We start from the raw sequence: 72,089 nt of genomic DNA on the forward strand, positions 1-72,089 counted from the left end.
ATGCTTTATGAGCACAACTAGTCATGACTAAGATTTGTAGTTTGTTCTTTCTTTTTCTTACTAAAATGTATTATTCTAAAGCCTTAATTGATTAAAGCCAGGACAAGTGACACAGGCCGTTATCACTGGGATTTGGGGGAATCACCATGGGATATGAAAAATTGCCATTTCAAGAGTAAGAGGAATAAATGATAAAAGCTATAAGTTAACTCCCCAAAAAATATGGTTTGTGTTTTTGAAACTAAGAGAGAAGTGAAGGATGTAATAGATCTGAATGAAAGTGATCTGATCTTGTGGATATGATGAATATATGTATGGAGGTGAAGATGAAAGTTTAATTATGAATGAAAGGGCTAAAATGTATGTCAGAAAGCATGAATTGGTGCCACCTAGAGTGTTGTGAATGTGTATTAAAATAGAAAATCATAGGTTAGTTGCATATTATATCCAGTGAATAATGATAATGAAAGAACTGGAGAAGTGTCAGGGGAGAAATCATGCACTTCTCTGAATAAATTTGCTCCAACAAAAATAAGAATCTGCTTGGTGACAGGATATAGAATAAAGAAGAGAGGGTACAAAAAAATGATTGGCCCATCTGGAGATCCAAGAATGAATGAGAATTGTGACCAGATATTATTGTGGTCTTGGGGTACAAAACCACATGAGAGCCAGGTTCTCATCAACCAAGTTCCAACTGTTTCTTACATCCAAAATACTCAACACGTACAGAGTTTTGTTTTGATGGAATGCATAACACTCAAGCTGTTTCCCTAGACTCAACATGGTCTGATGGAATATTCCAGGTGGTGTGCTTTATTCTGAGCTGGAAACAAAATGTATTTCCCATTCTGTGCATATTTCTGCAACAAACCAATTTGTACAGCACTAGAATGAAGCAATAACAGGACAGATAGTCTTGCTTAAAAATCCTCACCTTTCAAGCTTTGCCACTGTCTGTAAAGGACCATCCTCTTTTTATAAATCATGTAGGTTTCTTTGGGACTGTGAAAGTTGGAGAACACGTTAGCATCAGAACCAACAGATTCTATTCCTTTTTTTTAAACATATAAAAATGAACTGAAAGTAAAACAGTGGAATATCAGAGAATTTTACATTTCAAAGAATGAAATTAGGGTAATTTGCTTTTTTTAAAGGTTTTTAGGCAATTTACATTAATAGCTTATAAATTACGGGAAGAAGCATGCAAAAACTATGCTAGGAGATGCTGTGAACATAAATGGTTATGATTTTTAATAGATTCTTTTAATGAAAATCAATTTAAAAACCTTGCTGTAGTGCAATACTCTCCTATTGATGCAGACTGTAAAATGAACAGATTTGTATTGACCTTCATGTCCTTACTGTGGGCTACTATAATAAACTCAGGTCATTTGAGAATAACTGCTTTCAGAATTATGTAACTATAATTAATTAAGTCTTTTTGGAATATGAATTTAAAACGCTCTTAGAATGTACCTGGATGTCTTTTAGATAGCTTTTTTGCCAGGTGGATAACCCTGGTTTTGGTGCCAAGATGGCAAACGGGCAAAGAAATTACTCCTGGACATATGCAATTTCTTTCCCTTTGCTACAAATTAGCTTTATAAATAGATTACCTAAATAAGTGGCATTAGGGGATGAATTACGGTGTTAGAGGATGTGACATGCATGAAGATTGAATTCAGGAATCTCTCACTTTGGTAATTAATGACATGTCTCTTCCTCTTTGGAAGAACAAAAGTATGCAAATTGAATTGACAAAAAATCACATAATATATTCAGAACATTAACATTTCTTAATTTTAAAATATAGCCTCGCCGTTGTCCAAAAAGACAGACAATATTTTGTAGGCTGAAGAAAATATTGCTAAGATAGGGAACTTTTACCTTCCACTATGGGATGGAATTCAGTTTTTAGCTTCAATAGCTCCAGCTTATTGGCTTTGCTTGTCGGAAGCTTGTTGGAAGCTGTCGGAAGTAGCAATTATCTGACCCAATTATTGTAATAATGTTTACCAAGCGCCCAAATAGTGACCTGCGACATGGGGATGTTGCAATGGTCATAAGTGCAAGGACCAGTTGTAAGTCACTTTTTGCAATGCCAATCAAACAATAGCCATAAGTTGAGGACTACCTGTACTTGCAGGCTTAATTTTTAAATATGTGTTAACATGTTTAAATTGAGTTATTCTGCTTTTGATGGCTAATATCTCTTAACCAATTCCTTTAGTATCTCCTTTTTTCCTAGCTATCAGGATTTGTCCTACAGGAAATTCTACTTGCCTTATTTATGTTTATTAAAATTTACTTTCTTAACGACAACAGTATACATTCATCTGCACTCAGTTTTAGTTTTCCTTACTCCTTATTATCAAGCATTATGTCTACGTTTTTCTCCAGTATTCCTTTTACTACCATTGACAAAGTCTTCCCTATTAATTAGGGTAACTGAAAATAAGATAACTGATCCTCTAACCTGTGAACGACAATCAACTATCCTGTCTCCATCCTGCAAAGACAAACACTGTCTGCAATATGAGCCAGGAATTTTCCTTAATGATCATGCTTGGGCTCATTTGTTTTTCAACAAAATGAGAAAATTAAAATTACCTATTGCTACTACATGTTTCTGAAAGATTTGCTGTTTGCTTCTGGAAAGGATCAACTACATTTTCTGCTTGGTTGGATCCGAAATGATAGACATCAATACCAGTGTTGTATCTATTTATTATACCCAAATGCACTATTCAGAATGACCAAGGCCATGCAACTGAATTTCTGAACAAGAACAGATACTTAAACATCTACTACAACTCTTCCTGATTCTGCCTTACTTCTGTCTTTTTTGTATTTTGGTTGCTGTATTCCAATCATAGAATTTCCCTATTAAATTATATATGCCTCCTAGGTTAAGAGTTTTAGCTCAGTTTATTTATTTCCTGTACCCTGAATATTAGGGTGTACACAACAAAGTCTATGAACTTTTTGAGCCTATGTTCTTTCTGATTTTTCAGTGAATGGTTTAATAGGCTACAGCAACACTCCTACTTCTTGTATAATGTCTAAATCTTTATCTGAAGTACCTACATTATCATTTTAATCTCCAAATGCCAATGAGTTCAATTTAAACCCCCTCCTAATGAAGTCTGGCATGTTTTAGTGAAATAAATTCTTACCAGTCCTTGTGAAATATAACTTGTCACATGCTAGGAGTTCAAATAATTCAAACAGTGTTACCAGATACCAAATCCTTCTATCAGCCTAATTTCTGAAGTCAGTTATTTAAGTATTCTCTAGTCCTATGCTCCTGGTATGAGTTGCGAGAATGCATAAAAAATATCCAAGCTCCCTGGTTCTTAAGCTTCCTTGCTGGATCTTCAGAACCCACAGTAATTTAATTTTATTTCTGACCTCCAACCAAAAGGATCAGAAAGAAGAAATAATTGTTAGGGAATTCTAAAACTTAGAAATGCCTAACTGTCCTTGCAGACAATTCATTTTGTAATCCATTGGATTTGATTGGTGTACATTAATTTTTGTCATCAATTGTTGTGACTCTTTTCTTTTCTTTTCTTTTTCTTGTTGCATTCCCTTGCACTTTCTCCTGACTTCTGTTTCCCCCCCTCCTTGGCCTCTGTTTTTTGAAGAACTAGTTTCTCCAAAAATGTCCTCAAAGCTGCTTATGAATGTACAGGACATCTCCCACATTTCTTCACAGTAGCATTGTCACTTATTGGATTTGCACTTGTACTTCTTTCCTTATACAGAATTGCTTCATCAGTTGATTCTTGTTGCAATAAGTTGACCTACTTTGTTTGATCTCTTATCACTTGAGGGGTGGCCATTCATTGTTCCAGCTCTTTCACTTTTTCTTCACTAAATGCTACAAGTTTGGACTCGTTAAAAAGATATGTCAGGTTGTTTTTCAGCAAGAATACAAACATGCCCAAATGAGTGCAGGCCATAACTCCCAAGTCATATCTCTTCATCCTCAGTTTTATTTCTTAAAGCATCACCACTATTTATTTTCACCTTCAGCTTCGAGGGAAAATATGGTAGGGACCTTCCCACTTGAACTCCCTTGTTGGAACGCTGCTGCCAAATTCCTGATAGTTCTTCCTTTTTGCTAACTCCCTGGGAAACAGCAATCTTATAGTCCTCCTGTAGTTTGTAGCAGCCTCTCCTTGATCAGCAAGAAAAAAAGTCATTTCATCATTTTGTATGTATGTATGTGTGCCTTTGAGACACTCTTGTCTCTGCACGGCTGCCTCTACTAGTCCCTGCAATTTTCTTTGCAAAGATTTTTTAAAGTAGTTTGTCACTGCCTTCTTCCCAGGGCTGAAAGAAAATAATAGGTCCAAGTCACCCAAATGACTTCATGCCTAAGGTGGAACTAAAATTCTTGGTCTCCTGGTTTGTAGCCTAGTATCTTAATTACTGCACCAAACTGGTTCTCTCATTTGATCATACACAACAGATAATCAGCCACTCTCAGAGCATGTTCCTTATAATCAGGAAATCATTTTCATCATTCTATATAAGTAAGCACATAGACCCTTAAAACACCCAAAATCAATGATTACCCTCTTCTTCCGAGAATGCCTCTACCTAAGTCAATTTAAATTTTCTGTTTTCTTTCTCAGACAATTTATTCGTAGAAACTGTCTTCCTAGAGCCTATGCAACTGTCTTTGTTTATCGAAGGGAAAGCATTTGCTCAATCACCCATAATGGATAATCAACAACTATTTGAATGATTTTTTTCAGCCTCCAGAACTAATCACATAGACTTTCAGAACACCTAGATGTATGCTCCCTTTCCTCTCTTTCTTGCCTCTTCCGCCTGATGGACTTTGTTGCCAAATGGTAAGTTTTCCCTATTTACTTGATCAGTGCAAAACTGCTTTTGACAATATTCAGCTTACTTTTTTGCATCATTTTTCTTCTGTTTAAAGAAGTACAGGAATTACTGGCCAGTTAAAATAATTGAAAAGTTAATGGCAAGTGACGCCACTTAATAGGAAGTGGTGGAAAAGCTAACAGGTAATTAAAATGAAATAAAGATGTGAAAGGAAAGTACAATGATATCATTTATCACATCACTGCATAGGAAGAGTTAGGACCATAGGAAGTGGCACAATAGTCCAGGCATAGCAAGAAATGACCGCTTGTATCTCTTACATAGTGTTGGAAAGAAAACCCCATGGATGTGTAAATTGTTGAACTTTTGCACAATTTCTCTTCTGTTTTTTTTCAAAAATATAGGAATTGTCAGTTTCCTGTTGCTGAAAGAAACCTTGCTTAACAATTAAAGAATCCGAAAACATCATTTATGTTTTCACGGGTGAAGTTCTTGCACTCATTTATTTATGAAATGGCCAAGCTTTGTGTGAGAAAGTCCTGTCTTGGTGCAATCATCACTTCAGCAGAGTGTGCAGCCTCACTGACTTTCTATGCATACTGTCAACTCTGCAATGAGCATGGCTGCAGCCATTTTTTCTTCTCATTCTAGGTTGCCACCTAGAAAGGAGGGAGGGGGGTTGCCCAGGTGCTTTGTTAGTCAAAATAATCTTTTGTCCCGTGCCAATATTTTGTAACTAATAGGCATGTTCTTTGAGGAATTTTCAAGCCTTGGAGTTCTGCTTTATTCGTCTCTGTCTGTCGGAGAGATGTTGTAAGAAGATCTCCCAGAAGACCTTCTCCCATTGGATTTGTGCACTAGTACTGCTATTGTCCCCATTTATGGAGGACTCCTATATGTGGGAAAAAAAAATTAGATGCTATAATTTCTCCTTTTTGCTAAATACATTCAGATAAATTGTTTTCTCCCAAATTTACTGCCAAAGAATGAGAAAGCAGTTTGTTCGTTCAAATATCATTATCTTCTTTAGTTTGGGTCACTCCATAGTCCAAACATGTCTTCTGTTTCCCACCAGTGTCCTAACTAAATTTCAGCTCTGGTTTGACCATTAAAGCTCTGACCATCAAAGATCTTATTTCTTTTTTAATCTTTCCTTATTCAATACCTTGATAAGTAACATTAGCAAACATAAGAAAAATAGTTTTATTTTATAGTGGGAAAAGACTAGAAAAATCAGCGCATAGTCACATATAATATTTTTAAGCTTTTCTCCTCTGGATATGATATTTAACAGATGCTTGTGGTGTAAGAAGTTTCTGTTGGTTTAAATGATACTCATCTCTCAGCTAGAAGGCAGAATGTTGATCTGGGCTTGAGAATAGACCATGGCGAGTCCCAGATTCCTAATTCCACCCCACCTGCTAAATCTAAGAGAGTCAAAGTGTCAATTGGAACATGTTAAAGACTCATGTCTGTCTTCATTATAGTCACAGCACTATACCTTGTCACCACTTGTGCAGTAATGTTGTGATATTTCACACACCATTTCACTAGCAGCAGCTCAAGGCAATTTAGATTCATTGCTTTTCAGCTATTCAAATCTTAGGGAGAGGTTATTTTTTTTGGGGGGGGAGCATGGTGAGGTTACTTTTACAAGCATTTTTTGTTTGAATTTCTCTTCCCTGGAGGAAGTCTTGCTGCTCCTGCCTAAACTATTTTCTTGCATCTGGATACTTTTTTTTCTGGAAACTATCAGCTGATAATGCACAATAATAGGAAATGCAAACAGTAAGAACCAGATGACAGTTGTGCATGCAACATCCATATCCATAATCCTGTAAGTTTAGGCATCTGGGAAACTAAATTCTTCAACTATAAATTGCAAGTATGAAAGGTAATTTTCATTCTGCATGGTGACTTTTGATTTCCATCTTAAAGTGGCCTATTGTATTTTGTATGAAAGAGAGAAATACTGACCTTTCATATTACCCTCCTCTCTCTAAAAATTCTGAAATTCAATTCTAGGCCTGCATTTTGAAGTACAAGTAGTCCACGATTTACAACAGTTCATTTAGTGACTGTTCAAAGTTATAAGAGCAATGAAAAAGGTGACTTATGACCATTTTTCACAATTATAACCGTTGTAACATCTTCATGGTCACATGATCAAAATTCAAACGCTTGGCAACTGACTCATATTGAGGACATTTGCAGTGTCCAGAACCATGTGATCCCCTTTTGCAACCTTCTGACAAGCACAGTCAATGGGGAAAGCCAGGTCCGCTTAACAAGTGAGTTACTAACTGAACAACTGCAGTGATTCACATAACAACTTTGATAAGAAAGATTGCAAAATGGGGCAAATGTCACTTAACAAATGTCTCACTTAGCAACAGAAATGTTGGGCTCAATTGTAGTTGAAACCAAGGATTAACTGTAGTATTACATCTGGGAACATAGATCTCAAACTATCGCACAAAAATGACATTTGAAAGAAAAACTGTTGATGGGCTAGGGAAGCTCAAGTACAGATTAGTCATGTTTGGCATACAAAAAGCCCCAAATTCAATCCTGAATATCTCTACATCAAAGTAATAAAATTCCTTGCCAGAATCCAGGGATTATTATAATAAGTGTAGACAATATTATGCTCAATGTGCCAGTTATCTGATTTAGTGCATTGCTTATAATTAGCAGTGAGTTACACTTAGCCAACTGTCCTTCATTTGAAACTTCTTCAGTCCTATGGGTTTACATTCACAGTTTGTTACTTTGAAATAGCCACCTAATCGGGTTTTTAAATCTCATATTATAAGAATCTCTTTACTTAGGGTTTGGAGAAAATATTATAAGAGTGACTTTAAAATACCATTATGGGCTATACCTTGGCATGCGATAGAGGGGATAAAAAGAGGTGTCAGAATGGATACGGTGTCTTATACACAGTTACTCAGATGGGATGGACAAAACTGGCAGTTAAAACTATTGGAAGAGTTAGTATATGAAAATATTACTTATTCTTGGTTTCAATATAGACAATTAGCAGATAGATGGAAGATGGATCGTAAGGTGGGTTTTCTCAGAGAAGATGAAAATCTTATTAAGCAAGTAAAGGACCAAAGACAAAGTCATATTAAGAGAATTTATGGGGTTCTAGTGGAATTGGATTCAGAAACAGAATTAATTAAAGATTGTATGATTAAATGGGCGCAGAATTTTGGTGAACCAGTTCTACTGGATACCTGGGAAATTATTTGGATGAGAAATGTTAAATTTACACAAGCACAGAATCTAAGGGAGAATTTTTATAAAATGTTTTATAGATGGCACCTTGATCCACAAAAAATGTCTCTTATGTACCCTGACCTACAGCCTAAATGTTGGAGATGTGGTTGTTTGAATGCCACCTACTATCATATTTGGTGGTCGTGCAGAAATATAAAAGCTTTTTGGATTAAGATATGGTGGAATATTCAGAGAATTTTCAGAAAGAGGGTAAAATTTACTCCACAATTATTTTTGTTAGGTATAGTTAGGACAATATTGGAAGAAGGAATCTTTGCCTACTTTGCAGGAATGGTTTCTTAAAGTATCTTATCTGGCGGAAATGGCAAAGATTTCGACTTTCCTAAAAGAACAATCGCAAGAGAAATTTCTGGCTGTTTGGGATAAATGGATAAAGTTTATACAATTTAAATTGGATATAAAAAAATATCATTTAGCCTTTTTATAACTCTTATTTATATATATATATATATATATATATATATATATTAGTGTTATATTCTTTTTTTTATATAATCTGTTTAACTTTTTTTAATTAAGCCTATATTCTGCTCTGGGAAGCTCCGGGGGGGGGGGAGGGAGTGGGTGTTTTGGGGAAGGGTTGTTTTGTTTTCTTTTCTTTTCTTTTCTTTTCTTTTATGCTGTTGTTGTATTGTCATTTTTTTTTGTTTTTCTGTAAAAATTTATAAAAATTTTCAATAATAAAAAAAAAAGAAATAGCCACCTTAAATAGCAGATTATCATCATTGTTTTACAGCCAGGTAGCAGACATGTTGGCACTTCTCTGTCTTGTGTGCCAGAATAACTTGGGTGGCTGTTGGCATGATGCATCCTAGCTTGGATACGTGATAAGTGGGATAGTGCCTGTTGTTCTACCTCGGGAGACAAAATACTTTCAGCCAGACCTATTTATAATACTATAGAGAAAAGCAGCTGGGAGAAAGCTGTGGCTGGGTGAAAAATGACATGGAGGGGAGGAATAAAGCACTAGCGTTCTGTCTCTACCTCCCACATTTTATGTCAGCAGCTTTATTAACAATTCAGTGGCTGCATGCTATGTGCCTCACAATAGCTCACCAGGTAGCATTTGAAGGGTGCAGGAAAAAAGTAACAACCTTAATTCTTTGGTTAATGCATAGTTCTACTGGGGGGGGATACAATGTTCTGCTTTAGTGATAGTCCTAGTTCAGCTACCCCCCAATCATTGAAAGCACTGTCGTGGTAAGTTGCCTTACCCCCCAGATCCCCCTACTATATTTGGGGAAAACTTGGTATTGCAGCAGATTAATGACCTTAGCAAAATGTAATTACACAACAGAGTTCTACTCTTAATAACCACGTATTTTACTTGTCAATGTGCCTTAATTGAAAATGAGTAGGCGATACAAGTTGCAGTAGAGTTGGCTGGCAAGCCTTTAACGCTATATTAATTGTAGTAATTAGCAGTCACTTTATGTTGGAGTCATCTATAAATAGGGGGTCCATTAGTTTAGCAGAAGAGTGTGATTTAAAATGCAAATAAAAACCCAATTAGACATATAAATCACTCGCCCTCCCAAAAGGACAGTATGTGTATATGTGTGCATGTGCACACACATGTGCGGGTCCCTCTCTCTCTCTCTGTCTCTGTCTCTGTCTCTCTCTCTCTCTCACACACACACACACGCAAACACGCACAATGTTTTCTGCAGGTCAAATTGTTTGAGACACCAAAGCCAAACTTTTTAAAAATGTCATTTGGAAATTCTAGAAGAGGATGAGAAAAGCAGAAAGATTTTGAGGAAATTAGTCCCCATATAGCGATTCTCATCTATCTAACCCCATAAGGCACTGCAGATAGTGATAGAATGTCAGCAGCCTACAGTTATAAATGAAGCTTTTGAGACATCCAGGATGGTTTCCTTTGTGAAATTGTCTGTAGCTTTGATGTGATGCTGCCCTAAGAGTGTCTCTCCAGTGTCAAAATTACAGCTTAATTTTCTGTATCCAGGAGGAAACCTGAAACCAAGGTGAAAATCTGTGCTAAAGGCTGGTGGCTTACTCTTTGGCTTGAGTCAGTGGTGGCGAACCTATGGCACGGGTGCCAGAGGCGACACTGAAAGCGCTCTCTGTGGGCATGCACACCGTCGCCCCAGTCCTAGATCTTGAGCAGGGTTTTATAAAACCTTTTCGCTTTAGGCCTCCACCACCATGTGCAAAAAAAAAAAAAAAAAAGGTTCAATCAGTCAATTTCAACTTCTCGCGGGGAAAAAAAAGTTCTTGCAAAGTTGGAATTCATTGATTGAACTTTTTAGTCCCACCCAGTCTGCCGTTACCACTGCAGCCATGCCCAGCCAATGGGCCACATCCAGCCAATGGGCCACACCCACCCAGCACTCGACGATGCATAAGTGGGTTTTGGGTTGCAGTTTGGGCACTCAGTCTCTAAAAGGTTCGCCATCGCTGGCCTGAGTCATCAAAACAGTTAAGGTCCTGCACTCATAAGATTTTCAACAGAAGACATCATGTACGATAAAATTCAGCATGACTTTAAAGACTGGAAGAATCCTAAATGTAGTAACATCACATTGATTGTTTCTAGACCAAAGAAAGGGAGAAGGAAAAGGGAACCGCTTTTACCCACCCACTGGCTTTTATTTATTTTCCGAGATGGCTTGTATAGCTCAGAGTGTGAAATTAAACTGCCATGCTTTTTCAAAGGCTTATGAATTTGACATAAGGTGACATCCGTGCACCTCCAAGACCCAGGGGAGAGCATATTTCTGATTGTGAAGAATGACTAATGCAATGATGTTCTTATCTTTTGGAAGTACACGTTCATCTATCTCTTTCCACTAAACACCTAAATGATTTCATTGTAAAGCATCTTCTCAATGAATGAAGATAAATGGCTTTATTTCTTCATTCATTCTTTTCTGATGAGCTTAGCTCTTAAACCAACTTGCAATCTAATAAACATCTTCCATGAAAAAAATAAAACAGCGAAAGCTTCCTCCTTTTAATATCGTACAAGAGCTGTTGCAGAGTTCAGTTGCTATCTTTGAACAAAGGAATTACAAAAACAGATTGCATTGTAAAATCGCTAAACTTGACTTCATTAGAAGATTTAACAGTATTCAACAGTATTTCTCAGTGATTCTTATCCATACTACATATGATAAGCAGCTTTTTAATGCAAGAATGTTTGTGCCACATTCAACAAGTCTTTTATGAATGACCAGTAACTAGCGATCTGATTTCCTATATTTCAATTCCCTTTGAAATTTCCTTTCAATATTCCTCTCTTAGTTATGAATGTAATCATACTCTTTTTGCTGAAGAATGCATCTCATCAAATGGACTATAGCTATAAAAATTAAGTTACAATACATTTATTAACCATAAAGTTGTCTCAAGACTCTTCATTCCCTGTATAATCTTCTTTGTATTTCTTATTTCCTCTTTTGTCACATCATTCATGCTTTTTGTGATGTTTTAGCTCCCATTGTTCTTTCTGGATATTTTTTCTGCTAAAAGATTTTATTTAGGGATGAGTCTACTCACAAAATGTATGTATTCAAAGGGCTGAAGCAGAATAGATCAGGTTAACTGAAGCAAAAGTAGATGCAGTACACATCTGACTGCAATGACACAGGACTTATTTCCATCCATCCGTGGCATTTAAGCTAAACACACTGTCATAGCAAATTCCTCCTTTCTCTTCCATTCTTGTATCTCATCTTATAAATCAGAAGGTTAAGAATAGAGACTGTCAACTTAATTTTTTAAAATCAGTTGCATTAGAATCCTACTTAAGTTGACATACAGTGTAAAAATACTTTCAACAAATACATTTGCAAATGCCAAATGCCATTACAGTTGGTTTGAAAAACATCTGTCTAAATGTGAAAATGAAAATAACATTGCTTAAAGGACCAAATAAATATTGAGATGTGCTGAATTTCATAAATATAAGTGAAATTAATAATCTTACACTGGTCATCTTTAGGCTCTTTCAGACTGAGATACAGGTTAAATAAGGGAACATATGGTACAGTGACTGGATGCTCACAATTATGATTATTTCTCCGTGTTTCCTGTAATGATCAGGATCTATTATTTCATGTTGAAATTCCATTTGGATGCAGATCTGATAGCATTGATTCCAGTGGATATACTATCGGTACTTCCCAACATTCAGATGTTTGGATGCTGATGTGGCTGAAACATACATGCTAGCAATCAACTGTTTTATTTTATTTCGTTATTAGGAATTATTAGGCGTGAAGCTGTTTAGACATTAAATTGAAGGAGGACAAAGAGGCATCAATTACTGGCCAGGAAGATTGAATGGCTGTGGTTCTCTATCAACAGACAGCAACTGGTGAAAAAGTTTCCTACAAATCTGGCTGTACTTTCAAGTTAAGGGACAGAAAGGAAAATGTCATTTGAGAATTATAGAAAGAGAGAGAGGGTAAAAGATAACGTACTTATAACCACTGATGTATTGATATAGGAACTTTGATTACAAGTATTCTTTGTTCATGAATAAGATAGTTGTCCTTATTATAATAAAGTCATTTTATCCAGATGGGCATCATTTTTTGCTGTATTTGCATAGTGTGTGTTGAAATCACTTTGTATATGCAGCTGCTGAGTTGAATGAATCTGAAGTTGCCTACCAGAAAACAGACAGTGCTGTCACTGGTTCCAAAGCAGACCATCTAAATCCTGATATCTGAAACTGGCTTCTCCATAATACGCAGGGATTTTTACTAACAGACCTTTAATAACACACTGTGCCCACTTGATTTTTAAAAAAGTACATTACGTTATTAGCACAGAACCACATTAAAGTACAAATTGTACTACCAGAAGCAAGAAGCTCCGACTGCTATAGACCATTGGTTTAACAATACACAATTTTTTCCCAGCTTGACAATCCCTGATATGATGAAGACAATTATTAAAAAACCCTCAGCATTGACCAGTTCTTGGTTTAAAGTAGGACTGTTCATCTCAGTCATTTCTGAGCTTATTGATGCAGATTGCGAAGGATTTGGTCTGCGCTGCCTTATCCCAGGGAGAATTGGCAGAAGACAAAGAATTATCATTAAGTGAGGAAAAACTTTGCACTTTCAGATCCATTTTTATGAATGTTTCTTGCTCTTTCTCTTTCCATTTTAATTAAAACTACTTTTCTTATGATGAGCTACAGGAATGTGGAATATTTCATCCATTCAATATTTTAATTTTAAGGTAATTATATGATAGAGATGAAGAAGATGGTGAATGTACACATCTATGTATCTGCTATTGGTCAATTAAGTTTCAACTTGGCAGATAAATTTTCTGTAGAAGAGAAACTGAACATAGAGAGTGGGGGTGAGGAGAAAAGTCACAATTCTGTAGATGGTCTGGACTATCATTCCCATTTTGAAAATAAATATTGTTTTCTATGAAATGTGTCTGACCACATCATACAGCTGTAGTTACCTAACTGCTGCACACTTTTCACTGAGTACAGACTTCTTTCAAGGTATATATTTAGTATATATACAAAATGGTTGTTTGAACCAGTCCACATGGTTTGTATGCCTAAAGCACAATTTACCAGCAAGCATGCATACTAAGAATGGGAGTGTTTGCTACTGCCCAGCTTATCACAGACATATCTGGGATTGTTCTCTGAGCAGCTGATTCACCCACTTACTTTATTGATCCACATTAAGAAAAACCTAGCCTATTCAAATTGAAATAAATTTGACCATCCTGTAAATTGGTATTTCTAATCAATTAACTTTTAGGAGTTGAATAGGTGCTTCAGCAACAAGAGTCTTTAAATACATGGTATTGTGGCTGAGTATTTGCTCTAGAGCTATTGTTCTAGAACAAAAGCATGGAACATACCAGTAATTAGTTGTGTAGTTCTGAGCTCCATTTAAGTTGCTCTCCCTCTGAACTTCTTTATAGGGGGTGAGGACTGACTTTCGGCAAGCTAAGCTCTGTTTGCCTCTCTTTATTATAAGCATGGTGCTTAGCTGCTCCTAGTTCTCATCCTTATAATACCTTCTGTTTGTTCGGCTTGCCCCTTAGTTTGGCTTAGTTCCCCTCCTCTAAAGATTTGCCTATATTACATTTGGGCAATAATGTGTATAGTCATTATTCTTATAATCACCCAATCCACAATATATCCCATATTCTTCTTTTCAAATCTGTTTGAAATCTATCCCATATTCTTTTTTTCAAATCTGGTTCTCAACCTGTGGTCCTAAACCCCTGGGGAGGGCATGATATCATCTCAATAAGGCTTGAAGAAATGTTATGATTTAAATCTTGAGTTAAATCTTGGGTTCCATGGGCATGGTCCATGGCCACAAAAGGTATTTAAAGGCAGTCTGTGGTGAAGAAAAGGTTGAGAACCACTGTTCTAACAGTCAAGAAGTGACAAAGAAAGGAAAGGAATTTTATTTAAAGGGAATTATCTTATAATCAAGTCAAAATCTCAGTGGGTTCTACAGGCTGAGCAATAGAAAGAGGACTTCTGGGTCATAACTAAAAGAAGCAACTGAGGGAAAAAATAGAATTTTTTTCAACAGTTATCATCTTTGTAGCTAATGGTTTTAGTCACAGATTTATTTCCTTGAGAAGAAACTTGAATTCAATTTTAGGAGCACTGATTATGTAGATGGGAAGCATACTGCATCTGTATATAGTGGGTACTCTATAGCTGGTTCATACCACATTACATCAGGATAAAATGGTTGCTTGTTTGTAGCTCAGCTTGTGGGAATATGGTCATTGCCCCTTACACTGAGCCATAATGTGTTTTATTTATTTATGCAGCATGAACCCTGCTTACATATGTGCCATTATGAAGGGCAGATCTACCCTTACTACACCTATTTTAGAAATTTTCATTCAAAACAAGGAAAATCCTTTTCCAAGGAGAACATGTGTTGTTTCCCTATTCTTTGCTAATATAAGTACAAGCTCTATTTCGGGGCAAAACAAGCTGTTTTGTAAGAGTTAAATTCCATTTCAAATCTGCTCTGAATCCCTTAATTATGAACCGCTCCAGTAGATATAAATTTCCTATTTAGGAGACCTCTGTATTAAATGGGTAGATGCATTTAACTATCATGTCTTGTTTACCTAGGTAGTTACTAAATCACAAACCCCCTCTGTGCTCCTTAGCTTTCCTGTCTGCATTTTCTCAGAAGACCAGCTTTTGCAGAAAAAGAAATCTCAATCCCGCAATGTGCTTCAAGTAAGAGAACAGGGATTAACTGGTTTAAAACGTGTATAATGAGAGCATTTGGAAACATAATACAACGGGAAAAACCTCTCGGTTGCCGTGCGTGTTTTCAATGATCCAACATTAATTACAGCTTCATCTTTAAAAACATGCCTCTACCCACATTTGGCTCAGAGAGGCCTTTGTGGTAGGAACACAAAAACCAGGGCAGTAAAGAACTAAAAGATCCATCTCCTGCCCTGATTCCGCTGTGGCATTGACTTGATTTCCTTGTTTTCCATGATTCCCAGCAGAAGTCTCTGTTTAAAGCTAATCTTCCTCACACCAAGGATGACTTTACCATAAATACATGGGTCAACTCTATAAGGTAATACTGTGAATTTCAGGAAAGAAAAGTCAGGGGAATGGGGAAAAGACAGACAGATAGAAAGACTGATTCAGAGACAAAATGAAAAAAAAAAAAAAACACCTCTGGTTGGGTGTGTGTGTGGAGGGGAGAAACAAAAAAAGCTAAGACAGTATATTGCATGATTTACATCCTATAGCTTTTTAAGTATGTTATGCATGTGACAAGGATAGCAAAAGGCTGAGGCTTCAATTATACAAAGGGCTGTGATCTTGGGTTTTTTTTTAACCCCCCCACCCCATCCTGTAGGTTGTGTTAATTAAATTTCTACAAACCTTTGGTTGGCTGTTATGGAAAATGACATTTATATATTATATATGATCCATGTAGTAAACAACATATGGAAGTTGATGTAATACATTTCAACAGCATATAGAAGCTGACACAGACTAGAAAACAGTCTTGCCCCATTCCAGTGTCTTCCTGAACTGCAGATAGATCCAGTGCAATATCACTATTCCAGTCCAGGCTTTTTCCCCCTGAAATTTGGGGAAAATCACTGTGACACCCAACAGAGATTATATGAAATTATTTGTAGTAATCCCTTATGGTGTCTCCTTAAAGACAAAACGAAGTGACATTGTGGGCAATCTTAAACACTATCTTGTCATTCAGGGGTGGGAAATTCCCAAAATGAGTTCATTTCATGTGATTACTGGCTTAATTTCAAAACTCTCATACAAGAAATCAGTGCTCAGAGTTATCTCTCCCTTGTTGCCTGCTGCAATTGTGGGAAGTTGGAAGAGAGTGCCAGAGAACAAAGCAGTATTGGAGTAGAATGGAGATCTGTGCCCCACACTTATTTTTACTGAATCTAACAACTACTTGTTTTTCAGACCAGTATGCAGTCTCCAACAGATTATCTTTGATTTCCCAGCAAGTAAGTAATTATATTCTATATAGGGCACTTGATGCCCTTCTAAATATTTACATCTCTTGTTCAATATTCCACAATATGTCTGGTAGATTACTACAGGGATTTCATTCCATCAACTTTAATTAAAAGATATATGATGAAAGCACACACATATATATTATAAATGCACCGGTTAAGAAGTTGGATTAGGACCAGCAAGACTGAGATGCCAAGTGTACTAGCAGCCAGGCTGATTTTGGGCCAGCCCTAGTCTTGCAGCCAAAATTATCCCACAGAGTTGTTATGAGTAGAAATTGGAGGACAGAATGTGTGCACTGTCTTTTGCTCTTGCCCCAAAGGTGGAATATAAATCTAGGCAAACAGTAGGATATACACCAAACCAGGCAGGTGGAAAAGAAAGAAACAAGAATGTAGACTGATTTTGTTCCAAAAACTACATTGCAACACATTTGGAGGGACACTCTTTTCTTTAGGGGACTGAAAATGATGTAATAACATCTTTACAGTATATCCATCAAAATTATGACTATGTATAAAAGATACACAAACAATGCATTATATAATAGGAAAAAATAAGGGCTATATATGAATTAACTGAATACCCAAGGACTAGAGTAGTGGAATAAATGGTGAAATTTTGGAAACAGATGGAAAATTAAGGAAGAGGGAAAAAAAAAAGAAACTTTAACAGGTTGAAACAAAAGTAAGATTGTAAAAAAAAAAATCAGTAGGCAAAGTCCAAGTAAATTAGTTTAACAAAATAAAAAGTGATAATGCATGATATTGTAAAAAATGCTTGAAATTACTTAAACACAGCATGTTATTTCTAACTTTAATAGTTTCTTGAAAAAAGATGTTTTCTTGAAATAGGTTGGGATCAATGGTGGGATTCAAATACCTGAACAACTGGTTCTCTTATTGGATGCAGGCCTGGGCCTCTGAGGCCTAGAACGGACTTTCAGAAGTGACATCCATGCACTTCCGGTGGGCCGTTCTAAGCCTGGGATGCCTCCTCCAGGCCTCCTACATCTAACAAATAAATTACTCCCATGCATTCTCCAAACTAGATATGCCATATCTGGGTTACAAAAATTCAGGCTCCCATTAGATAGCAGCAACCACAACCCCTTCCCTGCTCAGATATGGACTACTTACCAAAACCACAATTAATGATTTATATTTGGACTTATAGATCAAAGTGATAATGCTTACAAATCAACACAATCTTTAGTCATTAGTTTGAATCACAGTATGGAACTAGGAGAACATTAATTAATTAATGTTTATAGAACATTTCACCCAAGCTGCTGGTTGAATTCATGAGTTATATTGCTTTTTAATAAATATCTTTTGATAAGAAGTGCAATAAACAACAGCAATACTACAAAGATCAAAATTTGTGGTAGTTAATGCAGGGTCAGAGCCACCATGTTTACCAGCCCCCACCTCTTTTTCCTCCTCTATCATCTTTCCTTCCCAAGCAGCTTCAGAAGGGAAAAAAATAAATGGAATTCCTAGAACAAGCCCTGTTTTTAAGGAGGCATTTTTCTAGAGAAGAGGACGGTTAAATCCCCCATCTGGGATCAAATGTCACAGTTGTCTGAAGGTCAAGTTAGACCTGAACAACTTTTTTGGATTAAATCCAGTTCCAGTCCTGACATAGACTGTGTTATGATATTCGTACACTTTAATCCCCCTCATATTGAAGCTAAGCATATTGTGCAAACACATCTCTTGAACTGACATAAAGTAGAATAAGGTAGAATCTCCACCAATACCAATACTGAAATTCAGAAAACTCTGTCTGTTTAGCCAAGCTTCTATGCATTACTTGAGTTCAATGTAAATCAACAATAATCTTATTTAAACTTCTACAGCTATACTGAGCTTCATACCAAGATAAATAAAATCATAAGGCAATAGTTTGAGCCTGCAGAATTAAGTGGAAAGCCTTACGAAAATATTCTGAGACAACATCTTTTGTAAGTCCTTCAGTGAATTCTGATTTTTTTATACCTTTTCTAAAGGCTATAGATGGTATTAATAAGAATTTTTCATACCGTGACACTGGAATTTGGAAAAATTACATATGAGTGCTGTATATGTGATCTGGATTTCTATTCTGATTTCACACTGGGAATGAGAGTAACTAGATGGTCAACCATGAAATAGGCAATGTCTAAAAACTTCTGGTACTAACTTCAGTAAGAATTACAGCCCAAGATAAACAGAAGTGTGATATCAAATCCTACTAAAAAATGTCCTTGGCTGCTAGACAAGGGCTTTTTGTCCAGCCTCACTTCCATTCCCTAGTCCATTACAAAGCACTCTGCAATCATTCTGATTTCTATCAGCTTGGAAATATAGAGAGCAGGTGGACCAAACAGTGAACCAATCTGTGCCCCTTTCAGCTAACCTATGGAAGAGTGCAAAAAAATGTAATTTGTTCAGTGACCAGCTTGAGCTGTTACAATTCCTGGAACAACAAAAAAATATCTCTCTCCCACTCTATGCAAAAAAAATAAATTGCAAGACTCTTCACTACATGAATATTTCTAGAATATTTTGTGTGCATTTTTTTGTTTTCAGTAAAACCTAAGTCATTTACTATAAAAGAAAGCTGCGAATATAATATGTTGCTGCACTGGAAAGCCCTTTGCTACACATGGATAACATGCTAGCCAGTTTAAAATGAGACATGTGGACGCCATCAAAGCTGACACCAGCCAGAGCATAGAACAACTCAACTCAAAGAAGTAGTGCAGGATTGAAAGATGTGGAGAGACCTGGCCCATGGAATTGCCAAGAGTCAGACATGACTGAATGGATAACATCATCATCATGTGGAAATACCATCTTTCCCTGAAAATAAGACTGGGTTTTTTTTTCTCCAAAAGACACATTAGGGCATATTTTCCAGTTAGGTCTTATTTTTGAGGAAATACGGTACAAAATGCATCCGTCTGGCTGATGATCTTAACTGGGGCTTATTTTGAGGGTGGGATTTATATTATGAGCATCCTAAACAATCATGCTAGGGCTTTTTTTCTGGTTAGGCCTCATTTTTGGGGAAACACAGTAGTGGCTAGAGGGGAGGAGAGAAAGAAATATATTCTAAATAGTGCCTGAAGATAGGTATCAGGTATAGGATACAGTGGCTTGACTGGAACAAGAGAATAGATGGTGCTACAACAACAAAAATCCCCTTATCTATTGCTGCTCCATACTAATGTAAATTCTTCATCCTCACCCCACATTCACAAGGTAATTGCTGAAAAGAGTTCAAGTAGCTCAGTGCAGTTGTAAATGGTCTGGCCCTGAATAGAGAAACAGAGAAGTCTTCTCAGTGTCATACCTATTTTCTGCAGCTGAAGTTTGGATTATTATGCACATTGAAGCACATGAAAGAATCTGCAACAGTCCAAAGAACCTGGATCAATCCTGGTTGTATCTTGAAATGGATTCTTCTAGTGGCAGCTGTGAAATTGCAATTACAGTTAGTAATAGTAATAGTAATAAAGTTGGATAGTGAAGAATCCTTTGTAAGCTAAAGGATAGATAAAGATGGACAGTATGCTAGAGAAACAAAGAGGAGATTAATCCTAGGGGACAAAGGCAGTAGCAAATCTAGACAAGATCATGAAGACTAAGGACAGCAGAGATCAGAATAGTTATAACACTGGGTCTTCCCAATGGTAATGCATGGCTGTGAAACTGAGAAAGAGCAAGAGAAAGAAAATAGATGTTGTTCTGTGAGAAAGTGTTCTCTCCCTTTTGGAATTTTTGGATTTTTCCATGTCTTTGCACTGAATATTATCAGAGCTTTGTGTGGTTCCTACTGATAAATAAAAGGAATCTGGTGATTGTCAAAATTTGGTAATACTTTTATTTATTTCATAAGCAAAGTCATCCAACATGAGATATGCCAGTGTGAAAACCTATTTGCTCCTACAAGGTCAATCAATTCAACTAAGGACAATTGTGTTAGTACTTCATTAAAACAATCAGTACTGATCTCGCCCTGCCCTCCCCAATATAAGTCCTATGAGCTTTGATGCTAGAGGCATGTCATTCCCCACTCAACAGAAATTAGGAAAATTTCCATGAAAACAAAGCATTGAAGTGTATCAGGATGATACAAATTACAAAACTATATTCTAAAGTCAGTACTCATGACTCTATTATCAGAAAAGTACTGAATAAAAAATGGTATTCATAGCAGAACAGTAAGACAGAAATCAGACTCGCTGGTGCTCATTTCTGGTTGGAAATAAAAGCACCTGGGTGACCATCCAAGCTTCTGGAGGAATAGACAAATGAGTCAAAAATGGAACTTTTTTTATAGCATGGCTGCCACTGTGTGTAGTAGAAACCAAACAGTGTATATTGCAATTGGAATCTTGTGATGATGATGATATCCATTCAGTTGTGCCCAACTCTTGGCAATTCTATGGGCCAGGTCTCTCCACAACTTCTGATCTTGTACTGCTTCTTTGATTTTTTTTTTCTGTGCTCTGGTTGGTGTCAGCTGTGATGGTGTCCAGCCTGGTTTCCTTTTTTTTTTGCTAACTCTTTCCAACATAATTGCTTTCTCCAGTGAATCCCCCTGCATGATATGGCCAAAATAACTGAGGTGCAGATTTGTCATTTTTCTTTCCAGTGGTATGTCTAGTGTTATATGCTCCAGAACTTGCTTGTTGTTCACCTTTGCTGTCCAAGGAATACACAGTAGCCTTCTCCAGCACACTTCTATTGCAGATGGCACTAAATTGGCAGGAATAGCCAATACCCCAGAAGACAAGCTCAGGATCCTGACATTCTTGAACAATGGGCCCTATCTAACAAAATGAAACAATCTAGAGAAAAGCAAGGTTTTACACCTAGACAGGAAAAACCAAATGCACAAGATTAGGTGAAACCTGGCTCAAAAACAGTAACTGTAAAAGGGACCTTGAAGTCCTAGTGGATGATAGCTTAAACATGAGCCAGCAATGTGTGGCAGCAGCCAAAATAGCTAATACAATCTCTGGTTGTATAAACAGAGGTATAGAATCAAAACATGTGAAGTACTAGTAACATTTTATAAAATCTTAGTAAGACCACACATAGAATATTACATCTGGTTTTGGTTACCACATTACAAAAAAGATGTTGAGACTTTGCAAAAAGTGCAGAAAGAATAACTAAGATGATTAAAGGTCTGGAGACTAAAACCTGAAGAATGATTGCAGAATTTGGGTTTGGCTAGTCTAGAGAAAAGAAAGAGTAGGGGGGGGGGGTGACATGACAGCAGTATTCCAGTATTTGAGGCCTGCTACAAAGAAGAGGGGGTCAACTTATTTTCCAAATCAACAGACAGCAGGACACGAAACAATGGATGGAAACTAATCAAGATACAACATACAAGAGCCGAGGTGGCGCAGCAGTTAGAGTACAGTACTGCAGGCCACTTTAGCTGACTGTGTTCAGCAGGTCAGCGGTTCAAATCTCACCTGCTCAAGGTTGACTCAGCCTTCCATCCTTCCGGGGTAGGTAAAATGAGGACCCAGATTGTTGGGGGCAATGTAAATATATATATACATTGCTTACTAGTGTACACCGCTTAGAGAGTGCTTGCACTTAAAGCGGTATATAAGTCTCATAAATAAATAAATAAATAAATAAATCAAGGAGAGATGCAATCTGGAATTAAGGAAAAACTTCCTAACAGTGAGAACAGTTAACCAGTGGAATAGCATGCCTTCAGAAATTGTGGGTGCTTCATCACTGGAGGTTTTTTTTAAAAAAAGACTGGACAGCCATTTGTTTAAAATGGTGTAGATTTTCCTGCTTGAGCAGGGGGCTGGACTAGAAGAGCTCCAAGGTCCCTTCCAGCTTTATTCTATTCTAGAAAGTTGGTTGATTCACCAAGTGGTTTGTTCTTATCCTGCCAATCTCTTGTTAACATCTCTGGTGATTCTCAATCATTTGGGTCATGGTTGCCTAAAAATGCTTTTTCCAAAAGGCAACTGGACTTTCTTGGTTTTTTTCTTTGAAAACATTTACTTCTCATCCAATAAGCTTTTTCAGTTATAAGTTATAACTGAAGAAGCTTCTTGGATGAGAAGCAAAATGCTTTCAAAGAAAAAAAAACAAGAAAGTCCAATTGTCTTTTGGAAAAAGCACCTTTGGGACATCTCTCTTTAACTTTAAATTGATTTAATCTGACATGGTTAAGAAAGTGAGGTTTTTGTGATGTTCATTACAAGTTGCATTGTGGTTCTAAGCATGATTGAAATTCCTTGATTCCCAGCTGTTCAGCTCACAAGTTAACCACAAAACCCACAATTCCTACAGTCATCTCATGAGGAACAATTGTCTAGAGCACACGTGGGCAATTACATGGAGTCTCCTTGATTGGTGAAACGCTGCCAACCAAAATTTTATGCCTGAACAGCAATCCCCACCACAATTCGGTTCACATTCCTTCAGGAACATATAGTTCACCATTGAAAATCAGCTGGACACCATGCCTTTCAACATGAAAATTTTCATAAAAAGTGAGATTTTAGAACTGAACAGTGAATTGTTTTTGAAGGAAAAGGATTTTATATATATTCAGAAATACTGAAAATGGTTTTATTTTAGTTCAGTCCTCTTGTTCATTTACCTCCCATCTCTAGTTTAATGCATTCCAGGTACTTTCTGGAGATGTTACAAATTGAAACTAGGGTCTTTGCATGCAAAGAATGTCCTGGAGGAGCAAGTGGCACAAACCTGGCATGGAAAAGATGTTCTATGGTGTGTGGAGCAAAGTCCTGAGGCTGGATGTTTCTAAATGTTCACTGCTTACTACTTTTGAATAATGTTCCTTCAAAGATAGGGGAAAAAGCAACAAATCCTTTTCCAAGAATTTTGTTACGTGCAAAATGGAATTGATCTTGTGCTTGACTTGCTCTGAAAATTGCATTTCTGCTGTCCATTTATGTGTATTAATTGAACATCCTAGCCCAAGCAAAGATCTGTTTAAATTCTTGATCAATCCACCTTCAGAAGGCTGCCAAATCAATAGAATTCTAATTGAATAAGAGGTATTTGGGGGAGAGAATTCTTTCTTATCAAAAAAGTTATCTGCTGACTAAGATTATCTCTTTTGGTAGATGGAGGAACAGTATCAAAATGGTAAAACACTTTGCATACTAGTTTTCCATCATTTTTGGATTTTCTAGTCATACAATCTTATCTTCCACCTCCCAGCAAAGCAAGGACTGGACGCCAGCAGCCTCTATCTGCTTCCTATGTAATGTAGCTATAAAATTGCTCTGACTGAGATCTATATAATGCTTTAAAAAAAGCATCCTAAAGGGAGTACCATTAAACATTATGAGAAATGGACCACAAAGTTCAATATCTATCACATATGAAAAGGGAAAAATTCATTTATTTTATATGGCATATGCCCAAGACTCCAATTCCTGAACAGAAGAAATAATACAACCAAAAACACCAAACTGATATACAAGGGTGTCTGCAGGACCTTGCTGCTTTATTAGTATGACAAAAACATATTTGCAGCATTGTGCCTCAAAATCCATCTTTCCCAACAAAGAGATTTGTAGAAGGCTCTTGGGACTAAAATTCCCCAAGGCTATCTTTACCTGGCTTTGATCCCACATTCTTTGGTGGCAAGGAACTCTTTTAAACCTCCTTATCAATTTAATGTTAAATGCATCATGTTAAGGCAGGTTTACCGTATATTCCGGCATATAGGGTGGCCCAGCAAATAAGACAACTCCCGAATTAAATGCCGAGTCGCAAGACGATCGACGCTGAGTCGCATGCCTAGAAAGTCGTCTTATACGCCGGAAACTACTGGTATTTCTGGCGTATAAGACGATCGACGCCAAGTTGCATGCCTAGAAAGTCGTCTTATACGCTGGAAACTACCTTATTTCCGGCATATAAGATGATCGATTCCAAGTTGCATGCCTAGAAAGTCGTCTTATATGCTGGAAACTACCTTATTTCCGGCGTATAAGACAACTCGGCGTATAAGACGACCCCCGAGTTCGGTGCCTGTTTCAACGCTCTCAAAAGTCGTCTTATACACCGGAATATATGGTAATTAACTTATTCCATGGCACACCATATTGACCAACTAATTTTCAGTAATAATTAACTATGGCGCAGGAAAGTCCTCCTCCCAATCTTGGGGGACCCAAGGTCTGCATCAGGAGACTGTAGCATTTGTCACTGTCAACATTTAATATCCCCCCTCCCCAAATGATACTGTTCTGTTCAATTTGGCCTCTTCTGTACCACCAGTTTTTCCATTTTCCCTCAGACAGGCTTACCTTATAAGCATTATTCCATAATGGATTTAGGGGACTGGAGGGTAAAACATATAAGGAACGGTTGCTGGAATTGGGTATGTCTAGTTTAACGAAGAGAAGGACAAGGGGGGACATGATAGCAGTATTCCAATATCTCAGGGGCTGCCATAAAGAAGAGGGAATTAATCTATTTTCCAAAGCACCTGAAGGCAGGACAAGAAGCAACGGGTGGAAACTCATCAAGGAGAGAAGCAACCTAGAACTAAGGAGAAACTTCCTGACAGTGAGAACAATTAATCAGTTGAACAGCTTGCCTCCAGAAGCAGTAAATGCTCCAACACTGGAAGTTTTTAAGAAGAGACTGGACAGCCATTTGTCCGAAATGGTGTAGGGTTTCCTGCCCGAGCAGGGGGTTGGACTAGATGACCTCCAAGGTCCCTTCCAACTTTACTACTATTATAATAAGATCTATACTAGTGTTTGTACTATAATGTCTCTACTTCAGCTATAGATACATTTTGGCCTCTGCTAGTTTTTTTTCTCTACATGACTATTCTTCAGGTTTTGTCACTTACTGGTTTCCCACTTTAATACTGTGGTTGTGAGTTTTATTTCCAGCATTGAGATTTACTACTGTACTCTCATTAAATCTCATTAACTTTCTACCCACAAATTCCTCCAATATAGGCTTATAAAACTCATTCTATGCTCTAATGGCCCATTGGGCCACCCTCACTCATGATGACAAAATCTTGCTTTTGGCCAAATTATCATAACTCTTATTTAGCCATGTGTGAAATTCATTTTGGAGAAACATTGGATTCACTGAAGAATAGAAAAGTGCATAAAAAACTGGAGTTGGATCACAGCAACGAGGATTCATTAAGGACATCTATGATGTCATCTCACTGGGTTTGATTCAGATTTAGATCTAGTTAGAGAAGAAGCTTTAATTTTAGTGGGTCTCCTCCAGGTATGACTAACATTAGGTTAACTCACTGATTGGCCTTCGGCCAATGTCTGTATTTTCTCAATCCCAATTTTCCAGCAATGATAACAATGTAATATACTACTATATAAAAGATAAGAAATACCTGCATATATAATTTTTAAAAGGAAGAGGAAAGATATGGGGTAAGCTGTAGGAAAGACATAAATAACTTTTTAACCAGTAACATGGAAAAAAGCTGATCTATATGTTTTATTCTACTACACACTTCTTTTAAACATAATATAAATCCCATGTTATTATTATCTAAGATAAATAAAAATGTGTTATAAAAATATTGAAAAAAATGTGCAGAACAAAACAAACACACAAATAAAAAAATCTTGGGATAATGAGAATCTTCATCAACATATTGCAATGCATTTTGGGAGGAAATTGGTGAGGCGAGAGTTGGTACATTCCAACGACTCTGACTGATGAAGTTGCTTGGATGAGCAGCAAAATGTCTCAGGCTAGCAAATAATTTGCCAGTTGCCATGATTCAACCTTTGCCTGGATGATTGAGAGTTTTCATCAACACAGAACAAAAATAATAATTATGAAAAGTAGGCTGCTGTTTAGATGAAGAAAAAACAGCAAATGCTTAACCCAAAGATGCTTTTTCACAAGGCAACTGGACTGTTTTGTTTTTCTTTGAAGATGTTTCACTCCTCTTCCAAGAAGCTGCTTTATCTCTTATTGGATGGTGGGCTATGGAAGGATTTATACTCCTTGCAGACAGCTGTTTATTTGCATTCTTTTAGCAAGTTGTTGAAGCCCCTGGAAGCTTATCTGTGCCTCAGGGTCACCGTGAGTGCAAATGGGTGTGGAGCCTTCTTGGAACTGTTGAAAGGACTGTGTTGTAGACTGGAGATAGATGATGTCGTATCCCTCCCCCTCTGTTGAGAGAGGGCTGTTCAGTTTTGATATAGATGGTCTCTTTGACCCGTCTTTCAAACCAAAGAGTTCAAGGAGTATAAATCCTGCCATTCCCTACCATCCAGTCAGAGCTGAGGAAGCTTCTTGGATGAGAAGCAAAATGTCTTCAGAGAAAAACAAGGAAGTCCAGTTGCATTGTGAAAAAGGATCTTTGGGATAATTGTGACCTGGATGATTGAGAATGCTTAACAGAGGAGGAAGAACAGAGGAGGAAAAGGTCCCATATTCTTACTGATAGCTGTTGCTAGAAGACAGAAAATATATCTTCATGATAACCTACATCCTCATAGCACATTCTGGTGAGAGTGAAGTTCCCTGAAGATGGGCTCCAACACTAGTCTAAAAGCTCAGAAGACTAAACTTCTGGTCCCGGTGACCGACCTAGATTGGATCCCACAAAAGAGATAAAATCAATCTTAGCAGAAGGGAGAAACTCTGTAGATTAGCTCAGGCCACTCATTTCAAGATTTTACTAAATTTAAGCTCCTCAGTTATTACAATTAGTATTCTCACTTCCCTACTTTTACTGCTTTTTTAGGAATAAGATATAGACATACAATAAATAAAACAGAGTTCCCTTTTTTCTGGTCACCAATATCTTTGCTCACAGTTCACTTGATACAAATGTAGACTGACTCATTGGGAGAGCATCATGTTTGAAAAGGCTGCTATATGCCCCAATAAATACATTGGTCTTCAAAAGTAATACTGTATATTTTGCTTCTTGTTTCCTCCATCAGAAATAGTCTCAATATGTTGACATTTTTGCAAGAAGTCTTCTTCAATGGCTCGTTGCTCCCATTTCTTCTTTCTCTTTTCTCTTTATTTTTAATTGCTTGCATCACCAGTTGCACTGTAGGGGGTGGGGGAGATAGATCCAAAAACAACAATTTAAAAAAACAAATGCTTAGTTCATTGTTAGAACCACCAGAGCATATGAGAATAGAGACATTTACTCATCTTCTGCCAGATACATTTTTTTTGCCAGAATGTTTGAATACAATGGCTGGATCATAAGAATTTGGTAAACTTTATTTGATTTAGAAGTAAAATATAGTTAATAGATGCAAACCAATTTAATAGTTTTTAAAGGGAGTCTGTAAAAATTCAGAAGAACTGGCAAGCAAGACAAATTTCATTTAAAAGAAAAGCCATACCAAGATTATATTTAGAATCCTAGATCCTAAAACACAACATCCTGGCATTATCTTTATATGTGTAAGAGATTCGGCAGAAAATTCATTAGCTCCAATCTGTTGCACGTGATATGTATGCAGATCAGATAACTATATCCACATTCTGATAATCACTCCTATGGCTGTACATTTTAAGACATTAAAGAGAGAACATTGTTTCACTTTTTTTAGAAGTATGCCTTTGATTGTTATTGAATGAATGGATTCCATATCAATTCTCAATCATATAAGCAATGGCCTGAGGAAAAACAGCCAATAGACAAGGCAGCATACAAAGCAACAAAATAATTGAAAGGAAGCAGCTTTCAAATAAGTGATCCAGTTTGAAAGTAGAACAAACTGGATTATGACCACTATGTGAGAAATCCATGTCATAGAGTAAAACCAACCTAGTCCAGCAATGAACACACACATGAAAAAGAAAGTAAAAACATGGCTCTAAATTGAATCAGATACTGTAGGGACTTTTTTTGGGAGAGTTCCTGCTGCGGCCATCTGGATTATAATATGCCTTCTTCATTTCCCTCAGGTTTCTTGATCAGTTATTCTGGTTAGTTTAGTGAGTATGAGAGAATGAAAGGTTCTGTATATGTGTACGGTGTGGAAATGAAAGTAAAGGTAAGCCTTGCTATATTGCAATCAATATAATTAGGAGCTGAACAAATAATCCTTTGCAGGATCCAATCTGAGTCAGTCATTGGGACCAGAGATTTATTCTTCCAAGCTTTTGGACTCATATTGGTGCCAGAGCCATGCTGGTAAGACATAAGTTCCCTGAGGATGGGTTCCAGCATGAGTCCAAAAGCTTTGAAGAATAAACCACTGGTCCTGGTGACCGACTCATTATCCTGGGACATACCTATTTGCCTTCATTTGGAAAATAATTCTTTCTGTATTATGTTTTATTTAGTATGTATTAGATATAGCATTGGTCCCCAACCCCTAGTCCATGGACCAGAACTGGGCTGCGGCTTGCACAAACAAGAAAACCCCTATCAGTGGGATACAGACAGCACACAAAACCACGCCCCCTCTGGTCCGTGGAAAAACCTCTCTCCACAGAACCAGTCCCTGGTGCCCAAAAGGTTGGGGACATCTAACATATAGTATCCCATAAACATTGATTACTCACTGGGAGAAGTGTGAGTGCATTCCCCACATAAATTCCCAACCATTGATCTGGGCCACAGCTCCAGAAATCTCAAGATGTCCATTCTACCTGTTCCTGAGCCATGAAGCTTTGCTAGAGGGGAAAACTGGTGATGTCTGTCATTATGAGTATCTCAAGGAAGAATGTGTAATATAAGACTTAAGGGTGGAGAATTTGGCAGGAACTGGTCACATTATTGCTAATTGCAGTATTTTTTTTTTTAATCTGGAGGTGGCCTATGACAAATGGAGACATTCACAAGCCAAAAGAGAAGGACAAGGACAAGCCACCCAATCTCATTGTATCAGCATAGACATTTAATTAATAAATAAAATAAAGAAGACACAATACTTGGACATGTCCTTTGATCCTTTTGATCTACTTGCAACATCCATCTTAGGTGCCAATGCTGACCTTGATGGCAGAATTTGTGGATATACCTGGACATTCTTGGCACTCTGCATTTTTATTTGCAAATGGATGGAGGAAATAGAAACTTCTCCAAGGAAAAGATTGTTGAATATTAAAAAAGAAGCAGCTTAGAACTGAGAAGGGACCAATTTTGTTTGTTATATGTGTAGCTGCTAAACAACTAGAAAATGCCTGTGATAAAATTGATGCTTTATTAATTGAGAAGAAGCTTCTTCAGCAGCAATTGTCAGAACAAATCCAGACTTTGTCAGCCTCTTGAAATACCTTGATATGCATGGAACAAGAATTAGAATTACAAGATGATTTGAGAAACACTGTACACAATTTAATAACCCAAATTAATGCTCTTAAAGTCACCTTAAGAGATACTGTAAAAGACTCAGTTCACCAATAATGTGTATAAAATGGAGGGGAAAAAACCTTAGTGCAAAAAGAAATGCAGATTGCATTTCTAGTCACAAGGCTAAATGGTGAACCATTTTGTTGTGAGAATGAATGTTGGGATGATAATTGTTGCAACTCTATTAGGTCAGCAGCCACTAGTAAATTATTACTGTTAAAACATGTTCCACTCAATATAATGTCTGAGAGAAGGATTGAGAAGTGGTTACAGGATAATATATATTGCAGTGTCCATTACTGGAGCTGAATTGTATCAGTTAATTAGAAACTCTGTGATCACTGAAGAAAGATCTTTTAGGGCGGGCCTGGAGTCTTTTAAAGCTTGCCACACAGTATTATTTGTGTTATAAATAAACTGAAGGTGATTTCAGTAAACCCCCAAATCAAGAAATTTTTAAATATTATGAAATGGACAGGATTTATCATGAGAGGGTTATAGAAATCAAAAAGTCCAAATAGTTATCAGCTAAGGTTTGGAATGAGAGCAAAAACTTGTTTTGTTAATAGATGTTTGTAACAAGACTTTAATTAGCTCTCATACCAGATGGGAATTTCAAGCCATCTTTATTTAAGAATTCAATAGAAATAGATTGGCAAACCACAAGAAAAGAATGTTTGACTATAAAACTACTCCATCCTATTTTTCTTTCCATCTCAATGCCTAATTTGAAAGTATTCGAGAAATTGAACTGAATTTAGCCGAGGAATGAGTTTTTAAAAAGCAATTAGCAAATTTAGGAACACAAAAGCTTTGGGGCAACCAAAGACACAATTGCAGTAGTCTAATGGTGGAAAGAAGTTAGGGTTGTTGTTGTTGTTGTTAATTGCGAAGTTGTGTCCGACCCATCGCGACCCCATGGACAATGTTCCTCCAGGTCTTCCTGTCCTCTACCATCTTCTGGAGTCCATTTAAATTGACACCTACTGCTTCAGTGACTCCATCCAGCCATCTCATTCTCTGTCGTCCCCTTCTTCTTTGCCCTCAATCTTTCCCAGCATTAGGCTCTTCTCCAGTGAATCCTTCCTTCTCATTAGGTGGCCAAAGTATTTGAGTTTCAACTTCAGGATCTGGCCTTCTAAAGAGCAGTCGGGTTGATCTCTTCTAGGACTGACCGGTTTGAACGCCTTGCAGTCCAAGGGACTCGCAGGAGTCTTCTCCAGCACCATAGTTCAAAGGCCTCAATTCTTTTGCGCTCAGCCTTTCTTATGGTCCAACTTTCACAGCCATACATTGCAACTGGGAAAACCATGGCCTGGACTATACGCACTTTTGTTGGCAGGGTGATGTCTCTGCTTTTTAGTATGCTGTCTAGATTTGCCATAGCTTTCCTCCCCAGGAGCAAGCGTCTTTTAATTTCTTGGCTGCAGTCCCCATCTGAGGTGATCTTTGAGCCCAGAAAAATAAAATCTGTCACTACCTCCATTTCTTCCCCATCTATTTGCCAGGAATTGAGAGGGCCGGATGCCATGATTTTGGTTTTCTTAATGTTGAGTTTCAAGCCAACTTTTGCACTCTCCTTCTTCACCCGCATCAAGAGGCTCTTTAGTTCCTCTTCACTTTCTGCCATTAGAGTGGTATCATCTGCATATCTTAGGTTGTTGATATTTCTCCCGGCAATCTTAATTCCAACTTTTGTTTCATCTAGCCCTGCCTTTCTCATGATGTGCTCTGCATATAAGTTAAATAGGCAGGGCGACAGTATACAGCCTTGCCGGACTCCTTTTCCAATTTTGAACCAATCAGTGGTTCCGTGTCCAGTTCTCACTGTTGCTTCTTGACCGCATATAGGTTTCTCAAGAGACAAATAAGATGGTCTGGCATTCCCATCTCTTTAAGAACTTGCCACAATTTGTTGTGATCCACACAATCAAAGGCTTTTGCATAGTCAATGAAGCAGAAATAGATGTTTTTCTGGAACTCCCTAGCTTTCTCCATGATCCAGCGTATGTTGGCAATTTGATCTCTAGTTCCTCTGCCTCTTCGAAATCCTGCCTGTACTTCTGGTAGTTCTCGATCCACATACTGCTGGAGTCTAGCTTGTAGGATTTTAAGCATAACTTTACTAGCATGTGAAATGAGTGCAATGGTGCGATAGTTTGAACATTCTTTGGCATTGCCTTTCTTTGGAATTGGAATGTAAACTGACCTTTTCCAATCCTGTGGCCACTGTTGAGTTTTCCAAATTTGCTGGCAAATTGAGTGTAGCACTTTTACTGCATTGTCTTTTAAGATTTTGAATAGCTCAGCTGGAATACTGTCACCTCCACTAGCTTTGTTGTTGCTCAGATTTTCTAAGGCCCATTTCACTTCACATTCTAGGATGTCTGGTTCGAGGTCAATGACCATCTCATTGTGGTTATCTGGGATGTTAAGCTCATTCTTGTATAGTTCTTCTGTGTAGTTTTGCCATCTCTTCTTAATCTCTTCTGCCTCTGTTAGGTCTCTGCCATTTTGGTCCTTTATCATGCCCATCTTTGCATGAAATGTTCCCTTCATATCTCCAATTTTCTTGAAGAGATCTCTGGTCCTTCCTATTCTGTTGTTTTCTTCTATTTCTTTGCACTGTTCATTTAAGAAGGCATTCTTATCTCTTCTAGCTATTCTCTTGAATTCTGCATTCAATTGGGTGTATCTTTCTCTTTCTCCTTTGCCTTTCTCCTCCCTTCTTTCCTCAGCTATTTGCAAAGCTTCCTCAGACAGCCATTTTGCTTTCTTGCATTTCTTTTTCTTTGGGATGATTTTAGTTGCTACCTCTTGTACAATGTTGCGAACTTCCATCCATAGTTCTTCAGGCATTCTGTCTATCAGATCCAGTTCCTTAAATCTATTTGTCACCTCTACTGTATATTCATCAGGAATATGATTTAGTTCATACCTGAGTGGCCTAGTGCTTTTCCCTACTTTTTTTCAATTTAAGCCTAAATTTTGCAACGAGAAGCTCATGATCTGAGCCACAGTCAGCTCCTGGTCTTGTTTTTAATGACTGTATACAGCTTCTCCATCTTTGGCTGCAGAGCACATAGTCAATCTGATTTCTATGTTGACCATCTGGTGATGTCCATGTGTAGAGCCATCTCTTGGGTTGTTGGAAAAGAGTGTTTGTTATGACCATTGTATTCTCTTGACAAAATTCTATTAGCCTGTGCCCTGCTTCATTTTGTACTCCAAGGCCAAACTTGCCTGTTATTCCGGTTATCTTTTGGCTTCCTACCTTAGCATTCCAATCCCCCATGATGATAAGGACATCATTTTTTTTTGGTGTTAATTCTATAAGGTGCTGTAGGGCTTCATAGAACCGGTCAATTTCATCCTCTTCAGCACCAGTGGTTGGGGCATAGATTTGGACTACTGTGATATTGAATGGTTTGCCTTGGATTCGAATTGAGATCATTCTGTCATTTTGGGATTGTATCCCAGTATTGCTTTTCCTATTCTTTTATTGACTATGAAGGCTACTCCATTTCTTCTGAGGGATTCTTGCCCACCGTAGTATACCTGATGGTCATCTGAGTTAAATTCACCCATTCCTGTCCATTTTAGTTCGCTGATTCCTAAGATGTCGATGTTCAGTCTTGTCATCTCTTTTTTGACTACGTCTAGCTTGCCTTGATTCATGGATCTTACATTCCAGGTTCCTATGGAGAAAAAATCTTTACAGAATCGGACTTTCCTTTCACCACCAAATATATCCACAGCTGAGCGTCCTTTCGGCTTTGGCCCAGTCGCTTCATTCTTTCTGGCGCTACTAGTACTAGCCCTCTGCTCTTCCCCAGTAGCATATTGGACACCTTCCGACCTGAGGGGCTCATCTTCCAGCGTCATATCTTTTTTGCTTTTAGTACTGTCCATGGGGTTTTCATGGCAAAGATACTGGAGTGGTTTGCCATTTCCTTCTCCAGTGGATCACATTTTGTCAGAACTCTCTGCTATGACCTGTCCGTCTTGGGTGGCCCTGCACGGCATAGTTTATAGCTTCACTGAGTTACAGAAGCCCCTTTGCCACGACAAGGCAGTAATCCATAAAGGGGGAAGTTAGGGTAGAAGTGACAAAAATAAGTTGGGGATTCTATTGCAAAAAGAGGAAGCTGTGATGGATTTTCAGAAAAGCAAGAGGAGGTATAACAAAATGAGATGGAAAATGATTATGAAAATTGAGAAAAGAATTGAGGAAAGCTAAATACAAAAAAGAGTGAGTACAATGATGGACAAGACGTTAAGATCAGAATTGAAACAAATTACTAACCCTTTAGAGCAAGTTCCCCAAACTTTCCAGCTTTGCTGACTGGTGGGGGGGAGGGGGATGATTCCGCGTAAGCTCCATTTGTGTGAGAGTAGGCAGATGCACAGGTGGCCCAATAGTGGGCCACAGCCTGGGGATTGGGGACCCCTGCTTTAGATGATGCAGATCTTACCTCCTCTTGACTCTCTGGAATCCTTATCTGGCAAGTTCCCAAGAGAATGTAGTCAGTCTAGTGAGTTTCTTGTAAATAGCATGCAGCAATAAAGAAGTAACTGTGATCAGCTCACAGTGTCACTCCAGTTCCTTTGCCTGATACCCCTGTATTATTTGGCAAATAAGAAATGTATTTATTCATTTAGCAAATTTATATAGTCACCTATCTCACAAAACATGACTTTGGGTACCATACAATATACAAAAACAATAAACACTATAAAACAGAAAAACATAAAAAAACCAATAAAACATAAACTTGCTTGTATTTCTCACTTGTTGAGATGGGCAGCTATAGAAAACAAATAAATAAAAATTAATAAATAAAACATAAAAACCTGAGATAGCAAGAGAAACTACATCACTTGGCATTACACAACTATCTTGCTGGCTCCTCGTGGGCCCCCAGGGTTGACTGAAAAAAAAACTTTCCAGAAGGCAAGCAGAGATGGGGCCAATCTCACCCCAAGGGAATTGATGTTCCAGAGGATGGGGATCACAGCAGAAAAGGCACGCTGTCTGGATCTTGCGAGATGGAAGTCCTTAGTAGATGCACAAACAGCATGCCCCCTCCTGCTTAACCTGATGGGATGGGTAGATTGGAAGAGGTTATCCCTCAGATAACCTGATTCCATGTCATGTGGACTTTAAAGGTCAAAATCAGCACCGTAAATTGCACCTAGAAGCAAACTGGCCATCAGTACAGCTCATGGAACAGAGTTATAATGTGCACCATTCTAGAAGCGCACATAATTGTCCACACAGTTACATTCTTCACCAATTGAAACTGGTGAAATGGAATCATAATGATCCAATGAAGCTATGGTAGAATGGTCTAACATAAATTTTAGATTATTATTTCTTTTTTCCTTTTATTTCTAAGGGTTTTTGCTGACATGTTTTAGTTTATTTATTGTAGAGCACTGTTGATTTATAATATATTATTTTCTAACATGAATTAATTGAAATAGTTATGGGAGGTTGGAAAAAGAACATTTAAATAAAAATTCTTAATTTGACAGCTCAGATAGGAAAATTATATGATGGATGGATGGGTCACCAAATGTCTGCATACTGGGGACACAAAAGTATCCTTGTGGTCCCACACCATTTAGTTTCTGGATGATTGTCAATGATACAATTGTTTTATGGATTAATGAAAATGCACAACAGGAGCCACTCTCAACTGACATACTTTTGTATGTCAGACAGGTTATTCAGCTTTGTGTGTGCACCAAAATCAAACTATTCATAAAAAGAGTAGAATCAGTTTGTGATACACGATGGGTAATCAGACAGCTTGTTTGACCATATTAGAACATGGGATGGAATATTAACAGAAGGTGGAACCAGTACAAAGCTGTGTTAGCTGGGGGATTCTGGGAGTTGAATTCCATGCATCTTAAAATGGCTAAGCTTGAGAGACACTGACTTAATAAGTTATTAGACTTAGTTCTGGGAATGCTGGAAATGTGGGGGAAAGAAGAAACCTCAAAAATCCTCTGGCTTGATTGGGTTAGGTATAAAGTGAAGGAGAGATGGCTTTATTTGTTGTTGTTAATTGCGAAGTCGTGTCCGACCCATCGCGACCCCATGGACAACGTTCCTCCAGGTCTTCCTGTACTCTACCATCTTCTGGAGTCCATTTAAATTCACACCTACTGCTTCAGTGATTCCATCCAGCCATCTCATTCTCTGTCGTCCCCTTCTTCTATTGCCCTCAATCTTTCCCAGCATTAGGCCCTTCTACAGTGAGTCCTTCCTTCTCATTAGGTAGCCAAAGTATTTGAGTTTCAACTTCAGGATCTGGCCTTCTAAAGAGCAATCGGGGTTGATCTCTTCTAGGACTGACCGGTTTGAACGCCTTGCAGTCCAAGGGACTCGCAGGAGTCTTCTCCAGCACCATAGTTCAAAGGCCTCAATTCTTTATGGCTTTATTAGGTTTTTACAATTCTGTTACGTTACCATAATCATATTAAAATACTTTCCAAAAGTCTTCAGTCATTTCTAAAGCTAATTGCTTTTTAGAATTATTAGCATCTCCTGTTTTCTAACTTTGTCTAAGTTAAAGAGTTGACAGAACACCCTAAACTGATATTACAGAATTGTGGGGATGAAATGTGTTATCTCAGATTGCAAAAATAAGACAAAGAGACAATGAACTTATTTATTTATTTATTTGATTGATTGATTGATTGATTTTATATTGTCACCTACCTTACATACGTGACCCTGGGAGGTGCATAGTATTAAAATAGCAAAAAAATAAAATAAAATCAAAACAATTAAAAAACGAAACTGTTAAAATACAATTAAAAACAATTTAAACATGTAAATGGATTCCAAAACTTATGAACAATATACCAACTCTATTACTTCAATAAGATCCCCAGGCCCAATGACAAGCCAGGTTTTAAGGGACTTTTGGAAGATGAGGTTCTCAAGGAAAATTATATTACAAAGCATGGTGTTACAGCAGAAAGTCTCTCCTCCTGAGTTTGGCCAGATGAAGCGAGATATAACCAGGCAGAGGTGGTCCTCAAATAATGGGTAAACATGACATATCTCCTGGATAATGGGGGGTGGGTGGGTAGAAAATACTTGAGATCCTTGTAGTAATAACATAAAAACTAATTTAATTACTACTTCTTTGGATCAGTTGACTAAAGCTGTTGCATGTGAACATATTACTGGAAATAAGAATTTGACAAGGAATAAATCATACATGCACCTCTGAAATAAGAACACAGACTCCTTGGTCAGAACTTCCAAATAACCTTTATCTCCTTTGGTTAGCCGATAGCTAATCCTAACAGGTATCCATCATGTCAATACCTTCAGTCATTTCTAAAGCTAATTGCTCTTTAGAATTATTTGTATCTGTACCTGTTATTAATACCTTTACCTGGACCTGGACCTGTTGACATCCCTTGGTCTTCTTTATGTTTAATCTTGGTTCCTTTTTTAAAAATTGTGCTTCTGAATGTTCTACAGTTTGCAGACCCCTTGCATTTTTAGTTATTATAATAATATTATCATTATAGTGAATGTTACTGATATTTCTTCGTCCTGTTTTAAAACCACAGCAATCTTCTTTCAATTCAGCTCCCCTAAATATACATCCAGCATATAGACTGAGGAGAAAATGCACAGTCTTTCTTGTCTTATTCTTTTGCCAATCTGTAGCCAGTATGTTTTACCATATTTTATTTATTTAAAAGATAATATGGCCACTCATTTTAGAGCATAACTGTGGGTGGCTTATTACAATAATAAAAATACAAACATAATAAAACCCATGTTCTGCCCTGACTGTGGCAGACCTTTGTGTAGGATTCACATGAGAACAATGAGATGTTCTGAGATTCCCCTTTTATTAAGCACATTTCCAGCTTGATTTGATTAATACAATAAAAGGCTTTCTATAATCAGTTTGGTATTCTTGGGATTTCTCAATTATTCAGTGATATCAGTAATAATTTATCATGTTCCTGTCAGGCTCAAAACCCAAGAAAGACCTGCAGAGTTATTTCTAAGCAGTTTCCTTTATTATTCCTCACCTACAGACAGAAATCTCGCCAAACTAAAGCAACTTCTTGCATCATTAAAGATATACTCTGATAACTTCTAAGAAAGAGCTATCCTGACCCCTCTTTCTCCCAACCAAACTATCTAAACTTCATTATTTCTTGATCCTCTGGAATGCAGACCTTCCCTCCTCAGAATCCAGACTCCATTCCACCCAGCTGCTCAGCCTTTTTGGAAGTCAGCTTGAACATCTGGCCTCTCCTTTTCCAATTTAGAGCTCTTATCTGTGTTTGTTGTTCCTAAGCATTATTTTGCTAGCATGTGAAATCAAGATTTTTGAATAATTTTTTATATATTGGTGTTACATAGATTGACTTCTTTTAATTGGTTAGCCATTGTATCATTCTTTGGATTTTCCTGGAGTACTTTGGTTTGAACCTTTACAGATTCTTCTTGCATCAATTGCTATAGCCTTTAGGTAATGATCAGAATGCTGATCAAACTTCATCTTCTAATATTAGAGATTCTGGTAAATTGGGAATATGTTCTAAGATATCTTGGATGTTAATATAATGGCAAGAAACCATTATAACAGAATTCCAGTATACTCCTTCCATCTTCATTTAATCTTCTTGGAATCAGTTACTATATTTCTGTTGGCATCCTTTAATCTTTCAATCTGAGGTCAGAAATTCCTTTTTCTGCATCCAGAGGTCTAGATTTTCTTTGTTTCTTCATGTCTTTTTTTCATCTTTGTTATCTTTATAGATGTTGTAATACTTTTTTCTTGTCTTTCTTAACAGCTTTCTGAACTTCTTTGTTAAATTGTTTCCTGAGATTTCTGTCTTTTGGGGCCTTAGTTTCTCTTCTTAGTTTCCACCGTTTGTTCTGATATTCAGTTTGCTTTCTTCTGTTTCTTGAACTTTGGCATTCATTCACATTCATCCTTAACAACTTTAATTTCTTTCCATAGATTTTTTTGGTTCTCTATCAATGAGGTTCAGTTATCTAAGTGATCCCTAAGATTATTTTTGAAAATGCTGGGTATATATTGTGGAAACTGGTTGGCTTTCTTTTTCTGATTAACTACAGACTAGTTTTGATTGTTATTGCTTATTAATATTCTAATTTTCTCACAGATTGGCTTATTGCTATCTGTAGGATATGAGCTGAAGAGGCTATATATAGTGAAAGGGGATTCCCAGGAGCCATTGTTTAACTGGATGTGTCATGCACATATTCCACAGGATGACCAGATTTTAATAGAGGCACCAGTTATATAAGCTGGAATACCTGCTAGATTCATTGGAATACATTAGCTTCCCAGATGGATCATTTTAATAGGTCCATACCCTTACAGAAAGGAATTGTTAATTGGAAGAGATTTGAGCAAGATAAGAATATAGAGGTAAAATCTCTTAGAAAAGCCTTTCTTTGCCAAGTATAAGAAGATCCAAGGTATGTCTTATATGTATGCTGAGCTAGTAACAGGTTTATTATGGCATCATAAAATTATAAGCAGCTCCACATGTCATAGTCCTGGCACATATATTGAAAATTTCCAAAATTATAATATAATTTATATTTTATTGAAATTTCCCATCATCTTGATACCCACAGGATCAACTCCAAAGAGACCACTCAGATACAAAAGCTATTGGGCAATGTATGGTTAATCCCTCAGTCTGTGCTACATCAAAAATGAATATTTTTAGAAGTTCTGAAATGGACAGGAAACCTGGAAAGAGAAATATAATCCCTAAAGTTACCCTCTACCCTACTCTCTCATATATTCTGATGCTGTGCTAGGTAACTGGGGGTGATGGGTGGGAGGGATATCTGGATGAGACTAACAGTTCTTCAACCTAAATTTTGATTATATAGAGCAGTTATTCCTTCTCATCCACAATCAAATCATAGATGAGGGAGAACTTATTATTTACCATTTTAAAAGAGCATGTCTATAAAAAAAGAAAGACTTCTTTTCTGAACTTTATTCTGCCTCAGATATTAAGTTAAATTTTAGTGAGCTGGACCAGATTTCTTAATTTCAGTCATCTATAGATTACTTCTATATTGGCCTCAAAGTAGGGTGTCTGCACACCCTATATAGCTGCTTAGTATATTTTCTTGCATCGTATTATAACATATCTTATGCCATATTCACTTTGTAAAGCTGAAATGGATTTAACATCCAAGAAAATCTATGAAATTCTCAACCACTGGATTTTGAACTGACACTGAATACTGGGTTAATGTTTGCTGTGAACAATGTCCCATTGGTTATTGTTTTTAATCACAGTTTGATTATGTATTATTCTTTCTTGTTTGCTATTTATTCTAAATGGTAGCTTATACATCTTTAAAAAAAACTAATGAACACTCACTCAGAAATGTCATTTTCTACATTCTCATGTTATCTGGCTCATCTTATTTTTGTGCGACACCTCATTTTTGTCTTCCCATTTCCCTTTCTTATACTTCACTCACTGATTATATCTGATAGGAGTCTACCCTGTTTTTGCACCATTAACTACAACTGAGTGCTAATGTAACAGCTCTATGCATCATTCTAACTTAGATGCAGCATTTATGATATGAAGCTTTTCCTGTAAATTAATTGAGGGCAGACATCTTCTCTACATAAAGAATATAAGAAGCTTCTGAAAACAAAGAAATGTAGAAATGGCTGCAGATACCCCACTGAAGACACAGATGATGCTGAAACTTAATCTGAATTGTTTGTGGACTGTTGATTTTTAACCTATTGGTAACAAGTACTTAAATTGGACCTGTTTCTTATATATATTCTCTTCTGACCTATGTCATTTAGATGGAAAAAGAGTTCAGAAAAAATTAAAATCTTCTGCACACGAAAATGTTCTTGCTTCCAAGCCACACATACTACATATTGCCTGATATCAGCAACAACTGCCTAGACAAATACTTCATAGCTCTTCTGAGACATGCAATGGTAGCTGACCAAAGTCCATGACCCTTCTCACTGCACAAGCCATCAATGGCACCAGAGCAGATCAGCCACTTGCTCTTTAGCATAGCTTCCTTCAGAGGCTATTATACAGTTCTTCTCTTATGATTCTTTTCCCATTTTGTAAAATCTCATTGATCTCCCAAGAAATAATGAAGTCACCAAATATTATTAACCTGTGAAGAAGGCAGCTTGCTTCCCATTTTCAGTCTGGTAATTAGATGACACATCCCAGGGGCAAAAGGACCCTGTTGTACACTGGAAATGCTACGAGTGTCAACTCTTAGATCACTTCATTATAGCTGAGCTCTATGGTGCACATAAAGGTTTCATATTGGAAATAGCTATTTGGGAATCCATAAATGGCATAGCCAGAGGGAAATGGCCTTCTTGCCCTTCACCTCTGTTTTACTCCACAGGAGTGTTAGCAGCAATCGTGAAACCTCTCCTACAGATACCAAATAAAGTGGGAAATGCATCTCTGAGACTTTGAATTATTGTTTTGTCTTTATTAATAAACACAGAAATAGGCAACTAGAAGCTCATTCACTTGGCTTACTCATGCCTCTTCGAAGAGAGTTTTAAGCTCATGTTACAAAGATACCAGGATTGTATTGGTATATAGGTAGTATTTGGTTAATGACTGGTCAGTGACCATTCAAACTTATGACAACACCGAATGAGTGGTACCTATGACTAGTCTTGAGTCATTGCTGATGGTGTCCCTGTGGTCACATGATTGTAATCTAGGTATTTGATACTAGCCTTGCAATTATGATGTTGCAGCATCCCACAGTCATATGATTGCCATTTGTGACCTTTGTTGCCAGCTTCCTACAAGCAAAGTCAATGGGAAGCCAGCGGCAAAAGGTAACCTTGTGACATCCTTGCTTAACCACAGAGTGGGTTCACTTAATGACAGTAACCAGAAGTGCCAGAATTTCCATCACAAAGTGGTGTGGTCATGTGACATTAGACTTTATGACCATGTTACTTAGCAACAGAAATCTAGACCACATTATTGTTGTTAAGTAAGATCTACCTTACACTTATTTCCCATAGCAACCTTTCCTAAGCTGATGTTCTGAAAGGTGTACGTATATAATTGCCATCATCCCTGGTGATGAACTTGCTGATGGAAACATTGCAGTTGTCTGGAGCTTCTGGATCTACTGCTAGCAAAATGAAAAAATAACTTCTCTTTTTGATCATCTATCCTAGAAACCCACTAGTTAAAACTCTTGGCTCGCAAGTAATTCTTTCTTGGCCTCATGAGCTTCAGTGAAATTATGGATAGTTTGTTGAATAGATAACTACAACCTATGACTTCTTCGTATTATATAGTAACAGAAGAATTTGATGAACTCATGGAAGGAGTGAGGCAGACAGACAGGAATGAATGAATGAAGGAAGGAAGAAGGAAGGGAAAATCCAGCTAAATACCTAGCTTTTCAAGTAATCAGAGATAAGCTTTATATTGATTTACAACTGAACGTTTCTTTACATACAGAAAACTAAAAGCCAGGTGTCTATTGGTGTCAGTTTGGTAACCCAACGTAATTATTGATGACTGTTATCTGTTTCTTTATACATTAATTCCATTAAGATTTTGCTTTGCCACTTTGTATTTACTAGAGTATCTTTATCTTCACAAAGCTGGGTGGTCTCCAGAGTATGGGTTTCCTTTCTCTCCTATATGGCAGTGCAAAGAGTGGTGAGGATAGTTGAAAAGACTATTGGCAATGCCCTCCTTTCCATCCAGGACATAGCACATAAGCATTGCTTGAGCAGGATCCACAAGATTGTCTGGGACACTACACATCCTCTTCACGACCTGTTTTCTTTGTTACCTTCTGGGAGGAAGCTTTGTGGTATCTGAAGCAGTACATCCAGATTCAGCCACAGTTTCGTTCCATACAGCATCTAACCTTGTGAACTCTAAAGCTTCCTCCTTCCACTATGTATTCAAGATGGACAGTGATTAATATTTACATGTTACTTATATGTAAGGGTGTAGGTCTATACATATGTTGTATATAGTATGTTTAAATGTTGTTATGTATGTGTACACATTGAGAGCAAGCAACTAAATTTCATTTTTAATGTGTGCCATTGTGCCCACAGTAAAAAATGACAATAAAGGTTGTCTGTCTGTCTGTCTGTCTGTCTGTCTGTCTGTCTGTCTGTCTGTCTGTCTGTCTGTCTGTCTATCTGTCTGTCTGTCTATCTATCTATCTATCTATCTATCTATCTATCTATCTATCTATCTATCTATCTATCTATCTATCTATCTATCTATCTGTGAGTCCTGGACTCAATATTGAAGGCACATCAAACAACTGGAAAAATTTCACATGCGGGCTCTTTGCTCCATCCTTGGCATTTGTTGGCAAGGCTATGCCTCCAACCTGGAGGTTTTGGATCATTCAGAATCCCTGATTATCAGAGCCCAGATGAGATGGATAGGTGATCATCACAATGCCAAATGCCTCACCAGTTGCTCTATAGTATACTGCAGTGGTTCTCAACCTTTTCTTCACCATGGAACCTCTTTAAATACCTTTTGTGGCCATGGATCAAGGCCATGGACCACCAAGATTTAATTCAAGATTTATTTTGTAACATTTCTTGAAGCCTTCATGGACCCCCTGTGATGATATCATGCCCCCCCCAGGGGTCCACAGACCACAGATTGAGAACCACTAGTATACTGGAACCTAGAAAGACACCTCGAGGCTGACCACACAAATGTGACAAAGATACTGTGAAAGAAACCCTATACCACTGGGACATCCAGCAAAGGGAACTAGAAATTGTAGCTGCTGACCAAACCTGCTGGTGAGCCCTGCACTATGAAGCCTTCACCAGCTTTGAAGACAGGTACCACCCAAAACTGAACAGTGTGATAACACAACATCCACAGTTATTACAACAATGTCTAGCACAGTGTCCTTATTGTGCCCCTATTATGCTCAATTCTATGCTTCTAGATAGGGACTGCAAACCCACCTCCAGGTACACAGAAGAATAGCACAACAGCATATTTTCTTTGAATCCAAAGGACTACCATGTATGAATGTACAAAAATATCTTGAATATTTCATACCTCACTGGATTCCCTGCCCTGAACAATGTTTTGAATGGGTTTTATTAATTTATTATAAACACTTATTTTTAAGGTGTGATGCAGTGTGTATGACGAACAGTTGCAGCTGAATAGGAATATGTGGGTTGTTTTTGAAATTTCTCAACTAATTTGATTTTCGCCTAATTTTAATATGAGCCAACAGGCTGGGAGTAACATGGGCTATGTTTCCATTCTGTGAAGGCTTCCTTGTTATTCTTTGATGTTGCACTCATGCTACTTTGGGGCATTGTAAGCAGATGTATTGTGGTCTCTCTAGCTACCATTCATTTAGTTGTAGTTCTCTCATGCAGGAAGAGATCAGACACCTTTGAAAGAGGACTAGGAAAAGATTTAAATTAATAGTCTATGGGCAAACTCTCTTAGTTGCAGACTATTGTTGGTGTAATTTCAGTGCTTTTCAATGAAAAGGGATATGTTTTCTGCTTATAAATGTGATATTTTTCAGAACTTTTCTGTTCATGAATGTGGGGGCTATAGATAGGAGAAGTAATTATTTTCAAATAGGAACTCCAGATTTTTAGAACAAAGGATGAGCAACTTTTGCTGAGTGCCAGTTCCCAGAGCCCTCTTTTTCAGCCCCTCTTTAACTGAGGATAAAAATACATGAAACCTATAGTCCAGCCTAAAATGAGTTCAGGCTTTGGGTTTTTTTTTTTTTACCTTGATCTGTTAGAAAATCCTGAATGTACTCACCTGAATTATACATCTATTTGCATTATATGCCATCATTGCAACCCTAACTCCAGGGGAAAAAAGGAATTATGTTTGAATAGAATAGAATAGAGTGGAAGGGACCTTGGAGGTATTCTAGTCCAGCCCCCTGCTCAAGCAGGAGAACCTATGCCATTTCAGATAAGTGACGGTCTGATCTCTTCTTAAAAACCTCCAGTGATGGAGTACCCACGATTTCTGAAGGCAAGCTGCTCCACTAGTTAATCGTCCTCACTGTCAGGAACTTTCTCCTTAATTCCTGGTTACTTCTCTCTTTATTTAGTTTCCAACCATTATTTCTTGTCCTGCCCTCTGGTGCTTTGGAGAATAGTTTGATGCCCTCTTCTTTGTGGCAGCCCCTCAAATACTGGAATACTGCTATTATGTCACCCTGTTTCTTCTTTTCTTTAGACTGGCCAAACCCAAGTCCTGCAGCCATTCTTTGGCTGGTGGCCACCAAAAGTTTTCCTACTTCTCCTTTATCATATGAATTTTGCATTTTTTCTAGTAATAACACTAAAAGAAAGAGCATCCATCAGCAATTATCAATATTTAACTAGGCAGCCATGAAAATGCAGCAAATGTAAGATCTTTCCAAGTTTTATCCCACATTCATAGTTAATCAGGACAAGAAGCAACGGGTGGAAACTAATCAAGGAGAGAAGCAACCTAGAACTAAGGAGAAACTTCCTGACAGTTAGAACAATTAATCAGTGGAGCAGCTTGCCTCCAGAAGCAGTAAATGCTCCAACACTGGAAGTTTTTAAGAAGAGACTGGACAGCCATTTGTCCGAAATGGTGTAGGGTTTCCTGCCCGAGCAGGGGGTTGGACTAGATGACCTCCAAGGTCCCTTCCAACTTTACTATTATTATTATTATTAAGAGGAATATCAGTTCTCATGTCTGTCTTTGTATTTGAAAAATCCCCCTTTGTTGCAAAGTACAAAAGCAGTTCTCTTATAGCAAACCCTTTATTTAAATGAAAAAAAGTGCCATTCCAAGTTGAAATTCTGAATGCTGCAGCATAGCCTGGAGCAATATGTTCTGGCTGAATTAGGTGTTTCTTAAACTGACAATGCTTTTAGCACCAATACCTGTTGGTATTAATTTCCACTCTAGTAATGTCTTTGAACTAATTATTTCTTTTAAATTCAGAAACAGAATTCTTTTTTTTTTCTGCCAGTGCATCTAGTGTTTCATGTGCTACCCATTCTGCATTAAAATCCTTATATTAATTATCACGGTCCCTGGCTGAGTATTTGCATAAATAAGTGGAGTTTATCTAATTTAAGATTCTTGCACATTTGCCCCACCATTGCATATTGTTAATTACAGGTTTTATTTCACTTTTAATAGCTACAGTATTAATTTCTACTGTTCTTCTAATTTGGGAATTTTCATTTCTTTGAGCTAGATTCTTAAAGCCTCCATGGTCAACAGCAGATCTATCTTAATAGATAAACAGTTATATAGTTGAAAAATTAATATGAATACCTTTCAGAATTCTTATTGTTAATCACATGCTATTAATATTTGCCAGACCAATTTGACTGGGTCAAAGTAACCACGTTCACTAGCTAAGAAACTCTATTAAAGGATCATGACACATATTTTCTGGCCTAATTTCCATTCTCCCTGGATCATTTCTCATGGACACTATTGGGGATTCAGAAAGTACACACACTTGGAGGCTATGAGGTTGAGTAGGCTGATTTAAGCCTTTAGGGACCTGTTTGCAGTTTCAATTATCTTTTGTAGATAATTAATCCCTTCTAAGCACATAAAGACTGTATAAATTTAGTCAAAGGCCTATTTAATTCAGTATTTTGTTTCAGTGCCATCCACCCAAACTACTTATGGAAAATTCACAAGGAGAATATACCGTATTTCCCGGCGTATAAGATGACTGTCTAAAGCATGCAAATCGGCTCCGAAGTCGGGGGTCGTCTTATACGCCGAGTCGTCCTATGTGCCAGAAATTACGGTAAATGGAAAAGCGCCCACATTCATCAAAAGGGTTATTACTTTTGATACCAAAGATTTGGAAAGTAATATTGACTAGTAGGCATTGACAGTAAACAAAAAGTAATTTATCAGACTTCATCGGGCACAGTAATAAATTCCAATCTCCAATCTCAACCCCAAGTTCAGTAATAGCAGAAGCTTTACAAATCAATTATGACTTGATAACCTGTTTTACTGCAGAGGAGAAGTCATACAGTATATTAAAGACAATTTGTACAGGAATTGAGCTGTAGAAATTTAGCTGTTCTATTTTTGGCCTTGAAAGTGTAGAAACACCTGCTCAATGTTTATCTAACAATTCTGTCTGGTCTGAATCTCACTAATTCTCACTTCACCATCTACAATCTTTATATATCCTTAAATAGTGAAATGGATAGGTTTTCAGATTGAGGGGTGGCAGTAAAGATGTGCAGCACGAATATCCATTAAAACTCCAAAAACATCTTTTTTTTATTTTAGACTAAAAGCCAAAGAGGAGCAATGATAAATTTATTAAATTATTTAAGTTTAGTGGCCTCTTTGTAGATGCTACTTGATAGAATGAGACCAAGATGAATACTGAGTACTTGAGGCTCAGGTTTTGGAATGTTTATCTATCTATCTATCTATCTATCTATCTATCTATCTATCTATCTATCTATCTATCTATCTATCTATCTATCTATCATAACCTATGATGCCTACAATAAAACTCATTATAAAATTAGACTATTTGAAATAATAACACACTCAGTTAACCAGCAACCCAATAAAACATTATCAGAAAATCCAACCACAGAGTAAATTCCTCCACCTCTATACATGTTCATGTGGCAGATATTGCCAGCTTTCTCTTTTGTCTGTTTTGAGTTTATCATCACAAAGGAACTCCTATGTGCAAGTAGCAAGTATTGGTGTTGCTGTTGCTGTTGGCACAGCCAGTAGTAAATTGCCTGGTTAGGGTTAGGGTTAGGGCAGTGATGGGATTCAAATATGTGAACAACCGATTCTCTGTGTGGATGCTGCCTCCGGAAGTCCATTCTGGACCTGGGCAACAAAAAAATAGCTACCGGTTCTGCTGAATTTCACCACTGAGTTAGGGTTAGGGTTATAAATGGCAAGTTATTATTAGCTGTTTTTTCCCCCAAGGATAGGTAAACAAACAAACCCTTTCCTGTAATGCCTTCTGCTAGTTATACAAAAGTACCCTTGGCATCTCCTTCTGGATTGATTGTATAGATCTTTGACTTCAAAAATCTCCATTGTTTACCTAACTCTGTCCAATTGCATCTCTTGAAATGTTAGTCACTTTTACTTTATTAGTTAACCCTTCAAAAAAACAACAACAAAAAAGTCATCAACTCTCTTGACACGAACATATTTCCACAGAAACAGTTCAGATGTTTTTCAAAGGCTTCTAAAAATTAATTGTAGGGGGCAGGATTATAAAAAAAAATGCTAAAAAGAATTTGAAGGTTCCTTGAAATAGAGGAAAGAAGGAAGGAAGGAAGGAAGGAAGGAAGGAAGGAAGGAAGGAAGGAAGGAAGGAAGGAAGGAAGGGAGGAAGGAAAACTGTTTTGGATATTGTTCTGAAATCATACACAAATCAGTGTAATATTTCATGTTTTTTTTTCCTTACACCACTAATCAGGTCCTCAGCTGGCATAATTCAACATTTCATTCAACTAACGCTAAAGCCAATGGTCCTATAAAGCAGTACAGCTACCATCTGCTCTCTCTTTTTCGCTTTCAAATCCCCTTGAGAAACAATTCATTTGATTCCATTTGAAAGAAACCCTCATTTACTACTCACTCTATGATATTATTTAAGTTTCTGGAATGAAGACCAACACTGATTCTTATTGTGGTTGAAATGGCTTAGCCTTCTCTTTTCTGAAATAAATTGAATGTCCTATGATGTGAAGGAGTTTGAGCCCAGCTACACTTGAATTCAGCCCTAGTGATTTACAGTATTTTTTTTTTCAATTATTACATAGATCCTTGTTCTGAGATAAACCCCCAATGCCCCCTCAGAAGCTGTTTTAAAAATAAAATCTCTCCCCCAAAGAGAAAGAGGAAGAAAGGAAAAGAAAGAGTAACAAATATATAATTGAATTATATAATAAGACATGAAAGATAGTTGTAGACATAGACATAGTTATAGATTTAACCAAATACATGACCAATATATACATTTGAAAAGCCAGGGAGCTTTAAGTATCTCTATCTTGCTTCCTATTCATTTGGATTGTGGGTTATGATGATGATTTGGGTAATATAAATTGCAGACATGAAGCCTCAATTTCATATGTATGCGTGTTGGGGAGGGAAAAAGTTCCTGCTGATCTGCCAATAATTTTGAAAATATTTCTGCATTCAACTACAGAACATCATGAATAAGTCAATGTAGTTTAGTCTTGTTCATAATCCATTCTTAGAATATTATGTCTTCATTCTCAGGATGTGATTTTGGGCATTATGAAGGGAAAAAAATCACCTTCTATTGATTTTCTAAGAAATATTACTTAATTATTCTATATCCTTTGCTTCCCCTCCCTCATTTCTCTATCACTCCATGACTTTTATGCATTCTGAAATTGAACCAATTCATTGAAATGTTTACCAGATTGGCATGTTCTGATCTGTACACAGTGACAAAGAAAAATGGGTTGTTCTATTCTCCAGTGTTTCCTTGCTCATTAGGAAAGATAATGTTTTGGTAGCAAGAAAAACATTTGCAGTACGCCTGAGTGGCAAAAAGATATTATATAAAAGACTCGTATCTTTAGAAGATACATATTTCTTAATATAATAAATATCAGTTAAAAAAACTAGTTATAAGATTCCCACAGATACTACAGGGAAAATTTGCAGTCCAAAACTCTGAACATGGCATGATTATATAAGAATAAGATATCATGGATTATTGACTCTCTGTATTTGTTTATTTATTAATTTATGTATTAGATATTTATTACTTTATAAGTAGCTGAAGGTGACAAACACACATAATACTCCTTCCTTCTCCTACAAGAGCAACTCTGTGAGGTAGGTTGGATAGAGGGAGAGTGACTGGCCCAATATCACTCAACTAATCATACATCTTGCATAGGATTTTCAAGTCTTAGGCCCTTCTTGTATGTTGGGCTACACTGTTCATAATTCCAGCTATCAAAAACCTAGGAACTGAAGTCCAATTCAGTAAGGCATTAGGTTGGAGAAATATATGGTACATATTTAACACTAGGAATCAATGTAATTCTAAAGGAGTAAGAATGAGAAATAGAGAGGGTGATTATATATGCTAATTTGGTTGCTTGGTCAAAGATGCTTCCTTGAAATTTCTCATTTCACACTAAGAATAATTTCACCATTCATTCTAGAATGTAGATTTTAGATTAGATACAAAATATTGTGGCGAGGTTTTCTTCATCACCTGGGATATTGATGACATTAACAGGTGCAGATTTATATTAATTGTGTAGTAAAATCTTTTTTATCATTTGGCAGTATGAGCACATACAAATAACCCTCTCACCCTGAAATAAAGTGGCTGTTATTAAAGCTAAAGAATAGTTTGAACTAAATGTAATTTGGCTTAATTTTAAGATGCTACACAAATAAACTTGTAGTCCAAGTGTGAAAAGACAAGAGAAGTGGCTACAGTTGGGTATCATCATGAGATAAGGCTCCATAAGTTAGACAAATGTTCGATAAGAATCAGAAAGAATGTTGTTGTCAAGCTACAAAACCTACTGTCTTTAGGACCGATGCTTCTAGCTTGCCAATTTGACAGTTGTATTCCAAGACTATAAAGAAAAGGTGGATGGTTCTGGAGCATCTGTGTAACTCATGATCCAGGAAGCAGCCATGAGGAGTAGCAGAAAAGCAAACAGAACCCTCACATTGAAAATGTACTGCTAGCATTTTAGGTAGTCCTTACTTACTAACCATAATTGGGACCAGCAACTTTGTCACTAAGCAGTGTTGTCTTTAAGTGAAACATTATGTGTCTCTGATGACTCATGACATCAGTTCCAGCTGTAGTTGTTAAGTAAATTACAATGGGGCATTAAGGGCAACACCATGTGACTGTGATTTAAGACTTCCTGCTGGCTTCCCCACTGACTTTGCTTGTAGGAAGGTTTGCAAATGGTAATCCGGTGACCAAGAGATGCTGTGCCAGGCCCTAAATTAAGAAAGGCAGGTAGTGATTCTTCCAAGTTGAGTTCTTTATTGTTTCACACCTACAAACAAAATCTTGCTAGACTGAACACTCTACTATCTGCATCTACTATACAATATATTCTGTGAACTATTAGGGAGGGGCCGTTTTCACCCTCTTTCTCTCACACATAATATCTGGACAGAGTTGCTCTTCTGGAATTCACTTCCTCCCTCCTGGAAATCTACCTCAAAATTACATTCCATCCCATGCTGTGATTATTGTAAATGTGCACCAGTTGCCAAACTCCGAAATCACGATCTTGTGATTTTTGTGGGAACACTATGACAGCTGAAATTTCAATGACTGGTCATAAGTCTCCTTTTTTAGCACTGTCATAATTTTGAATAGTTGCTAAATGTAAGCAAGGATCACCTGTATTACTATCGATCATACTGTAAGGAATAGTTCACCTTCTTGAGATTTTAGGAATTGGTTTACTGAATCTAAGCTTTAGGAATTGGCTTGTCTGTATCTAAGCAGTAAGTCAACCGATTCCCTTCTGGCTAGAGGAACTGCCTAGATGCAATCTGTCATTTGAAAGTGAAATCTGTGTAGCTTCTGGAAGACTAAGGCAGTTGGTATTACACTAAATAAAATGAATCCTAAGACTGAACGCTGGAGGCCTTTTGAGCTAGATTAATCTCTGTGCTTTATAATTTATGAGAAACCGAACCTTCCGGATATGCTTATGTTTGTAATAGGAATGAAGATATTCACATAAGCTTTGCCTCCATGGTCAGAACCATGACAGCTATAGGAAAGAATATAAACATGTTTGACTAAGTTATCTTGCTGTCTGCCTTACCAGATTTGGGAAGGTGGAACAGTGGAAAACTATGGTCTTAGTAGCTAAAATAAGATAATACAGATGGTGAATCAACTAGGAAAGATGGATCATCTGATAATTTCAGATAGTGTCAGCCCCACTAGGTAGACTAGACTAGAAAATCAACTCCACAGGACGGCTAAAACTACTTTTACTGAGATTGGCTATAATAACAGAATCTTGCAAGTTTGATTGTGCTGTATCTCCTTTTCCTCCTTATATTTCAATTAATTAGGGAGGCAGCTCCTGAGTCCCTTTGGAATATTATCTCATAGTTCTGGATTTAACATATGCTTCAGTACCTTTTTCTAGGCAATAATTCCTGCATACCTTTATCAAGATCATCTTCTTTACTCTCTATCAATAGTCAGCTTGCACACAAATCATGTCTATAGATTGCAGTTCATATTACCTGCATATATGTTCCCATAGGGGACATAACATTAAATAAACATTATTATTATAACTAGCTACTTTGTAAAACCTGCTTTCTACTAAGAAAGAAAGAAATGATTGTTCTCTCTGAACCTTCCCTTCAGTCAAACTCCTCTGAGCAGTGCTGGTTATAGAAATGTACTAAATAAATAAATGTACTAATATATCATTTTTAATTTATTTTTTAATTTATTTATGAAATTTATATGGCTACGGACCTCACAAGTGGAACTGTGGGCAGTGATGTAAGATAGAAATATATTCCTTAATCCAGATCAATAAAAAAAAACAAGTCAAGGCTTCTATAAAAAATATATCACACTAACATGTCACCACCACAAATGCCAGGGCTCCATTAATTTCCTGGCCCCAGTACTAGGGAAAAAGCCAGGTCTTCACAGTATGCTAGAAGGCCAAATAGAGGGGGAAAATCGAAGAAGCATTGGAGCCATCATTCATAGGTGAAGTGAGGTGGGACTGTAGAAATAGAAATGTCAGACCCTAGCTATGGCAGTTTTTAATCTCCCATGTTTGACAGGGTTGTCACCTGCTTGCCTTAGCTGTGCTGTAGAAGTATCTTCTTTTTAAACAGGCACCTGTGGTCATTAACACTATCAGAGCAATTAGACATTCAAGTACCAAACCTTTGGATGTACAGTGTCATCCTTAAAGAAAGGCAAAATGGAATGACTGTCTACAAGGCTCACATTTCACAGTTTAGATTTATACCGCCAGTTGTTTCAATCATTCAACTGAGAATCATTGTAACTGGGTTTAAAACGGCATCTGACATTAATCGAATGTGGTGTCCCTCTCTCCATATAAATCTTAGCTGAAAGCTAGGCTTCTCACTTCTGGGAACTGGAAGAAAGAGGAGGCTTAGGTCAGCCTTAATATTAAGACTGTGAAAGGAACAACTGACCCCCTTTGTGGCCCTAATGTCTGAGCATCATTCAGAAAACTGGAAACTTGTAATGGTTTAGTATTTTTTTAAAAAGTCAGACTGGGAAGTTGGAACATTGTAAACAAAAGATGCATGACAAAATTCACTGAGATCAACAGAGAAGCTTTTGAGCTGCATGCCTATACAATTTATTTCTATTAAAAAGAGTTTGTAACTGTTTTGCTTTTCAGTGAAGATTTATACATGATTTATACCAAATTTATACGTGTTAGATGGTTATTAAGGGATGAGTCATATTGAATATAACAGGAATCAATTCAGGGGTTTTCAAATCATGTTTCTTTAAATTCAGATTTTATTAAAAAATGCCCATAACTTTTATTATAAACACCTGGCATTTTAATGCAATGTGCAGCAAAAATAATATATTAAGAAGTATCTGCAGCATTTTTTTTTATTTGTAAATCTCCCAGAATTACACAAGTGTTATGGGTGGTATAGAAATTCTATTGAAATAAAATAATAAAATAAGGAGTCCCTTGGGGGTTCTATCCAAGAGAAACAGAATTCATAAAAAATAATGGTATTTCTTGATGAGTGGACTGGACGTTCTATTAAATACAAGAAGGAGAAAAATTTAAAAAAAAATAGTCTTAAAGTGAATCATATTCATAGGACAATTATAACATTTACTAACTATTTGAAAGGATAGGCTATGGCACTAGTGTCCAACCTTGGCAACTTTAAGACATGTGAACTTCAACTCTCAGAATTCCCCAGCTAGCTACACAGGAATTCTGAGAGCTGAAATCTACAAGTCCTAAAGTAGCCAAGGTTGGACACCCTTGGCTGTGGGAAACAGCAAGGTGAACAAATGGTTCAACTAGGAATTCTTTCTTAGTCTGTCCCCATCCTACCATGCAATGATGAGAGTAACTCTCTTATTTGAGGACAGTCACTGAGTCCAGCATTTTCCTCTTTCTTTTAGACAACAATACAGTATAGAATCAGTTTACTACTGCCTTTACTGTTCTAGAATTTTTTTCTTTAAACTTTGCTGTCTATGGGGCTTTCTCTCATCTCTCAAGTACAAAAGTAGTACAGTTATGCCTGAGAATGATGAGGAAAAAATGCTTTAGACCTTGTATAAAACAGCACTTCTTTGCCATTCATTAAAGTGGCCTGACCTTTTTCAGACTTCCATGAAAGCCTAAGAAAAACAGGTGATGCTGCTTTAAGAGCTATATTAACTTTAAGTAACTGGATGATGTAAAGCCATGGCCCTTTTTCCAGCCTCTCACAGAAATTTTAAAGAAGCCAGATTGCTTTTATGAATAGCAGAGGTAGGTACCTGCCCAAAGGTCAAAGCATTTCTTTCAAATTACTTTCAAAGTTTACATAGCTCCACTAATCAAGTCTGACCCTGCTTAGGTTTTTTTTCAGGATTAGAGGAGTTTCTCCCAGTTGCTGGAAAACTGCACGGTCCTTGACTTATAACCATTAACTAAACGATAGTTCAAAGTTACAACAGCCATGCAAAAAAGTGACATACAATTTGTATTCACACTTTTGATTGTCGCACAAGCCCTGTGGTCACCTAATCACAATTTGGGTGCTTGGTAACTGGCTTGCATTTATGATGGCTGCAGTGTCTTGCAGTCATGGGATCATGATTTACAAACTTCCCAGCTAGTTTCTGACAAGCAAAATCAACTGGAGAAACTGGAGTTGCTCAATAATCACATGATTAGAAGTCGATCCTAAAATCAGATCAACTTGACTTATAACCACAATGACTTAGAATGGTTGCAAGTTGAGGATTACCTATACACCTGGCTACTGTAACCAATTTTTTGCTACCTGACCTAAAAAAAACTGACCTAAAAAAAAGCAAATTTGTGTGTGGATAACAGAAATATTGTGAAAACCAAAGGTGGGAAATACAATACAATGCTTCCCAATGTTTAACAAATATAATAAGAGTTAAGATTGAGAAAATTTCAGCATGGGCAGCTTTTTTTCAGCTCCTGCTTCTCTATAGCTATTAAAGATGCTTTTGATAAACCATATGCTTTTTGATAGATATGTAGATATTTATTGCTAGGAATATGCAATAGACTTTCCAGAAAAAAGAATATCAGGCAAAAATTACCTTGTTCAGCTAATGTCCTCTAGAAATTAAATGATCTCTGATGAAAATCTTATATTTCTTATGAGATCTGACCCAAATGAAATCTTTCTTGGGTTCTCATAATGCCAAGCATGTCTACACAACCATTATGATAGAGGAGAAATTGCTTGCTACTTCACTAGCAACTTCTGCCAAATCCTATTCACTTGACTATCATGCCAGCTCCTGATGGTGAAGGTGATGGTTTCCAATGAGAATTTGGTATATTAATTTTGCAATATATTTTAATCAGGGTCATAAGTCCAATTCATATTTTTTATAATCATATGATATTGAGATATAACAGAAACTAATATTTGCATCTTAATCTAACCTTTAATCAGCAAGATTATTCTGCTGCTTGTTGCTACCTTTAGAGGCCACCAATAAATCTAACAAAGGTATTTGTAAGACAAATGTCTTCATTAGTTGATGTCATGCACCCTTTGACATTGGAGCATCTAATAGAGACAAGACAGCTTAATAAAAATACAATGATTTAGAGACAACATTAGAAACAAGTTATCCAATCTCACACATCATCCTTCCTTGAGTTTATCTCTGAGGAAGAATCTGGGGAGTTGTCCAAGAGAAACATCACAAAAATGGACTTTAGTAAAAACAAAATAAATGTATGTTTGTATTGAACTCCAGCTCTTATCTTAAATATTTTGATGGGCAGGGTGATGGTGTACTGTCTTCTACTGGTAAACCAAGAACAGTATAGTATCTGATAGTATCTGAATCAAGTGATAGTATCTGAATCAAGGGGGGAGAGGATTAAGCTATGGGAAGAAAAATAAGTACTGCAGATCAAGTGCAAGTGATTGAAATATTAGGAGAAATAGGAAACAGAATCATAGTTTCACTAAAACAAAATGAGTATTTCATGCTAGCAATAGTTCAGCTAATAGTAAAAAATCATAAATCTAGGGTCTCTTAACTGCACATTGTGAATTGGATCCATATATGTTCAATCTCTTCCTTAGAGATCGTGCCCGTCTCATCCATCATTCTACTGCCCCAATCCTGCCAAGGAAGAGTTAAATGTTTTCTCAGCAGGTCGTGGTGCTGTTTTTCCCATCTCCTAAGAGTCTGGTAGGCCGGCAAAAGATTTATATCCTAGTTGATGGAATTTTCATTAGAGAGCCAGGCTTCCTTGAGTAGTGGCCACCCTTGGTAGTCTCATGAGCTATAATCTCAGCGTTAGCTAGATCGAATGTGTGGCCAGAGCTGGACATATGGGACCACACTTGTGAGCGTTGCTCTTGCCTTCTAATAGCCAGTTCATGTTCATGAACCCTGGTCCTCAGTCTTTTAGTAGTTTCCCCAACGTAATTGCTCGCACAATCTTTGCAATTAAGTCTGTAAACAAAGATCAACCAGTGGAGTCAAAGACAGTTTGCCTGATGTGGAACAACTCTGCACGAGATGGATTAATAGAATCAATGGGCCAATGACGCACTCAAGGAGCCAGGCACAGAGGCAGGAGGCTATATGAGCTGCCTTCCCGATCTCCTTCTATTCTAACTCTGATGATGCCAGCAGTTTTTGGCCAGACGAAAGCTTAGTGACTCTTCTTAACCAGAGGCTTGTTTATATTAAACAGACACATATACATACCAAGAAATACACTCTGAGGATTATATGCTTATTCACGATGCAATAGATTTCACTCCAGATAATTTATGCCATTTGTCTTGAAAAGAAATCTGTGGTGAATTTTTTTATCTCCCTAGCCTAGCCAGTAATTTATTCATCTGGACCATTACAGGACCTTCAACAAAGTCTGGCATCAAGAACGATCTAGTAAATATTATTTATTCATTAAAAATATTTTAAGCCCACTGACTATCCAGAAGATCTCATAATAGGTGACAGTCCATTAAAATTAAAATAAAAGCAAACAAAACCCAAGTAAAATAAATTAAACATTGAGACCACACAATAATAATCATAGTGATGTTGGCAGGTAGGCAGTGAAGCAGCAAAAGCAGTCAATGCTAAATTCAGATGCCTGAAAATCTTTCCTGCCATAAGCTATAACTCTAGTGGGTGCAGCAAGTTTTACCCAAACCTCATCCTTTTTAAATCCGATAATTCTGAGTGACAAATCTTTGGAATCCCCAATTGCCAAAGAGATATCAAAATATGAAGCTGCTCTCCTGTTTTCATCTATCTGCATTTTTTTTCCAGCAGTTCTCCATCTTTATGACCAAAAACTTTTTCAAAGAATTTAGTGGAGTCTACTAATTAATTGTCAAATTCTTTTTTCAACAAATTCGGCAAAACTTCTGAGAAGTGGGTTGCTATGACAAAAATAAAAGATGAGAACCACTAAATCGCCAGCTTAAGCTCTGCTTCCAGCAAGTATTAAGATATAATTGTAAACCTACCCCAAGTAGAGCCTGTTTGAGTCTGATTTTGGCAGTGACATTTTCAGTAACTATTCGTAATTTAGCTAAAAAAAAATAGCACCTAGGAGTAAAATGCCACAAACCTTGAAATTCCTCCTTTTCAAGCATGGCTATTATGGTTAAAAATCTCAGTGTTTTCATCCACCCCCTTGGCAGAGAGCTGTGCTATTCTAGGTGCATGGACATCTTCTAATTTTGGTACTATAGATTGTCATTTATATGCTTTAGGTGCTGTTGAACTTAAATTTTATAATTGTTCCAAATGTTCCCTAAAAGGTTATTTCAATATTTGTACTTCCTGCAATATTTTTTTTTAAAAAAGATGTCTATGATGTCTGTGGCAAGATGGGTGGCATATAACTTTAATAATTAAATTAAAATGCATAGTGTACATTATTAATCATTCAAACATGTGCATTAAAATATATGCATCAGTATATATGCGCATACACATGTCAATTCTATGAACGTTTTTGTTTTGCTATATTACTTAATTAATGGCAAATGTTCTGAGGAATCTAGCAAGTGCTCTGGTTATGTCTATTTTTAAGGCCATGTGAAAGCATAGACCTTTCAGATTGCTTTATGGATCAGGTTCATAAAGCATGGTATGGTTTGTGTATAAATGGAGCATTTGGGATAAGAATTTCTACATAACTTGCTTAAATGTGAATTACTAATCCTTGTTAGTATGCTGATTTTTACATTGGTACAAGAATGTATCAGTTCTATTGATAAAGTGCCTACAATGATACAAGAACTGATTTGATGTGGTGGTTAAGGCATCAGGCTATAAACTGGAAGTCTATGAATTCTAGTCCTACTTTAGGCACTGAGCCAGCTGATGACCTTAGCTGCCTCTGTCTGCCCTAAGTAGGAACCAATGGCAAACCACTTCTGAAATCTTGCCAAGAAAACTTCAGAGATTTGTCTAGGCAATCATCAGGAGTCAACATTGAGTCAAGGCACAAAAAACAAAATGATAAAATAGTATTTATTTAATGGAGAATAGAAGTCTAGACATATGTTACATGAAGGAATCTGGAAAATTATTTTACACTGAATTAATCCAGCTAGCTTGTAATGTCTATATTGAACATAATGTTCCCAGCACAAGTTCTATATTCTACTCAGACATTGCATCTGAGTACACCACCAGTGAATGAATTTTTTAAATACATATGCACTCCTTGAACACCATTGGCATTGAAAAAAAATCACCAAAATACAGCTTTACTTAAAACAGGCTACATCCTATGATGATATCTTGAACACATCAACCAATATCTTCATATCCCAGGTCTTTAGGAAGGACTTGATAGGTGGACATATCTAGTCTAGACATATCTAGTGCCACATCTAGTCTAAAACTCTGGCTGACTGGGCAACCAACCATAATAAATTAAATTTATATACGCCTGACTTCCAGTGGAGTCTGGGTGGCATACTGGTGTGTATCTGTTGGGTACATCTAAGCAAAATGCATCTTTTCCCAAGATCACTCATCATTAAATGCTATTGGCAGCCCCCAAAATTAAGGAAAAGGCATCACTGATCTAAATTGTTCCACAAAGATATTACTGTATGTACATGCTTAGAAGCAGCCTAAAACAGGCTTTGCTCTTTGTATCTAAATAGCCACACTGCAATTAAGGAAATTATTGTTTTACTGTTTAATTTTTTATTGTTTTAATTATAATATATTTTTTGAATTGTAAGCTACCCAGAGTCATTGATTGAGGTGGGCAGCTATAGAAATGGAATAAATAAATAAATAAATGGAAGCTTCAATTGTTCATTTGGATCTGTGCTTTGAACAAGCAACATCATTCTGCATTAAGAGAAAAAAATGGGGACTTCAAATGCAAAAGAGTGTAAGAGACAATAGAAAATTTGGCTGGTTGCAGAGGAGGAATAATGGGGCTATTAAATGAATATATTTGCTGTGCAGTCAGCCAAAACATTTCATTAGAACAGTTGCACTCCACCCTATCTAATAATAATTTCAGTAGAAAAGACAGATTGACTGAGAGGTTTTATTTATTGTGCAGTAGCCAGAGGTGTGCCATCTAAGGGCTCTGAACATCCCATTGCCAAAGCACATTTCATCTGCAAAGACTGTGATGTAATTTGTAAAATGTACCCAAACATAGATGAATACTTTAACTTCAGACTGGGATATCAGTTGCTCACATAATCCGCAGATGATGTTTAAAAGCTGAGGCTGTTCTCATCACTGATTATTGTTTAGATTACTAAGACCATGAACCTAGTACTTCCTGCCTCTCAAATCTTTGGTTTTTCTACTTATTTCAAGTTACTAAGATCTGCAGAAGTATAAGGTTTAAATGTTGAGTAGTGCCTATTATGTTATGATAGTTTGCTTACATGGAATTAAGCTTTCAGCCAATGAATTGTTGTTATTTATCTGCGAAAGATGTGTTATTAATTATAATGTATATTGGCACTTTCCCCCCATTTTTTTCCAACTGTCAATTTTTAATGATAATTGGAAATTCAAATTTAGGTTAGAAAGAACAAGAGAAATTATTACAAATAAAAGTAACATTTTTAGAAATGTTCCCTATAGGAAATATAGCACCAGTTAGATAGGAATGTTGTATGCATTTAGAAGACATGTCACCAAGATCTAGGATTTTTAGAAAGAGATGGGAATAAAAAATGTTGATATACTATTTTGATGCGCAGTGGTTACTTTTTTGGGCTAGGGCTGGGGAGACCATTTGACTTAGCCACGAAGTGTATAAGTTAATAATTATCTCAATTGTATGTGCTTCTTTAGATTGTTGGGAGAAGAATGGGAAATATTCACTACTATTCTTATTCATCTTGTCAATCCATCCTTGGTTATTTTTTATAAACAGAGTTGGACAGTCTGATTAACAATAGCTGGCCTCTCAGAGCATTCCATACTTGCTCTTATTCTTGGAGGGAAAAAAAAAGAACAAGCTGTTGAAAGTTGGCTATTTTGCCCCAGGCAGTTGTGTGGATTTTATTTTAGCAGGATTTGGGGGGGGTTGCACAGGGGTTGCAGGCAGCATGCAAATGATAGATTATCCCTCCCTGATCTGGTTTCTATATTACAATGAGCACCAGTTATTTATCTGATCCCACTGTAAAAAATCCAGGGATTAAAACAGTGACTTTTTATATCCAGCGGTCTGTGGGAAGAATCCAGAGAAAGAAATATTTTTGGAAATATTAAAAAGGCAGAATATATTTCCCCAACAGAACAAGTCTCTCTGCCCCAAACAGAAACCAAGTCTGCAGAAATGCAGATGTGATAATCTTGTCAGAAAGATTGGAACCAGGAAGCTTGGATTAGAAAGACAAAGATCTCTAGAATCAACAATTCCTCACACCAAAAACCCAACAGTCATCAGCCACAGCCCCAGGGAAGCAGGATATGACCTTTGGAACATAATAGGATTAAAACACCACAATCAGGATACCACAAAAGCACACACAGATTCAGGTCAAAGTTCATGCCACAGAAACAACTCCAAACTCCAAAGCTCAAGCAGGTATAAAAACCCACCACTCCTTTCTACATGTGGTCAGTTTTTCCAGAGCCATCTTTCTGTCTGGCTCTCCTCTCCAATAAACTCTCCTCTCCAAGAAACCTTCTTTCTAAAGCAGTCTCCATTTTGTTTATTCCCAGTTTGGACTGGACCCTGGTGAAGATTTTCCCTCAACAGGTCTTTCCCCCTTTGTTTTGTTGTATCACCTATATGTATCTTGAACTTTGTTCTTTAACCTGCTTAAGATTTTGAGAATATTTGCAAAAGCGCATGGCTAAGAAATGAAACACATTTAATATGAATGACAAAAATGCAATGCCCCTTCTCAAAAAACCCTTATTAATTACTACTGTTATGGTTCCGGCTAATGAAACACTTCAAAGAATTTCTAGGCATTGATTTTCCTAAAAGTCATTTATTGTTACAAAATGTCGGCACGGCATAACAAAGGTATACAAAGATCTAAATTCTCTTCCCCTAAGCAGTTAAATTATCAGCATGTTCCCTCCCTAAATTAGCTGTCATATATCACGTTATCCAATTAGTGTGAAGGTCAAATGTTCCCTTCCTCTCTCTTTCCTGGGCTTCTCCCTCCTCCCTCTTCTGCTCTGCATTAACTCTAAAAATACCAGACAGTTCTGCATATTGTCAAAGCAAGAATATACAGTATTTGCAGTGTTGACAACTACATTACTCATATTTGCTGATATCTGTTCAATTAGGTCTCTCTGAAAGCTAGCAATACAAGAGAAAATCATTATCAGATATCAGTACAGAAAGCTGACCAGTCATTGGAATGCCAAAAAAGAAGAGCATGTGGTTGAATCCTGAACCCTTGATGAAGAAATCAAAGAATAAATGAGAGAGAGAGAGAGAGAGAGAGAGAGAGAGAGAGAGAGAGAGAGAGAGAGAGAGAGAGAGAGAGAGAGAGATCTGCTGTGAAAGTGAACAAATTACCTTCTTCTGGGAAAGTGAACAAATTACCTTCTTCTGGGAAAGATATCAATCTCCAGAGCTTAATTTCATAAGATTTGGAGATCCAATGTCAGAGAGCTACTACTTTGAAATGAATAATTTATTGTTTTCAATCTCCAGAGCTTAATTTCATAAGATTTGGAGATCCAATTCACAAGGGTACTTTTTAAAAAATGAATAATTCATTGCTTTCTTATTTCACAAGGTTTCTATCTATTACAGTTGGAAACTAATAATCAGAACAGATGTTTTGCCAAAGATGGAAACTAATGACCAGAACAGATGTTGTGCACAATGACATACACACAATGACATGATCATTCCTATGGTGCAGTTATATATCTGCGTCAGGACTTTTGTTGCAAGTCTTGCAAGTTCATGTGATAATCTCATCATGTACATGTCAGCAATTGCTCCTTTCCCCAGCTACAGTTGCCCATAACTGAGGATTAGATATAGGGTTGTAGCACAAACTAGTGATGAAATGAAATAGTCACTCTTTCATTGTGTCATGTTCCTATTCTTCAATTATTTTCTAAGGAAAATCATTACACGATTCTCCTTTCATGGACATTTTCAGATGGAAAGAGTGAGTAAGACCTATAAAAGGGAAGCATGCTAATTATTACATCCACTGCCACCATGCAACAATAAAACAAACAGAAAAGCACTATACAAAGAAATTGTCAAAAGAAATTAAAGTATTATAAGAATAAGACAGATGCCTGTACAGAGGAAGGAAATTTCAAGAAATTGAAGGATAGTTTTGATACGATAGGATTTTGTATGTAATGGTAATTTAATTTACCATTTGATTCACCTCTTTGATACAAGAAAAGACATTATCTATGTTTACTACTGATTGGAAACTACTTATGGATTTCTTGCATGAAGCAGAAGAAATATTTTATGGTTTTGAGTATTAGACAGGCTAGATTATAGAAAGAAGAGAGTTATGTTGTAACCATAAAGTAAAAGGTAAGTTTCTAATTGTACTTATAACTGCTGTAAAAAAGTCAAAATCTATTTCTTTGTATTTTGACTGATTGATGGATTCATTCATTCATTCATTCATTCAATTTCTATGGCCACCCATTTTAGTCAGTCACTCTGGATGGCTTAAAAATACACAGAAATATATTACAATTAAAATTTAAAAAACATTTTAACACAATAAAAACAGTAAAATCAGTAAAAAACCATTTAAACCTGTAAAAAACATTAAAAACATTTTCTATTTTTCTTGTACTTTTTTCTTTCCTTTTTTGCACATTTAGCTTTTTCTTTTCTTTTTCTCACTTTATATTCATTTGTATTAGCTGTTATCTTAGCTTTTATATAAAAATAACCCTTTAATAAACAAATATTTAAAAAGGAGGAAAGACTCAAGAGACCATACTCTGTAGGCTTTCCTTAGCTTTTTTTCTCTTTCTAGCATCCTCTACTTTGTCTTCTAAGCTGCAGGCAAAAGAGAAGAACAGACAGCTCTTATCAGAGGCCTAGTGATCTCTTATTGAAAAGTTTTGAAATTAGGCTGAAAGCTTATACCAAGTAGCTTGAGGGCTGCATGCTGCCTCCTCTGCTCTAACAGGAAGCTAAAGCTCAGCGGTAAAGTCCATGTTTTTCCTGCACAAGTTTTCAAAGTCTGAAAGATGATAAGATGAGATAACCTTTATTGTCGTTTTTATACTGTGGGCACAATGGCATACATCAAAAATGAAATTTAGTTGCCCGCTCTCAAAGTGAAACATATACATGACACACACCTAAACATACTATGAACAACATATGTATAGACCCACATCCCTACATATACATAGCAAATAAATATTAAATATTGTCCATCTTGAATATATAACGGAAGGAAGAAGCTTGAGAGTTTGCAAGGTTAATGCTGTATGGAATGAAACTATGGCTGAATCTGGATGTTCTGCTTCGGATACCACGAAGCCTCCTCCCAGAAGGTAACAAGGAAAACAGGTCGTGAAGAGGATGTGTAGTGTCGCAGATAATCTTATGGACCCTGCTCAAGCAATGCTTCTGTGCTATGTCCTGGATGGGAGGGAGGGAACAGCCAATGATCTTTTTGGCCATTCTCACCACTCTCTTCACCGCCTTCCTGTCTGAAGCAGTGATGCCTCCAAACCAGACTGAGATGCTGTATGACAGGATGCTCTCGATTGTCCAACTAAATCATTGCCAGTTTGCATAGATTGTAGACAGGCAATATTGTGCCCTTTAAGTATTTTGGATTATACTGTAGTTTACAAAATACTGATAAAGGAGAATGTTTGTAGTTCAGGATTGAAATGAGGGGACCTTGGTGCTCTCTCAACTTGGTGATCAGAGAGCATCAAGTACCCCTCAGTTTCCAAAGTCTTAACTAAGTATTTTGCTTAGGATATTATGTGTCTTAGCTGGAATTCTCCAGGAGTATGTTGCCCAAAAAGTCTGGGGAATCACTACATGACTTGTTATGTAAATTCCTATGTTTCTCTGGATGCAGAAAGGAGAAGCAGTTATTCTTTCTTGCAGGAGAGAACTGCATTTATCACTGTTTGGATAGCTATTCCTTTCTTCAAAGGAAAAGAAACATTTTCCAAATTCTTCACACAAGTACATGAGAAGAAGATTTCAAGTTGTGTTTGTTCTTGCTAACCTTATGTCTTCCATCCCCTGATTAATTTTGCATATCTTGCATTATAAGATGTGGGCAATTTGACTCTTACCTGCCAGGAACCAGATGTTCATATCCCTGTAATGGCAGCTGCCATGGCAAATCAAAATGCTTGGTTATGCATACAAATGAACCTACATTGGTGGGCTTTTTTAGAATTATTTCACAATTCCTTGTTAGGATATTTCCAATTTAATGTATTTTTTTAATCATGTATGTGTTCAGAATACTAGACCGGGGTCCCCAACCCTTGGGCCACAGCCCACTAGTGGCCCATGAGCTGTTTGCAACCGGGCCACAGAAAGGGTGGGTAAGTGCGTGTGCATGCACGTGCATCTTCACTTGTGTGAGCAGAGGGTAAGCACGTGTGCTCCATTTGTGTGAGTGGTGGAGCTTTGTGTGTGCTCATGCTTGCTGGCTGCTCATGCAAAGTCATCTTCCTCCTCCCCCCCCCCCCGCTAGTCCACAAAACTGGAAATGTTGGGGAACTCTGCACTAGACTTTATGGAAAATCTTTTTGATCCTAATAGCTGCATTGATTGCTAGCTGGTGTGTGTGTGTAGGTAGGTAGGTAGAGATACACATACTGTACACATATGCATTTACATACAGATGGCATCATTAGAATTGAACCTTGAAACCTTGATCTTTGGTCCTGAGGAACTTCCAAATAATTCTCAAGTCAGCAGTGATAGTAGCAGATGAATAGATGTGTCATAAAAAGAAACTCTGAAAGTTGGCCAGGGAAACAATAGGGCAGGTCTTTAACAAGTGTAGAATACTTTTGTTGGCTGTGAATTCATAAAGGTTCATCTCCCTGCTAGACTGAGGAAATAGCCTAGCAATAATAGTGTACCACATACCACAACAATGTGGATAGACCACTTTGATAATACTTTCATTTATATGATTGCTGGAGTCTTGAGTCTGGGGTAGTTGTGGGAAGAGTTGATGAATCTGCAAAGTGAATGGGTGAGACAATGAATATCCATAAAACCACTTCTGTGGATCTTTTGAGCTACCACAAAAACGAAGTATTTTCCTGTGGAAAAGATAAATAAGTTTGTGGATGACATAGTTCAAGAGAGTTCAAGAAGGAAGGTAGTCTAAGCTAACTCAAAGTGTATAGTGTATTTCTGTTTACAGACTATATTATATAAAACATTTTGTACTCTAGTGATTAATAGCATCTTCCAACTATCATCCAACCATCCTTGTGTTAAAATAACATAATTTCTAAAATAAGAGACTCTTATTAACTCTTCAGTGACAGCTGGATGAGGTAATGCTAATACTATACTGTAAATCCCTGGTTGAGAAATAGCCTCTATACTGGACAAGGAATGAAGGACAAGGCCAATTCCTGTATAGGATAAACTTTTGCTTTTATGATTCAAATAAATGTGAATTGAACTTAAAATGTACAAATTCAACCTTGATTCCCTTTTTTAGGGAAGTGCAGAGAGATTAGCAGAATTAAGACAGCCTTTATGAGAGGGTCTTTTACCTAATTTGAACAAATCCTCCTGGAGCAAAATTCTTTCTTGACATATTGAAACATACGTCTGACTTACTTTTTCAAAACTCTTAGTGAAAGTACACTATTCCACCTGTGGTCAAATATTTTTAAATCATGGGATGAAAATATATGGATTTTGGCAAATTATGTTAAATTTTGGAAGTCACCAGATAAACATTTAGGTATTTTTATTTTCACTGAAGTGGAAAAATTAAAACAAATTTTTAGGTCCTAAAATTAGGGGCACAATAAGCTATTTTATGAGCTAAGCTATTTAGGAAGAAAAAGAGAAGACAGTGCAACACAAATTGTAACAAGGAAAAAAGTGGCAAGTCTCAGACTGCTACTGCTAAAATGCATGGGGCTTTAATTAAATAGTAAAGTGCATGATCGTTTTGTAAGACCTTCCTCAAGGGTATAAGAGTTCAATTTACAACTTACCTCAGTATTAAAACTCAATAAATGAAATTTCTGTGGCCCTAGGAAGGTTTTACTAAAACATCATAGGCATTATATTATTTTATTAATGTTGAACTTTTGAATATCATTTTAAGACCAGCTTCTTTTTTGAAAACCCCTCTCCCCCCAATTCTATATTTTGTATCAAGAGGCAGTAGTAGCTAGTACTGTAGGCCTTGCCTGTTGTTAGAAGTTAAGCAGCATTGATCTAGTTTAAAATTTGGATGGATATTAAGGATTGTTATCTGGATTGTCGAATTAAAAGAACTTCCCAGAAGCATAATGCTACTGGGAAAATTTCATGGAAGTGCCCTGATAGTCATAATGAGCCAAACTGTATCCATGTGGTAGGCTAGAAAATAAAGGTATTAGGAACTGAGTTTTTATAGACATCCCAGAATAAATAATCCAAATATAAAATGTCTTCACACAAGAAAAGATGGCTTAGTCTGGTGATGAGGCCAGCAAACAATATGAATTTCACTAAGAGAAAGGAATAATCTTTAAAAGCCCAATTTATATAATTTAGTACAATCAGTGACAACTTCATGTATGAAACTTGAGAGATATTCCTGCCTGGTAAATTCTTGATAAACTTGATGAACTAATTTTATCCTGCCTTTGTCATGGTTCCGATAGATGAAACCCATCAAAAGAACTTCAAGGCAAAATTCTTCCTTAAAGTACATTTATTCGGGATACAAAGTATCGGCACTACATACTTGAACCCAAAAACTAAATTTCCTTCCCCAGATACAAAGTAACAAAGTACAATTCCCACCCCCAATTAACTGTCATAAATCACATTTTCCAATTAGCTTAAAGCAAGGCTTTCTTTTCAGCTCCACAGCCAGCCAAAACCTTATCATCTTGTCCTTGAATTCCCACAGCAGTGTTATTATTATGACTAGCTGCACATAATTTCTAAAGTAAGAAAAAGCATGTTAAAGGAATAGAGGAAATGGCTGTATTTTCATCAGTTGTCAGAGTGGGAACATCCAATGTTAGCAGCATTGACAGCCTTCCTAAAAGGCATCTTCCTATATAGCTACTGGGACATTTGCTTAGGGGGATATCAAAAAATTTTAGGTGATAAATGACTGTGTAATTAAAGCCCTTCTTTTATCATAAAATTACAGCAGCTATCTTGACTTTTCTAACACTCTCTCCTCCCATGGATGATCCTAAAATTTCTGTATGTGCGTATAATCCAGCTGATTTTGTCTGTGCAGTTCAGCAATAACTAAGCAGGTACTTCAGATAAAGTAACTTGGGCTTTAACAACCTTTATTTAATTTCCACTCTTTTTTTTAATTGCCCTCCATAGCCAAAAAGTTTGGGATCACTTTGTTTTTCAGTCTGTACCCCACTATCTGAAGAAGCTAAGAATGAAAATGGATATACTTGTGTTATAGAGTTTTAACATGCCTTATTTCTACAGCTGAACATGAACTTATGTTCATGCCAAATTTTAAAAGCACTATCTCTAGATATTCCAGGGATTGCAAAATGGAAACTGAGAGCTCCACAGTGAATGAGAGTTTGAGAGCCAGTTTGGTGTAATCATGATCTGGCTAGAAACCAGGAGACTGAGTTTTAGTCCCTCTTGGGCATAAAACCAGATGAGTGACCTTGGGCTAGTCATTTCTCTCATCCCTCGGAAAGATGCAGTGGCAAACCATTTCTGAAAAGCCTTGCCAAAAAAACTGTGGGGATGTGTTCAGGATCAAACATGATTGAACAGAAGACAAAAAAGTAAATAAATCTAGAGCCGAAAATCAACATTCCCTGCCAAATTTTAGCAACACCATCTCTACTATGCTCCAGGGGTTGCAAAATGGGCACTGAGAGCTCCAAAATAAGTAATTTAAAAATAATGTTTAAAACTCATACTTCAGTTCAGGCTTTGGACAACAGGACTGCTGAGGTCTGTTAATCATTTTGCACAGATTTGCTTTATATTATACTATAATATTATAGAATATTATATTCTACAAAGAGAAACTTCTGAGAGAGAGAGAGAAGTTTACTGAGATTGTATTCCAGACCACATAATTATAATTCTTGATGATTTCACTAGGTACATTCAGGTCACCTAAACCTATGTTCTTATGCTGAAGCACATAACATAGTCAAGTATTGCTGTTTTTTAAAGATTGGATAGTTTGAATGATCTGCAAATAACCCTTGACATACTGCCTTTGTTTCTTGTGCTGGGTCATTACATTGTTCTCTTTGTCTCTGTTTATAAGTATGGCATCAACATTATCTTCTTCCCAGTCAAAGCTTAGAAAATGTTCCTACACTGTACATGATGTTAATAGGTTCCAAATGAATTGATCAAATAAGACAAAATGATTTCTGAAGCTTAAATGTTGCAATTGATTTGAGAATACCAAAAGTAAATTAATAAAAACTGCCTATGTCATCTATGTTCTCTTTGTCTTATACCAGGCATGTCAAACTCGCGATGTCACGTGATGTCGCACAACATATTGCAACTTTTTCCCCATTGCCAGCAATGGGGTGGGTGCAGTTTCATTGTGACGCATCCAGCCATGGGCCGTGCATTGCTCCAGATCAAGAAGTGAATAGATACATGCAAAGTTGTGTAGATGGATGGGTTGATTGCTAAGATGCAGAAAACTATAGCCATGAGGAAAGGAAAGAAAGGCATATGTAGAACAGTAAGATGCATACAGTTTCCAGAGTGCTTTAATTTGTCTAAAGTATCTGAGATTCCTAAAGAGCTCAACAGTATCCATTTTGATTAAACTGCATACTTAATGAATTCACACGGATAGTTTTATCATATTATTTATTCACCCATTTATCATATTTAGGTCCTAGCTTTTCTTTAAAGAAGTTTGAAGAAGAACAGATGAGGATTTCTCTCAATTTATCCACACAATAACTATGCAAATGGGTTAGACTGAAAAAGAATAATTGTCTCAATGTCAGTTTAATAACTGAGCAGATATTCCAAACCTGGATTCATTGTACCAAATTCAGTGCTTACCATTCTATCACATTTTGCATACATCCCGCCCCCACCACATACAATTACTCAATGTTGGATTTCTCATCTAAAGCATAAAAGAATAGCAACCCCCAAAGTACCAGAAACCTTGCAGACACAAACAGCTCAGTTCTTTTTCTATTGAACTCAGGCATAATCTTTTATTCCCCAGATTTTTATAATCAAGATACACTGAAGCTTTTAGACATGAATCACATTGCCAGCCCAACCAGACTTAGCTGTGAACAAGGACATTAAAAAACACATGATTCCCACTTAAAACAAAACCCTGCCTTTGCTTGGAGCAAGCTCTATCTGCCTCTTATTTCATTAGCACAGCCTTTCTTCATAGTTTGTTTCCACTTCTACTCTTGCTACCTAACTGCCTGCTTTCTTTGAAAACTTCTGGAAGCCAGCTGCTGGCCAGGATAGGTTCTTAAAAGATTATTAAAGATAGGAGAAACTAAAAAGGTCCAGTATGTCTCATTTTTTTCTGATGCACTATGCTCCCAGGGTAGCATTTAATTGCTTTTGCAATGATCCCTTAGTCCCTGACAGATCACCCAAGCATCACTGATATTTATCATTTTTGGGGATTTGTTTTCTATTACTGCTTCTCTCCCAATCCTCTTACCTTCAGAGTCCACTTCATAGTTTTCACTGTAATTGACGTCTTTCTCACCCTTCCCTTGATCAGTGGTAAGAGTTTTAGAAATATTGCAAATTCAATTTAGTAATGAATTAGTAATTTATTTACTAATGAATGAGGAATGCTATGTACAAGCATTAGTGGACCACTAATCAAATGTCTATAAATCAAGTGACTCTGGGAGCACACAACAAAATGAAAAGCATTATCCATATCCATTCATATATTCTAGATAGAAACATATTGCAAACGTATTAACAAATGTTAATGTTATTAATATTATATTAATATTATAAATTTTTAAATTATAAAAGGCACAAAACTGGAAGACATAAATTGCGGGCTACAGCAGAAAGTCAAACTGTTTAGTATGAATGAATGAAGCTCCCTATTGTCAATATACCCTCTCTGCTGGATCTGGTAGGATGGGCAAATGTAATACATATTATATATTCCATCCATATCCATATCCATATCCATATCCATTCATATATTCTAGATACAAACATGCTGTCACCTTTCACAAATTTATTAACAAATTTAGCAGGAAGAGAGATTTCTTGCAACTATTTCATCTCAAGTTTCTGTATCAGTGCAATATATTTGGTGTATAATTTTTTGTTTCCGTTTCTACACCTTTTACTTTATTTTTTTAAAATGCAGTGTTTTCTCTACTTGAAACATGGTGCAACTGATGTGTTGAGTAGTTCTATTCTTCTGCTGGAATTCATGTGCTGGGAAGCCAGCTAAAGTTAATGTTTAAAGAACATTAGCCACCATGACTATCTTATATTTTTCATTTCATTAAATCTGTAATTGCACTCTGTTTGTCACAGCTGTTGAAACACCCATGGTGGGTTATTGATTTCTCATTATCAAGAACTGGCTTCAGTGCTTCTTGTTCTGTTTAATTAAAATTGTTTGGGAAAAGATTAGGGAGTGGCAGTGAAAGATGGGTGGTTTTGGAGGTTTAGAAAGGGCATTTTGGTCTTTGTGTTGTATCAAAAGAATCAACATTGATTTTCTCCCAAAAGTTTCAAAATATTTGTCCACTGCTGATTTGTCCATAGAACCATGAAATGAGATTTTGAAACTTTGGAATCTTGGCTTCTTCAGAAAGAGGCTCCTATAGTGACTCCTAATAAATGCACATTCTCATTTACCTGGTTAGAAAAACCCTTTCAATTCCATTGCCTTTTGCTCTGTGTTATTGTTGTACAGTGTTTGCTTCTGGGACCAGTAGTTGGAGAGATCACAACATCAGACAGAATAAAGAAGCATTCTAATTTTGTTTTCCTATTGCCAATTCCAAGTCATCAGCTGGAAAATACATATATAGAGGGGATGA

The sequence above is a fragment of the Crotalus tigris genome, unplaced genomic scaffold, assembly GCF_016545835.1.
Source record: "Crotalus tigris isolate CLP2741 ecotype Arizona unplaced genomic scaffold, ASM1654583v1 scf7180000017550.10884619, whole genome shotgun sequence".
Taxonomy (NCBI): Eukaryota; Metazoa; Chordata; class Lepidosauria; order Squamata; family Viperidae; genus Crotalus; species Crotalus tigris.